The sequence below is a fragment of the Callorhinchus milii genome, unplaced genomic scaffold (genome assembly GCF_018977255.1).
Source record: "Callorhinchus milii isolate IMCB2004 unplaced genomic scaffold, IMCB_Cmil_1.0 Scaffold5, whole genome shotgun sequence".
NCBI lineage: Eukaryota > Metazoa > Chordata > Chondrichthyes > Chimaeriformes > Callorhinchidae > Callorhinchus > Callorhinchus milii.
The window spans coordinates 51,120,820-51,192,908 of NW_024704746.1; the positions used below are offsets into that span (position 1 = coordinate 51,120,820).

At 42.9% G+C, this 72,089-nt stretch overlaps 2 protein-coding genes and 1 long non-coding RNA gene across 3 annotated transcripts; all 3 read left to right on the forward strand.

The window, feature by feature from the left end:
* Positions 1-8,746: 8,746 nt before the first annotated feature.
* Positions 8,747-17,193, forward strand: LOC103181868. The gene is made up of 3 exons (XR_488258.2): positions 8,747-8,933; positions 13,688-13,774; positions 17,076-17,193. It is a non-coding gene; the product is annotated as an uncharacterized LOC103181868 (long non-coding RNA).
* An 879-nt stretch (positions 17,194-18,072) lies between these two features.
* Positions 18,073-26,278, forward strand: LOC103181900 (regenerating islet-derived protein 4-like). The gene is made up of 4 exons (XM_007898675.1): positions 18,073-18,087; positions 18,460-18,600; positions 21,578-21,686; positions 26,089-26,278. The coding sequence occupies exons 1-4, from the start codon at positions 18,073-18,075 to the stop codon at positions 26,160-26,162; spliced, it is 339 nt and encodes a 112-aa protein (XP_007896866.1). The 3' UTR covers positions 26,163-26,278.
* A 3,710-nt stretch (positions 26,279-29,988) lies between these two features.
* LOC103181869 (rhodocetin subunit gamma-like) lies at positions 29,989-50,536 on the forward strand. Its single transcript, NM_001292272.1, is given in 6 exon segments — positions 29,989-30,028; positions 31,033-31,116; positions 46,327-46,457; positions 48,550-48,690; positions 49,187-49,289; positions 50,334-50,536. Coding segments are annotated over 5 exon segments (504 nt in total). The 5' UTR covers positions 29,989-30,028; positions 31,033-31,061; the 3' UTR covers positions 50,408-50,536.
* The last annotated feature ends 21,553 nt before the right edge of the window (positions 50,537-72,089 follow it).

Sequence of the window (72,089 nt, forward strand, 5' to 3'; positions counted from 1 at the left end):
ATTTGGTCTTTTATTTAAATTGAAAGAGGTCTCTCAAAAGGAAAATTATCTGAAAATAATGATCCATTCATTTGATGTAGTGCTTTATCACATTGTTGATAAGTCTCAAAGTGCTTCACAGAATATATTGTATACATTTTTGTGAGCAAAACAAATCGGCCAATTGTGCACAAGAGTGTGCCACAAACAATCATGGATTCAATGACCAAATTATTAGTATTTTAAAATCTTTCATTTTAACAATAACAATTTTGTTTTGTTTGTACCACAGACCAGCCAGTTATTTTGTTTGAACAAACAATGTATTTGTTGTTTCCACCAGTGGATGGATGCATGTGGTTTGTTGAACTATATTGACAGACTTTGATGTCTTGCATTAACAAATGGGACTTAAACAGCAGGGTGGTTGCATTGTCATAAGTGTCGAGAGTCATAATATGGAAAATGAGAAACTTTTAAATATTTTTAAACAAATTTCATTTTCTTTTTTGGCGGATACTTGATGTCATAGGGAAAAATGGTGTCAATTTCTACAATCGCAGCAGATATTTAACCACTTGCCAGATTTTACCATATATTTTGGCAAGCTGTAGATTTGGGATTCATTTTATTGATAAGGACATGAAATGTATCTCTGAACCAATTTTGACATGGAAACGGAGTTGATGAACCATCTCTTGGCCACACATAGAAGGAGGTAGGATACATTCAAAAATGCTTGTGTCATATTAAAGCCATGTCAGAAATGTAAGCTGCCAAAGCTGCAAACTGAAAAACATCAAGTTGAATGACCTTAGGACAGACATGCATATCACCAACTTGCAAGACAAAAGGCAAGGTGTTAACTGAATCAAAAGGATGAACTGACTGAAACTGATAGAACACTTGGAGTCCAGTACAGAAAAACAAGTCCTTATTTGGTCAATGGAAGACTCATGAATAATCAGTAAAAATATGCTACAAAAGCTTGAATAAGCAATGGCAGTGGAGAGATTTTGGCTATGGCAGATTCGCTACCTGCCTAAGCTAAGAACTACAAGCAACATCGACGAGTAGTCACTCCAGGTCTCCCAGGGTAAGGATTGTGATCAAACCTAGCACTGAATCATCTTCCACAGTTTTAGGTGTTAAACTTTTACTGTTGTAACCGTCGTTTTGATTAGCAATAAATTATATCTAGTTTACTGTACTTTATCTCAGTTTAAATACTTTACCTCAGGGTGAACAATTGGAATGGTTGAGGACTCACCCTATCCTTCGCTACAAAACCCTACAGAACACTTGATAGCCTCCAGGGAAAAGGCACTACATTGTGTTGCATAAAGCCATTTAGGTCCAGAATATACAGGAGTCCGTTTCAATTTCATTATAGTTAGGGTTAGGGTTAGGTGGCTGTTAATGCTACAATTTCCCTGGGGTGCACATTTGTTTTTGATCAGCCGGGTGTCTGACACATGCGGAAACCCATCACCATGGTTAAAGGTATCCAGACCAAACTAAGATTTCTATACATTCTATCTACACATGGAAATCCCAGCGATAGATTGTTGGATTGGAATGCACACTCTCTCTGGAAGGATGCATCCTGCTTACCAAATTCCGGAACGTATTAGGCCCACATTGACAAAAGCCAAGGGGATTCCAGAGTGTGTCTGGAATATAACCATCTAAAACCGCATAGTTTTCCCACTGCTTGTCCAGCTAAGCTTGACAAGCGCTTTGGCTTGCAGGGTTAACAGGAGCTGAGTGGGATGACACCCTGGCCCCAGTGACTGGTCTGCCCTTCCAGGTCCTTCCAATGAGCCTGTTATCAGTACTGCAGTGTCATGGTTACCCTGTTTTTGCAATACTTCATAATGAGTAAATATATATATATTATTTAAGGGAAATAGGGATCTTGTTTAAGAAACTGCTTGCAAAAGATTTAGTTGCAGAAGCTGTTTGTAAAAGTCTCGGCAAACAGCATACATGAGATATCGAAATTGCAACTATATCTGGGCGCAAGGTTGCTTGATTGACAGGCAGTTTTATATATATTATTACAAGCAGCTTGAAAAGTCACTTGGGCATTCACGTGGGAATAAGCGCTCGAATCTGCATTGTACAATGGGCGGAGTCACACGCCTATAAAAAGCAATGCTCGGCATGCTTCACGGTCGCTGTCTTATGGTGGTTATCCAGTACGTACATACGTGTACAGGGCTACTGTACTATTGGGTTGGTTTAAATCTATTTTACTAATGTAATATTGTGCTGCAAGTTGATATAGTTATGGGTGTTAGTTGTATTTGATCCCATTGTTGTTTATCTTACATTGTTGTATTTCATATATGCAAGGTCGCCTAGGGTTGCTAGGTCTTAATATAGAGCTATTTTTCTACCAAATGTATCCTCGAGTCTCTGTAATATTCTAAAACAATAAAAGGAGTAAGCATATAGAGTATCTGTCGATATCTGGCAATACAAGCAGACTCCAATTAGATATCCATTACCAGGCATTGGGGTTAACTGGGAATACCAATCGGAGCGTCTAATTCTGACTCAGTTGAGGCACCTTTGAGCAGGGACTCATACTGATAGGGTTAGGAGAGAGCGGAGGCCACTTAGTGTTTAGCGTTACTAAATTTCGCAAGTACAACAAGAAGTGAGAACCATCGCAGCATAGATTATCAAGATCGTCACAGAGGGCTGGCTCGATTCCAATATTCCATTGGCAGGCCTGTCACCTTGGAACCAGTTGAGCTCCAAGAAGACCCCACTTACCTACCCCTCCCCCCAACCCCCCACCCAGGAGGATACATGTCACTTAAGTGATCTCTGCTGGAGAAAATGTGTGTGTGCAAGTCATGGAAGAAAATACTTGATTTTTGCTTGGACATCTCTCCATGGTCAAATAAAAAGACTTATAATAATAATAATCAGAATCCTTGAATTTGATATAACGTCTTATCATGTCTTCGAGACGTCTCAAAGTGCTTCACAGAATATACTGTAAAAGTGAATTGACTGTTTATTTTGTGAGCGAAATGCGGCAGCCAATTGCACACAGCTAGGTCCCAGAAGCAGTCTCAGTGACCAAATTATTATTATTTTGTTTTTTTTTAAGGGATTATAACCTCTGGAAAGCAATCTGCCAATTGTCTAACTGGGTTCCTACTTACTGTTAGGTAAACATAAGCTTGTGGAGCAATAAAACTTGTTAACTACTTTACTGTTCACTTTTATTGCCCCAGTTGCTTGGCTCCGTTTGGTAGTACTCTTACCTCGGGGTTTCGAGTTGAAGTTCCACATCAGAATTTTGAACTCACAGGCTGACACTCAAATACAGTCCTGGAGTGAGTGATGTATTGCCAGAGGAACTGCCCAAGCAACTCTTTGGATCAGATGTTAACCTGAGGTCCTGCCTGCCTGCTCAAACAGATGTTAATGATCCTGTGACATTATTTGAAAACAGAAAGGATTTTCTCCCAATATCCTGTCAGCAATTCTCAAGATAAATCATTCACTTTGTGGTTGTTTGTGGGACCTTGATGTGTGCAAAGTGTATTTATCTACAAATATGACGTGAATTTCCTGTGAATTGCTTTGAGATGTTTCAATGTTATTGGTCCTATATCAAATGTAAGGATTGGTATTACTGTAAAGCATCCATAAAGGGAAGCTGTAGGATTTTTTTGTTATGTGCTGACCTCCTTATATAGTGCTTTTGTTTGCAAAGTCTATGGCTGGGTTCCTCTGCTGTTGCTAGAGCAAGAATATATCCATTAGTGGACAACAGATCTTAACACAACAAAGAAGCTGAGTCCCGCTGGACTGTTGAGTGGTGAGCAGCACTGTACAGCAATTATTAGGATGGAGAATATGAGATTATGTCTGCTGAAATACTAGATTTTCGTTCTGCTTATTAATATTTATGTACCATGCAATCGGCCTGATCACATGACTCCCACACGCCACTTCTCACATTTAACTAAATAATAATTCTTGCATTTGATCACATCTTCAAGACATCTCAAAGCGCTTCACAGGATACACTATAAAGTGAATTGACTGTTTATATTGTTGCCAAAATGCGGGAGCCAATTGCACACAGGAGTGTCCCACAAACAGTCATGGTTTGGGAGGCGGCGGGATTATTACCCTGGAAAAGCGATCTGCCAATCAACTAATAACCAGCTTCCTACTTACTGCTCGGTAAACAGAGGTGTGTGGAGTAAAGAAACTTGCCCAACATTTCAACCTGCCGGGAATCAAACCCAAGTCTCTCACTTGCGAGGCGAGTGTTCTAACCACTGAACTACAGGACTCCTATTTTACAGAAAGGTATCTCAAACATTTCACTCTTCCTGTTACCCACCTGATCAATTGAAGCAATTAGTGACTTCAAGATTTTTTTTCTCTGTTTGATTTTCTCCCCTCTCGCTTTGTTGAAGACGTTGTCCTTCAACTAAGGGAGCAGGTTAGTCTGTGGATTAGTCCCATGGGCACTGATCATTGTGCAGCCACTCATTTAAGTGGGCATTATTTACAGTGAGCTAAGGTTTTAATTGTAGGGCGGATATAGGGTGGGGTGAATTCATCCAGAGGGAGTATCAGCCTAGATCCATCTAACCTCCAGTCATACACACTCACACCTTCCATTTGGAATAGTCTCATCCTGACAACGGCTGCTCACTTCAAAGTTAACAGCTCACAATCGAACAACAACAAGATTACATTTGTATAGGGCCTTTCACGTCGGGAGGATGTCCCAAGGCGTCGGACAGTATACGGCATTTCAGACCCAAACTGGGGTCAGGGGGGAGAAGGGAGGGCAGGGGAAGAGGGGTGGCTGATGGCATGGTTGAAGAGGAGGGTTTTGAGGCAGGACTTGAAGGGTGCTAAGGAGGGAAGGAGGGAGCGAGGCGGAGTGATTGGGGGTTGGAATTCCAGAGGTTGGGGGCAGAGTGGTTGAAGGCTCTGTGGGGCGGGTGGGTCGGGGAACGTGGAGCAGGCCAGAGCCGGCTGAGCGGAGGGAGTGGGTGGATTGGTAAGAGGTTAGAAGGTCACAGAGGTAGGGTGGGGCGAGGCCATGGAGGGCTTTGTATGTGAGCACCAGGATCTTGAACTGGATCCTCTGAAAGATAGGGAGCCAATGGAGTCGGGCGAGTATGGGGGAGATGGGGTCGCAGAGTTTGGTGCGGGAGCGGAGATGGGCTGCAGAGCCTGTGGAGGGAGGAGTTGGGAAGGCTGACAAACAAACAAGAGCTGGAAGGGGAAGGGGTGACAATGTCCCTAACTGATTTGCCCTTTTCCTGACCAAGGCACAATGATGTCAATTGCAGGGAAAGTAGTGATCGTTTTGGACACCTCATTGTCAGTTGGGTTGCAATGTTGTAAAGTTCAGAGAATATTGCATGGTTTATTTGTGTATCCAGGATTATACTTTGCTTAACTGTGTGCAAGACCTCTTTTTCACGCAGGTGGCATAAGGATGGAGAACAATAATAATAATAATAATAATAATAATAATAATAATAATAATCCTTGCATTTGATATAGCGCTTTTCACGTCGGGAGGACGTCCCAAAGCGCTTCACAGAACACACTGTAAAGTGAATTGACTGTATATTTGTGGGCGAACGCGGCAGCCAATTGTGCACAGCAATGTCCCACAAACAGTCGTAGATTGAAAATGACCAATTTATTATTGTTTTTTGGTTTTGGAGGGATTATTATTAGGCGTGTGGAGTAAGGAAACTTGCCCAAGGTTTCGCCCTCTGCCTGGAATTGAACTCAGGTCTCTCGCTTGCAAAGCGAGTGCTCTAACCACTGAGCTACAGGACTCCACACGCCTAATAATAATAATAATAACAAGGAGTGGGATGGGATTTGCAAACAAGAAGACATTTCATTTCTACAGATAATGCTGTGGGTTTTTGTTTTTAGCATTGGGACACCATTGTCTTGTCTCCTGAAACAATTGTTTGAATATAGATCAGTACCTGAACTTTTGTACCTTGTTTTCCTGGCAGGAGAAGTTGGATGGAATGCCAGGAGAATATCGGGAGGGAGGGCCCCCAAAAAAATCTCTTTTTGTTTCTTATAGGTACTATTGTGTATTTTATTTCGGCTCATCTTGTGTGTACAGTTGACTTCAGGGACAGTCAATTTTCTTTGCCTGCAGGAAAGTTGAGGTTCTTTTGGACACATCATGGGCAGTTAGGTTATGATATTGTAAAATTCAGAGAACATTGTATAGATATTCTTGTGTATCTTTGATAATACTTTGTTTAACTGTGTCCAAGATGTTTTGTAGGATAATGTGATACACACCAGCAGTGGTTGGATGGAGTGTGAGGAGTGGCAAGGAACGATGGGACAAGGAGATTTTTAAAATTTCTTATAGGTATTGATGATTACATTTATTTTTGTGTGTGGATATACCTTATCTCCAAACACAATTGTCTAAATATTGGTTAATACCTGTGGTTAATACTCTATAAATGGAATCTTGTTGTTGTACCTTGTTTTCCGGGCAGGAGCGATCAGATGGAGAATGAGGAGGAATGGAACAGTGGACCATCAACAATCAACATCAGAAGTGCACTGAAAACAGAGATGTGCTATGTTTCACTGTCATGGTGTTCTGATTTGTATTTTTTATCATGTTGTACCATTGTGTTGTTGGTTTTAGATTAGCTTCCACAGAGTGACCATTTTGGACACTTCATGGACAGTTGCGATGCAACATTGTAAAATTCAGAGAACATTATTTTGATTTTCTTGTATATCTTTGATAATACTTTGTTTAATTATGTGCAAGATGTTTTTGTTTTGCAGGATAATGGGACACAGCAGTAGTGGTTGGATGGAGTGTTAAGAGAGGCCTGGGAGGGAAGTGATTTTTTTTATTAATAGTAGATCATAGCTGTAATCCCCTCACATACATATGTACGCACGCACACAAGCCTGCACACCATGTCACACTCATTCTCCTGCCCCATCTCTTGTTCCCTCTTCTAAACCATCAATTACTCTCCTCTCTGCACATAAAATTCACACTTGTGTAGCAACTTTCACTTTGGAAGGAATCTGATGGTAAAAATAATTAGTCAGTATACAAACCTCAAGGGCTCTAGATGTTTTATTCACTGAAAGAAACATTTGTGGAATACCTTTGCAATATGTAGTGACTTGCTAAAATCATTTACACAGCAGACACATTCAGTCTCTTAACTAGCTCAATCTGTTCTTCAAAGGGAAATATTGGCAGTTAAGAGAGATGACCCAGAGGGAAACCTGTTATATAAATGCAAGCTGTTGTTGTCACATTTAGAATGGATAATGAAATCTATATTTGGAAAGTATCATCATCCATGCTTTTGGGTGCAGTGGTGGTTAGTACTGGATTATCAGAGGTGTCATCTTTTCAATGAGACATAAACCAAGAATCCACCTACTTCTCCAATAAACATAAAATATCCTGCCACACCATGACAAAGGAGAGTATCTCCCATTCTAACAAACAATGCTTATGACATTCGTCATTCAATCCATAGATGTGGTTGGAACATGGCTGTGCAAAAAATCGCTGCCATCAAACTTTCCAATTGAATCCTGCTTCGCACTTGGAAACATATTGATGACTTGAGAAATGACTAACTCAAATAAAATGATACCAATCCACCTGTGTCAGTTGTTCTCAACTCATCTGACATCTACTCACCAAAGTTCCCATCTCATTATGAAGCACAGAAAAGGAAGACTTGAAACAAAAATAGAGAGGGCAGGGAAAACTCAGAAGGTCAGGCAGCATCTATAGAGAAAGGAAAGTGAGTCAACGTTTTGAGTCCACGACCCTTTGTCAGACTATAGACTTTCCTTTCTCTATAAATGCTGCCTGACCTGCTGAGTTTTCCCAGCCCTCTCTGTTTTTGTTGCAGATTCCAGCATCTGCAGTATTTTGTGTTTTGTTAAAGAAAGATTTGATCCTACCTCAGTTCTTGAAACTGAAATGTCTCCAATCACCATTGTTGGATTGACAAGTGGTGATGGTCTGACACTGCAGTTTAAACAAGAATCCTGCTTGCAATCTGGATAAATACCCTAAACTCGGAAAAGTCCCATTCAAACTGTGCTTTCCTTCCTACCATACTTCTTGGCAAAATTGGATCGTGCAGAAATGACAACCCCCAAAAAACAAAACGTCACCAATCGGTTGACCATTGAAAACATTCCCTCATGGGTCACACAACTGGTGAACAAGGCACACATATCTATCCCATCATCTGCTGAGTACATTTCTCTCCACAAGGTGTAATAGCTAGATTCATTTAAAATTAAACAAAGAAAAATGAGTCAGTTTGGGGAAGGTTTGAACACGACCCTCAACTCGCACAACTAGACTTTTCCAAACAAAAAATATACACTTGAAAAAAATGTAGGGCCTTAAGATTTCGGTTCTCATCTCGGCAGTTTCCAGCTAAAAAAAATTCTGAAAACCCATGTCAGAAACTAACAGAGAAGAAGAGAAAAGTAAAGCACTAGATTCCAACTAAAATCTATTACAATTGCCTCAGTCAATGGTCAAAAAACACCAACTCTCAATGATTTGTTCACAGTTAAGACACATCCACTCCAAAATAGAAGTCACAAACTTCTTAGCCTGTACATTTTCATACATCAGAAAACTTGCTTCCTTCCCAGGTGCAACATTTAGCTCGTGTTCCTCGAAGGATACAACAGCAACCAATCCTCTACAGCTCCTAATTAGTTTCAGCATAGAGAATCTCCCACCGGCTGGAGCTAGTCAATGGTCTATTGACCCAGACATGGATGGGAGATAGTTTGCTGTCTGAAGCCAGAACTGAAAGTCATGATGATCATGTGGCGGCTCTGACAGAGGGATCAATGAGGAAGGAAAAATGAGGCAAAGTTTTTCGTAAGACCAGGTCTGATCAAATTGTTATCCTGTTAAATTTAAACACAGGAGATGTTTCATTTCATTGCAGTATTTACTCAGTATGTCAGAAACATGGCAAATTGCACAGAATCCATTAGATTTGCAAATATGATTCCACATTCCCCAACACTCTCCACTCCACTTGACAAGATTGCTTCAATTGAACATCACATCTTGTCTTTAAAAAAGGAACTCGATGCTGCAAAAGAGTGTAATGACAATTAATTTCTAATCTAAAACAGCAAATAAACAAATGGCAGTTGAAGTCACATTCTTTGGGTCCAAGTGAATTGGATACAAGTGATCCAACTTCACTTGACCTAGGTTCCATCCAGCCAACAAAAACTAATAACACCTCTGTGTTTTGTGTTTATATTATATTTATACGCTTAGAATTATTTTTCCTTACTTACCTTGATCTAATCAAGGTATCATGCCTAACGATGATCTAGATACAAATTGGTCATTCTTAATGGATATTTGTTGAACATTGCTGTGTGCAAATTGTCTGATGTTTGCTTGAAGTTACAGTCACTCACTTCATAATAAAATCCTATGAATCAGGTTGAGCTACTGAGATTCCAATACAAGCAAGCAAGCAAGCAAGAGTAAAAGGTTAGTCAAAGGTGGGGTCGGTCCAATTAGGGACCCTTGTGGAAATCTTCTTGTTGAGGCAAAGGGCATGGCTGATGTACTAAATAAGTACTTTGCAAAAGAAGACGATGCAAGCAATGCCACAATATCGCAAGCGTATGAACAGAAATTGGATATGATAAAAATCAACAGAGAGGAGGTACTGAAAAGGCTGTCGGTGCACAACGTAGATAAGTCAGCTGGTCCGGACGGTCCGGACGGGATGCATCCTAGGTTACTGAGGGAAGGAAGGGTGGAAATAGCGGACGCTCTGGCCAATCAGGCCAATCAGCCAAATATCAGTAGTAGGGAAACTTCTGGAGACTATAATATGGGACGATATAAATTCTCACTTAGAAAAATATGGTTTAATAAAGGACAGTCAACATAGATTTGTTAAAGGCAGATCGTGTCTGACAAACCTAATAGAATGTTTGATGAAGTGACTGAGAAGGTGGATGAAGGTAGTGCAGTAGATGTAATTTATCTAGATTTTCAAAAGGCATTTGTCAAAGTGCCACATAAGAGACTTATAAACAAAATAGAAGCCCACGGTATTAAAGGGACTGTGGCAACATGGATTCAGAACTGGCTGGGAGACAGAAAGCAGAGAGTGGTAATAAATGGTTGTTTTTCTGACTGGAGTGAGGTGTGTAGTGCTGTCCCTCAGGATTGGTATTGGGACCACTGCTCTTTCTGATCTATATTAATGATCTGGACCTGGATAAAGGGAGCACAATTTCCAAATTTGCAGACGATACTAAGCTAGGAAAAGTAGTTAATGGTGAGGAGGATAGAACCAGACTCCAAGAGGACTTAGACAGATTGGTAAAATGGGCAGAAATGTGGCAGATGAGGTTTAATGTGGAGAAATGTGAATTGTTCCATTTTGGAAGGAAGAATGAGGCGAGGCATGATAAGCTGATGGTACAATCTTAAAGGGAGCAAATGAACAGAGAGATCTGGGGGTCCACATAACCAAATCTCTGAAGGTGGTTGGACAGGTAGATAAAGCTGTTAAAAAAGCATACGGGATACTAGGTTTTATAAATAGGGGCATAGAATTCAAAAGTCAGGAGGTTATGTTGAATATTTATAAAATGTTGGTTAGGCCTCAGTTGGAGTATTGCGTTCAGTTCTGGGCACCACAGTTTAGGAAAGATGTTAGGGCATTGGAGAGAGTAAAAGGATGATACCAGAAATTAAGGACCTTAGTTATGAGGAGAGGTTAGCGAGAACTAGGATTATTCTCCCTTGAGCAGAGAAGATTAAGAGGGGATTTAATAGAGATTTAATTAAGATCATGAGAGGATTTGATAGGTTCAACCGGGAAAAACTGTTTCCACTGGCAAGTGGGTCAGTAACCCGAGGACACCAATTTAAGTTAGTTGTTAAAAGATACAGAAGGGAGGTTAGAAATTTTTTTTTCACCCAGCGAGTTGTTCGGATCTGGAACGCATTACCTGAAAGGGTAGTGGAAGCCGATTCAATAACAACTTTTAAGAGAGAAGTATATATGTATTTAGGGAGGACAAGATTGCAGGGCTATGGAGAGAAAGCAGGTCAGTGGGATTGAGTTGGATTGCTCTTTTCAGAGCTGGCGCAGACACGATGGGCCGAATGGCCTCTTTCTGTGCTTTATGATTCTATCATTCTATGAAATGTAACTTCCATATTCAAGAAAGGTAACAGAATTGTAGATCCATTCACCTGACCTCAACAAAAGGAAAAATAATGGAGTCAATCATCAGAAAGAAAATGGAAGATTACTTCTAGAAAAATAATCTAATAAATGACAGGCAACTTGAATTCAGAAAAAGCTAGGTCTAATCTGACCAACTTGATTACCTTTTTTTGAGGAGGTTATGAACCAAATTCACAGTTGGCAGACATATGATGTATATCTAGACTTCCAAAAGGTGTTTTGCAGTGTTCTACATGAAAGACTCATTGACAAATTGAAGTCATTGCGTATTAAGAGAAGACATGTACATGGATTCAGAATTGGCTGAAGTGAAGAAAGCAGAGGATCATTGCTAAGTCATTTGATTGTACATTCTCAGAAATCATATTCATAGAGTCAGGCCTCACCTAGATTACGGCATAGAGATGTGGTCACCACAACCTAAAGGGGTTGGCCCAAGCCCTCGAATCACTGCAGAAAAATGTACAGATGTTGAATCAAAATATTAGAGGAACAGCCTATGAACAATGATTAGATAAGCCATGGATCTTCAGTCCTGAGAGAGACATCTCAGAGGGGATCATATAGAGGTGTATACAATTTGCATTGGAAAGATGAGCTCAAATAGGCCAAAGGGTCTTCTTCATCCAAACTAATCTTGTGATCTATCCTAATCTCATGTTGGAAAGTTTCCCACAGTTCAAACACTGTCTAAGCTGCCTAATTTTTCTGCTTTGTTTATCTGGGCTTAATTTTTTTTATCTCATGGAAGTTTGCTTTATTCTAGTCAATAACCTTTTCAATGACTCTCCTTTTCAATGTTTATACCATATCTAATTATTTTGTGGTCCCTCTTTGCTCAATGCTTCATGGTTCTTAGAATATAAGGTGCCCCACTTCATAACCAAGAACAAATCAGTTCACCCTGTTCCTTGTTGGCCTTGAAATATACTGATCTCGAAAACAGTGGTAGACTCATTGCAGAACTATATCTTCCTTCTGGCCATTTACTTTAATCCCAAGTACCCTTTATTATGGCTCTCTCACAAAGGAGACGTATCTTTCTTCTCTATCTCTATCTTATTCTCTATGGGAACTAACTGTTCCCATTCTAGGTGTCAATCTGGTTCAGTTAGTAGCTCTCTTGCCACTGAAACAGAAAGTTGGGATTTGAACTCCAATAAAGTACATTGTCAGAGGTGCCATTCGTTGGATGAGACGTTAAACAGATGACGTGTCTGCTTGGTCAGGTAAAGGATAATATCACATGGCATTATTCAGAAAGACAAACAGTTTCTCTTAATGTCCTGACTGACAATCCACCAAATAAAATCGAGTCGTTCATGTCATGGCAGTTTTGTAGGACATTGCTGTGCACAAATTGGCTGGCGTCTGACAATAAAATATACAATCATTACACTCTACAGTACATCACGTAAAGTGCTTTTCGATGTCCACCTGTTGGGAAAGCAGTTATATGAAATGATGTAAGGATTATTATAATGTACTTAGTGGAAGTTTTCCTTGTCAGGAAATTGCAGCCCACTTGCTTAGGGTCAAAATTGGGATCTGGTACGATGCCTTTTGAAATAGAGGATGACATTTTCTTTCTTGCAGAGCTGGTGGTAATAGCATTTTCCGCACAGTTACCATACACAGTTATCGCACACAGTTACTACACACATTTAGCACACACAGACCCAAAAAACTCGTGATAATGAATTGGGCTGGAATTCAGTGTAACCGGGCTGAACAGAATTTTCTTGTTTCAGACTTTCTGGACAAGTTGTTTGGTCAACCCATGAGTGACAATAACAGTCAGGTCAAGGTTAATGGTTTTCCCTTTTATTTCTAGATGTGCTTTTCAAATATTCTGTACTGAATGAAACACTCAGTTCTTGCATTGTGTTTAAAAGCTAGAGAATAGTTAACATGTTCCCATGTTAAGGTTATGAGCAAATGGGAAATGATCACATGAGTTTAATTCAATTGAAAAGACTTGGTGATTTGGGGTGTCCAGATCCCAGACTTTTTCTTTGATCATACTGATTAGAATCAAACTTCCCCATTGTGTTAATTTTGAGTGCGATCAATAAGTTTGGGAATCAATGTGAGAGTTTACGTGAGCACTGCAGTTTACGTTATCTGGTGGATTCTCTTCTAGCCTCATCGAGTTGCAGTGATTGCTCCACTTGGGCTGTTCATGACTGATTGACCAGCAGTGATGATATCATTATTGACTGCACCAATGGTGCCCGATTTCTGTCCTTACAAAGAGCTGCAGATCTGTACATGTACACACACGTGTTCCGGTTTCAACCCTGAAACCTCATTTCAATAGGAAAGACAGAGGTAGGAATTGGAGTGAGAATTCCTTTTAAATGTCTGAATTTAGTATGACTTTAATGTTACTGTTTTCATTTCAGATCCAGGAAAGGATCTTCACTCTGCAGACATGATGCTGGGATGCTGGGTTTTGCTGTTCGGTGCTTTGCTCTCCTGTGGTGTTTCAGGTACTTTTTACTGTACAGACAGCAACAAGACATTGCTCTGCTCTCTAATCCTGGCAGAAATATGGATCAGGTGGAATGTTGAAGGACCGAGAGAGAGGAAAATGTCATGCTTTGAAAATTCCTACCCTTCACATACTGGGGTATACAGTGCAGCGAAAGGGGAGAAAATTCTCAATTGAACTTGTAAGATACCATTCGTGGACCATACAGTTAAGATTTTCAGATCTTCTGGCAGATTAAAATATAAATCATTGTATTGTGCAGTGTAATTTTGTTTGCTTAATGTGTGTTCTCACATTCTCCCCTGTGTTGTGCGTCCACCTACCCCACACCTTGTATGCATGTGCAGGCACACACACAAACAGTTTGGTAGCTGCTGAGCAGGAATTGGATTGACGCGTGAGTTCTCATGAAATATCTTTTTTGAATACATTCGGAATAATCCTCTGATTCTTGGCAAAATTACTGGTCTTGATGGTTTTAGTAAAGGAGTCAGATTCACTTCTCAAGATCAGTAAATTTACGACAACAATAACAACAACTTAATAGCATTTATATAATGCTCTTGATGGAGGTTAATGTCTTGGTGTGCTTTACAAGGATGTGGTGGTCACGCCAAGCGAGGGAGAGAGGGAAGGGGGAGGTGGGCACAGACAAAGAGGTTGGACATAAGTTTAGCGAGGGTGAGATCGATCGTCACCATCGAGCTTTCACCTCGAGTTAAAGGACAAGCACACCACCCAAGTACGTCACGTAAATGCATCTTGATAGACATGGATTGTGCCATTTAATGCTTTTGTTTGTGTAGCAGATGTTTTATTTAAATGTCTCAGTGAATCTTGCAGTGCATTCTGGCCAGTAAATATCAGAGAATCCATCTCTGAGGAGACTTCCTGAGGTGAAGCCAAATGAAAAGAGACTCGTTAGAAAATCATAGCTTCGTAGAAGTAAAAAGATAAAAATAGCAGCTGCTTGCCTGCTGCTGTAATCTGGCCCACCGATCGGCTCAGATGCGTCTCAGTGCTGTAATGTTCAACTCCCAGGGAAGCTATGCGCAGGTCCCACCCTGCAGCTCTGCTCACCCATGCTACCCAAGCACTCTGGCCAGCAAACCAAGATAGTCTTTAGCCTGTAAGCAATATCCACTCTGGCCAAAGGTGTATGCTCACAAGTTTGTTTTGATCAGGATGGTAAAATCAGGCAGAGACTTGAGATTTTATAATCAAGCAATATTTATTTAATTAACTTGCATTAGCAAGTTATATATAGTAGTTAAAGATTAGCCACGGATGCACACTCCAAGGCAGTCAGGAAACTAGGCGTCTTGTTCAACCCTCAACAGTCCTTTCTTCCCCACATCCATGCCATGACCTACTCTGCCTTCCCCCACCTCCGCAACATTGCCCGACTCCGCCACTGCCGCCCCTCAGGCTGCCAAATCCCTCATACATGCCTTCCATACATTTAGGCTCAACTTTGCCAAACCCCTGCTTGTCGGCCTACCTTTTCCCCCCTAAGCTGCAGATCATCGAGAACTCTGCAGCTTGTGCACTTTCCCGCATCAGGCTCCCTGACTCCATCACACCGACCCTCACCTGGCTCCAGTGGCTCCCCATTCCTCAGAGGATTAAGTTCAAAATTTTTGTCTTCAAGGCCCTCCGTAGCCTTGCCCCCTCCTACCTCTCCGACCTGCTAACCCCTTATCAACCTGTCCACTCCCTCCTCTCAGCAGGCTCCGGCCTGCTCCATGTCCCCCGTCCAGCCTGCCCCACCATCGGCGGTCAGGCCTTCACCCTTTGGAAATTCATCCCCCATTCTCTTTGATTCACTCCCTCTCTTACCTCCTTCAAGCCTCCCCATTCGCACAGGTCCTAAACCCTGACAGTTTAGGGCTGTGGGACGTCCTCCGATGTGAAAGGCACTATACAAATGTAATTTTGTATTGTATTTGTATTATGCTTATAACTGCAATGTGTAATTCAGAACCGGCAGGTAATCCAATCCTTATATATATATACCTCTATCTGTCCAGCACACCAAATTGATCATGTCAACCTCAGTCTCTTCAACATGTCTCGGCAACATGTTCAAATGATTCGAACATGTTGCTAGCAAGGGTGGTGGAGCCAGGCCACTGGACTCATTTGAAAAGCAGCTTGATGTTGTGATGGAAGGAATAATAGGGTGGGTGTTCTAGAGGGATGAGATTGAATGCGCTAAAGGGCCTTTTTCATCCAGACCCACCTTGTGATCTGGGTTATGTAAAATTAGCCATTTCTTTTGAATTTCTTGTGTGTTCTCTGGCTTATGGGCAGAGAGGTGTAACATTGTTATTGCTTAGTTTTGTAATAATTTACAAATTATTCTGTTGATTGACATTGAAAACCATTTTATAAAGATGGGTATTCCATAATTTTCAACTAGGATAAGTCTTTGCAGAGCATTTCACGAAGACAATGTTGGAAGAAATAGGAGGATAGATATGTTGATCAAAAGAACGAACAAAGAGGTAGGATTTTAGGAGGCGTTTGAAAATGCGGAGCGAGGATATAAGGCAAGGAGATTTTGGAAGCAATTTCAAAAATATCAAGGACATAGTAGGTGAATGTTTGAGAATGATTGATAGAATGGAAGGGTCAAAGAACAAGCTCTGGGCCTGAGTTGGAGATGTGGAAGGTGTGAGCAAGAGAATGGGGATGGAGGAGGATGCAGGCTTAGGGTTGAGAAAGAGATGGATATTTTGCAATGCCGAAATAAATAGTGCCTCTGGCAACTTTACATGCATGGGTGCAACTTCACGCATCTGTACAACTAGATTACGTTTACTGGTAATCTCGCAGTTCAATGCAGCCAAGTGGACATGCAGGATGTTATAGTGCAGATAACCAGTACTGTAATACTGTCAACCTCCTCAGTTTTACCTTTCTTTCCTTCCTAAAAATGTTATTTCCAGGAACATTTCTTTTCATAGTTACACCACAACAATACACTTTCCTGTAAATTTTATGAAGCGCTGTGGGCATCCTCAAATTTTCAGTGGCGTTATATCAAATGCAAGGATTATTATTCATGATATTATTATGTACACCTATAGACAGAATGCAGAAACTTTGGTATTGGCTGAAATTTCTCTCAAATACAAAGATTAACATCTTGTCAGCGCCTTGAGACATCTTCCTGACCTGAATGGTGCAACATAAATGCAATCTGTTGATACTGTATATGAGGAAATGATAAGATATTTGTGACTTAGGTTTGTGATTATTTCAGCCTCTTTGTCTCATTCTTATTTGAATTGCAGCTTTCAATGAACAGGAACCATGGATTCAACATTCCCATCAAGTTCACTGTGACTCAGGATGGACTTTATTTCCAATGTTAAAGACTTGTTATAAATTCTTCACAAAAGCAACATCCTGGGAGGAAGCTGAGGCAAGACATGTGATACACTGACTTTTTTGTTATTAATATAATTCATCGCTAAACAGAGGGCATAAAATTATTAGCATTAATAATAATAATCCTTGCATTTGATATTTTTCCTTTTATGTCTTTGAGAAGTCTCAAAGTGCTTTACAGATTTTTTGTGGGCGCAACACAGCAGCCAATTGTGCATAGCAATATCCCACAAACAACTATGGACGAGTGACCAATTTTATTTAGGGGATTGTTGGCCAGGACACCAGAAGAAACTCCCTCTCTTTTCGAATAGTGCCATGGGATCTTTAATATCCACCTAAAAAGTAGGCAGGACCTTGGATTAACATTTTAGGACGACACTTACGACAATGAAACTCACCCCCAGCATGTCACTGGAGTGTCATCTTAGATAATGTGATTCCAAGTTCCAATGTGGAGCTTGAACCCACAAACCTGACTCAGAGGAGTGCTACCAATACACCAGGATGACACGACTGACATAAAATGATAAAATCAGCTAGGGTTGTTCTGCCTAAAATACCTGTATCTCAGAAGGAATTATATTGATGGTAAATCGAATTAAGAAAGCAAACCCAGATACACCAAGGTAGGATGGTGTAAGTTCAGGGATGTGAAGGGCAATTTTTGGGCAAAAACAAGAAGTATTTGTACAAGCAAAGATGATAAACATCTTTTCTCTGTAAATACTGTGAAGCACTATGGGACATCCTCAAAGTTTCAGAGGTGCTATATCAAATGCAAGGATGATTATTGTGATATTATTACATACACCTACTGTCACAGTGATTGGCAACTGAAAGGTTCAGCAGGAGATTTGATTAGTTTTTACAACACATTCTTCTGCTTGCTCGCCAGTCATGCTCACCACACTGGTTAGAAGTATAATACTTTACACAGTATAATACTGTATACATTTACATTTATATCCTGCACTAAGCTGCATGAGCCGATCACCCCCATCCTCACCCAGCTTCACTGGCTTCCCATCTCTTAAAGGATCGAGTTTAAAATTCTTGTCCTCACTTTTGAAGCCCTTTTAAAGCATCTTGCTCCTCCCTACTTCTGTAACCTGTGAAATCCACCTAACATGTCAACTCCCTCCGATCGGCAAGCACTTTGCCTTTGTGTGAATTACCTGAAGACTGCAGAATGGAGGGGCATTAATTATGTTGCAGATACCAACAGGTATCTAATGGGTGGGAAAAAAAGAGTAAATCTTTGAAAATATTTCCTTTTATTTAAAGGCTATCTGTGAAAAATCAGGACTAAATCATCACCTTGCCTCCATCCACTTTGGTCATCAAAATGATATCATTCAAAAATTTGTGAAGAAACATTCTAAAAGAAACCGTTCCACGTGGATTGGATTGCATCAATTTCTGCAGGTAAGTCTGACTGAATTCCTGAATCTATAAAACAGTATGTTGCCAATCCCCCCAAAAACAAGTGATGAAGTCAATTCAGCCCCAAACAGTTGTTTACAATGAGACACAAAGATGTCACATGTTCTGTCCTTGCGATGATTATTGCAGTAAAAGTTAACACTCAGCATGAATGCCAAGTGTCAAATTGGCTTATTTGGTAGTACTCTTGCCTCTGAATTAGAAGGTTATGGGTTTCCACCTAGGGCCTTCCAACTCACTAACAGTCCAGTGCAATGCCAGGAGATACTGCACTGTCAAGAGTGCTGCTCTTCGGATAAGATGTTAAACTGAGTTTCTGCTTGTTCAGGTAAACATGAAAGCATGGCACTACTCAAAAAGAGAAGGAAGTTTCTCCCTGTGTCCTGGCAAATACTCCTCCAGATAAAAAGTTATCATTCACTTCAAGGCTAATCGCAGTCCGCAAATTGGCTGCAAAATTTGCCTACAAATACACAGTCACAACAACAACAACAACAACTTGCATTGATACAGCGTCCTTCACGTGGGGTGGTGTCTTGGAGCACTTAACAGTGGTGGAGCCTGATGTGGAGTGGAGGGGAGTGGGGGAGGAGGTGATCATAATCACAGTTGAAGAGGAAGGTTTTCAGATGTGATCTAAAAAAGAGGAAGGAGGGGCCAAGGTGGAAGGATTGAGGAAGAGAGTTCCAGAGTTTTGGGCCCAGAATATCCAAGGTCTGAGATGAGAGGCACTATATACTATACACTACAAGTTATTGTTGTAGTGGCTGAAAGCTCAGTGGCCACTGGTGGAAGGAGGGGACGAGTGACAAGCAGGTGGCCAGGGCCAGCAGAGCGGAGATGGGGGGATGTTGGAGTGTGAATCTTTGTGAAGTATTTGAGATATCTTGATGGTGTGATATCAAATGCAAGGATTATAATTAAAGTTCTCACACCAAAGATATTACAAAACATCACATTTACCTCCATTATATTTACACCTTATTCTGTGTTTTAACAGAAATAAACGCACAATATTAAGGTTTCTGATCATTCTGATCACATCACTGTTTCAGTTGTGGACTTGACAGACCTGAATTTGATGGCTTTGTTCAAGAGTTGTCAGGGAAAGACATTAAGTGGCAAATTCACTTTTCTCTGTCAGACACTGGCCAAAAATATACAGTACATATACAGTACAAAAAAAGGACATTTGGTCCACTGAGTCTGCATCCACCAGCTGTCAGAGCGAGATATTCATTCAATTTCACAGGCCTGCCTTTCCCCATATCCCTTCAATCCTTTATCTATCACGGAGGAGTGATGATGGCCGGGTTATGTCCTTGGTCCCCTCCCCTTCAATATCTACATGCTCCCTCTTGGTGACATCATCCACAGATATGGGGTTAACTTCCACATGTATGCGGATGACACCCAACTCTACGTCTCTGCTTCCACCCTTGACTCCAGGACCACTGCTGTCCTGACAGAATGTCTGTCAGACATCAAGTCCTGGATGAGAGCTAATTTTCTTCAGTTGAACATCAACAAGACTGAAGCTCTCCTAATTGGCTCTTGTCAGTGCCTCCACACCTCAGGCGCTGACAGCATCACCATCCATGATTGCACCCTCCACCTTACTAAACCAGTCTGAAACTTTGGCATCTTATTTGACCCTCAACTATCCTTTCTACTCCACATTTGTGCTCTGCCTTCCCCCACCTCCACAACATCACCCAGCTCCACCTCTGTCTCACTCTGCAGACCGCTGAAGCCCTCAAACACACTTCCATTACATCGAGGCTTGACGATGCAAACTCCTTGCTGGTCAGCCTCCCCTACTCCTCCCTCCATAGGCTGCAGATCACCCAGAACTCTGCAGCCAGTGTCCTCTCCCGCACCAGATTCCATTACACTATTACCTCTATATTTGCCCGACTGCACTGGCTTCCCATCACACAGAGGATGCATTTCAAGATTCTGGTCCTCACCTAACCGCCTACCAACCTGTCCGCTCCATCCACTCAGTGGGCTCCGGCCCACTTCATGTCCCACTCCTTGCATGCCCTACCATTGGCGGGCGGGCATTCAGCCTCTCTGCCCCCACCCTCTGGAACTCCAACCCTCGGTGTCTCTGCTTTGCCCCCTCCCTTGCCTACTTCAAGACCCATTTGAAGGCCCTACTCTTCAACCATGCCTTCGTCCACCCTCCCTGCCCTCCACCCCTCCTGATCCCAATTACCAGCAACTCTTGTTTGCGACAATCAAACCTGGATTTGATTCCTGGCAGTGCGAAACATTAGGCAAGTTTTCTTACTCTACACACTTCTGTTTACCTAGCAGTAAGTTGGAACCTGGTCATTAGCCGATTGGCAGATCATTTTTCTGGAGGGCTATGATTCCTTCAATATAAATAAAAATAATTTAGTCACTCAATCCACGACTGTTTGTGGGGCACTGCTGTGCGCAATCGGCTGCTGCGTTTTGCCCACAAAATGTGTAGTCATTTCACTTTACAGTGTACTGTATGAAGTGCTTTGAGACATCTTGAAGATGTAAGATAAAAAGCATGTATATTATTATTAACTCAGAGAGAACCTTATAGAGGTATACAGAATTTTAATCCAATTGAGAAAGTCAACAACAGTTTCTTATCACAACAACACTTTCAGATTTGCCAAGCCCCAGAACAAGCCATAGGTTCAGAGTTGCAAAGGGCAATTTCAGGACAGACACCAGGAAGTATTTCTTTATCCGGAAGGTAATTTATGACTGGATATGGTTTCCAGGAAGAATGGTTGAGGCCAAAATGCTGGACTCATTTGCATAGCAGCTTAATGCCGTGATGGGAGGATGCTCTGGTGGGTATTCCGGGAGGATGAGATCAACTGCGCCAAAGGGCCTTCTTCATCCAAACTCTTCTTGTAAATTGTTGTTTAATACAAAAGTTCACTGTTAAAGTACTTTATTCTGCACACAGAATCAAGTCTTTTCCTGGACTGATGGATCGATATTTGGATTTTCAAAATGGCGCACGATGCCAGGTTACAATTTAAAAGTGAATGTTCGCTGTGTGCAAATGGACAAAAGTAGGTTGAAAACTGTTTTCCTGTGAATTAACAATAGTTGCATGGATAGATTGAGACATTCACTGAGACTGTGGGATAAAATTTGGGAGTTGATAAAGGGTTGATTTGATAATATATCACAATGCAGCACCCCCCTTGGGATTGAGAAACATGTATCTATGGGCAGAGAGAGCACCAGATTACAGCTAGAAAATAAAAATATTGAACAATAAAGATAATATAAAGGTACTTTCCAGCTCTCCCATTTGAAGTGAAAGATATGTTGCTTCAAATACAAAATGAAACACAGTGATTGAACTGAAACAAAATAGAACAAATCTCTCTTCTGGAAGAGTGACCTGCCCTTTGCAGCCATGACTATAAAACCATGACTGCAAAACACTAAAAGATCACAAACTCCCATGCTTGTGACAATTTGAGCATGAAAACATTTGGTACCAAGGAACTTTCCTGACCGATGTAATGAGTAACATATCTTCACACAAAATGTGCACAGTCAACATCCTCTTAGCATAACCGGGATGTTCTCCACCAGTTTATTTATCATTGAATCAGAGAGCTGATTGTGCGACTATTTTCAATTTGAGATATAAAGGGAAAATGCCTTGAGTCAATGCTTAACTGTAAGTCGGGAGCGGAGGTAGGAGAGCGGGGGGCGGAGCCGAGGCCTAGCCGTGTACAAAAGCACAGCCAGGAGAGGAGCCACTCAGTCGGGAGCAGAGAAAGTGACGTCGGCGTGACGTCACAGTTAATAAAAAAATAAACAAGGAAAAAACCCAGCAATAACAACAGTAACAACAATGTCCTGGCCCCAGGCACTGCCATCCCGGTTATGACCCGGGAGGCTAAGCCTGAGGGCTGATGCCGTCCCATTGATCTCTCGCTCCTGGTCTCTGTGTGCGCATTTTGGCTGCCACACCGACCCAAACCTCCTCCTAAATGTCTCTCCTCCTACCCCCCTCTACGTCTCTCCTCCCACCCCCCTCTATGTCTCTCCTCCAACCCCCCTCTATGTCTCTCCTCCCACCCCCCCCAATCCGCTACTCCCCCTCTGTCCTTCTCTCTTACCACCCTCCCCGCCTTCTCTCTCTCCTCAACCCCATCACCACTTCCCTCTGCTCCAGCCTGTGCATCCTCCGCTGGGCTCATCATGGCTCCCGGCACTGGCTGTCCCAGAGCAAGAACCCCTAGTGTCCAATTATTCACTCCCTCTGCTCAAACCGCCTCCTTAAGGCAAATCCAACTTCCCCCTCCCTCACATGTACCCTCCCCAATTCTCCACTCTCCACAACCATCTCTCCTATACACCCCAAAATCCTCTACACATCACTCTCTCCGCCCTCCTCCCACCTCCAGCAAACCCACCTGCATTTCCCTTCAAAATGTACGTTCCCTCTCAAATAAAGCCTTAACCATCCTGGACGAGCACCTTGACATTGAGCACCTTGAGAGTCAGGCTCACCGAAACCTGACTCTTCCCCCAATGATCCTGTACCCCTAGTGGAAGCCTCCCCTCCAGGCTACACCTTCTACCACACCCCCCGTCCAAACCAACATGGCGGCAGGGTGGCCCTCATCTCCAAAGCCTCCCTTGGCCTCACCCCCTACTCCTTAGGCTGCTTCCCCTCTTTCGAGCATCTCACCCTTTTCCACCCCTCTCTCCCTTTGAAAATCCTCCTTGTTTACCATCCCCCTAAACCCCCCCCCCCCGGCTCCTTCCACACAGACATCTCCACTCTCCTCTCTTCCCTGTCCCTCTGCTCTGAGCGCCTACTCATAATGGGCGATTTTAACCTCCATCTAAACTCCCCCTGCACCACTTCTGCTGATTTCACTGCCCTCCTCTCCTCCTTACCCTCCATATAAACTCACCTACCCACAACCATGGTCATGCACTTGACCTCAACATCACCCATGGGTTTGACATTTCCGACCTCAGCATAGTGGACAAGGCCATCTCGGACAACTTTTTCATCTCCTTCTCCTCTCACATCCCTCTCTCCTCCACCAAGCCCTCAACCATCCTCTATCACCCTTAGAAAAGGCCTGAGATCCTCACAAAGGCCCTCTCATCATCAAACATCCTATCACTCCGGTCTTCCACCCACGGACATCCTGAAGCAGTCGTCCAGCTGCTTTATGATCGCCTCTCCTCCACTTTCAACTCTCTCATCCCCCTAAAATCCAGGACCATCTCCAAACCCACCCGATCCCCCTGGAACAACAACCATCTCCAGCGCTAAAAAACCCAAACCTGTCTGCTCGAGTGCAGATGGCAGAAAACTGGCCTGACAGTTCACCGCCACCGAGCATCTCCACAGCTACCGCCGTTCTTTGACATGCGCAAAAACGGACTTTTACTCCAACATCATCTTGGAAGCCAAAAACAATCTCAAAATCCTTTTTTACACCACCCACTACCTCCTCCATGCCCCCCCTCAGGCCTCCTCAATCTTCACATCAAAAGCCAAGTGCGACGAGGTCATGGACTTCTTTTCTGCAAATATACTTAACATCCGCCAGGCAGCCTCGTCCACCTGCCCCTTGTCACCCACCACCACGCCCTCTCTGCCCCCCTCACCTTCCTCATCATCTGCTCCTACCACCTTCCCCTTTCTACACTCCTTCCTCCCCATCTCTCCCTCCTTCCTCTCACCCACCACCACCTCCATGAAACTCACCACCTGCTGCCTCGACCACCCTCCCCACCAACTTACTGGTCACACAGCTCCCCCTCCTATGCCCACTACTGGCTGACATCATCAACCTATCATCAACAATAAATATTATTATTAACCTGTCCCTCTCCTCCGGATTAGTCCCTGCCTCCCTCAAAACTGCTGTCATCACCCCCCTCCTGAAAAAACCTTCCCTAGATCCCTCAAACCCCAGCCATTACCACCCTATTTCTAACCTACCCTTCCTCTCAAAAGCTCTAGAACTGGTTGTGGCCAACCAACTCCGCGCACACCTCTCTTCGAACCCCTGCAGTCCGGTTTCCGCCCTGCTCACAATACAGAGACTATGCTTGTGAAAGTCACAAACGACATCCTCTCCATCAGTGACGAGGGCTCCCTCTGCCTCCTTGTCCTCCTGGACCTCTCTGCCGCGTTCGACACAGTCGAGCACGCCATCCTCCTCCACCACCTTCCTCTGTCACCACCTCAGTGGGACCGCACTCGCCTAGGTGGAGCTCTACCTCACAAACCACCAGCAGTACATAAACGGCTTCTGCATAAACGGCTTCTCCTCCCGCTCTCACATGTGGGGTACCCCAAGGATCCATCCTTGGCCCACTCCTCTTTCTGATCCATATGCTCCCTCTTGGGGATGTCATCCGCAGACATGGGGTACATTTCCACATGTATGCAGATGACACCCAACTCTACTTTTCCACCTCTCTTTGCGAGCCCCCAGTCCCCTGATGTTCTGTCAGCCTGCCTGTCAGACCTCAGGGGCTGGATGAGCACAAACTTTCTTCAGCTGAACGTTGACAAGACGGAAGCCATACTCTTCGGTTCTCATCAACATCTAAAATCTCATGGTTCTCACCTCCTCCACCTACCCGACCTCCCACTAAAACTCTCCGAACCCATACGCAACCTACGCATCAGGTTCAACCCCCAATTATCCTTCCTCTCCCACATCTGGTCCCTTTCCAGCACTGCCTTTTTCCATCTCCATCGTATCGCCTGTCTCCGCCAATACCTCTCCCCAAAAGCCGCTGAAACTCTGGTGCATGTCTTTGTCACTCTAACGCCCTATTTGTCGGTCTCCCATCCACTACCATCCATAAAATCCAACCCATTCAGAACTCTGCTGCCGGACGAAACTCCACTCCCCGATCAGCCCAGTCCTTGCCAGACTGCACTGGCTGCCTATCCCAGAGAGGATCGATTTCAAGATCCTCACCCTTGTATTCAAGTCCCTGCACTCCTCTGCACACCCCTACCTCTCTGACCTCCTCTCTCCTCAAAACAGTACCCGTTGCCTTCGTTCCTCCAGGTTTGGCCTCCTCCTTGTTCCCTGAGTCCTCTGCTCCACCCTCGGCAGCCGTGCCTTCATCCACTATGCCCCGAGGCTCTGGAACTGCCTTAGTCACTCCCTTCGTCTCGCTCCCTCCCTTCCCATTTTCAGGTCTCTGCTGAAGACCTTTCTTTTTGACCACACCTTTGGTCACGTTCCACCCCCTCCCCCTGGCTCGGTCCCGGGATCCATTATTGTAAAGTGCTCTGAGAGGGCGCTATATAAATCCAAGTTGTTGTTGTTATTGTTGTAGCCCTCCATCTTAGCAGCTAGCTTCCCTTTTTATCCTAAATTTATGATCGCACAAAAAACGTCCTGATTCACTGATGGATAAAGGTTACAATTAACAGATTTTTGCATCCTAATTATTTTACAGATTCCAATTTCTGGAGTATCACAAATTGCAACGAAAATCTACCCTTTATTTGTGGTTACAAAATCGATGAATGATTTTGATGAAGGAATTGAATTCTCTGTATTCATTTGCTTCATAGCTGCAGTCACTGTGAGTATGGTGATTGTATTGAGTTATACACCAGCAAAGAATAAAAATGCTTGCTTGCAAATTTGTTTGTTTTGTGTTTGATATTTTCGACCTGATCTCAATCTTTCACTTACTAATCTTTCTGCAATCTTATTCTGTATCTCTGATATCAAGAAATTGTGAAAGTGTAAAAGGCGATATCCCCAGAATTAAATGTTAAAACTCCCAATATCTGGCTCACATTAACACGTAAAGTGTGTCAGAATTGTGTTTAGTGTAGGAGTAGAAAACGTACAGAAACACTTAGCCCAGGTAGACAAGAAATTTCCTACAACTGGGACCTGTCTACTAATGATGAGGTTCCTTTGGATATTTCACCAGCAATAAACAACACACTCCTACATCCAAAATTGGCCTTTTGGAGAAAAGGAGAATAAATTCAGTGTCTCAATTCTGCTCACTCTAATTCCTGCTGCTTGATCTCCTTATTAAATGCTGCTCAAAGTGACTGATTTCTGGCTGCAAGGTCTGTGGAGTTGGTTCTTCTTCATAATAATAATCCTTGCATTTAATATAACACCTTATCACATCATTGAGAGGTGTACACGTGTTTCACAGTATATACTGTAAAGATGAATGTGTATTTTGTGGGTGAAAACTTTAAGAGCAAGTTGGTATTGATGAATGATGGTTCTCTGAAAATAAAGACTATGATACTATCCCCAACAAATAGAAACTTTCTACCAGACTGGATCATCTGGGAAACTTACACGTGCAATAAACACTGTCACTCCAAGTAGCCAGTTCCAAAGTTCATACATAATAAAAAATACTGTTACGCTAAACCTTGAATTGATTCTTGGCCAAATAGCTATTTAATTCCCTTTTGCTGATGACATCTTTGGCTGGTGTGTTCCATACAGGTACAAGGGTGGCTCAGGAGTTAGCTCTTGTGTAATAATAATAATCCTTGCAATTGATATAGTACCTTATTGTATCATTGAAATATCTCGAAGCGCTTCACAGATTATATTGTAAAGTGATTAACTAAATTTTGTGGGTGAAATGCGGCAGCCTATTTGTGGACAGTAATGTCCCACAAACATGGATTGAAAGACCAGATTTTTTTTTGAGAGGTTATTACCCCTGGAAAGTGATCTGCTAATCAACAAAGAACCAGGTTCTAACTTACTGCTAGGTAAACAGGCGATGTGGAGTAAGGAATGTTGCCTAAGGTTTCACCATGCCCAGGAATTGAACCCAGGTGCTCTTGCCTGCGAGGCGAGTATGCTAACCACAAATAACTCTTTTGGCTCTTGGTTCAAAGGATATAGGTTCAAGTTCAACATTGGAACTTTGCCTGCGTCTCACCTTAGTCTGGGGAGCTCTGCCTTGCTTGGAGTTCCGTCCTTCTATGAGTTGCTCCCAGATGAACAGTACAACAACAACAAATTACATTTGTATAGCGCCTTTCATGTTGGGATGACTTTCTAACGTGCTGGACAGTCAGGGATTTAAACCCAATTGGGGTTGGGATCAGGAGGGGTGGAAGGCAGGGAGGGTAGGGGTAGAAGAGTGCCCGAAGGCTCGGTCGAAGAGGAAGGTCTTGAGATGAGCCTTGAAGCAGGCAAGCGAGGAAGTGAGGTAAAGGGACTCGGATGGAGTTCCAAAGGGCGGGGCCAGAGAGTCTGAAGGCTTGAACATGGATGGTGGGATGGGCAGGCGGGGAACATGGAGCAAGTCGGAACCTGCTGAGCGGAGGGTGCAGACAGGTCAACAGGTCGATATGGCATTAGTTGACACAAAGGTAGGCAGGAGCAAGGCCATGGAGGACCTTGAAGGCAAGAGCAAGGATATTGAACTCTATCCCCTGGGGAATAGGGATCCAGTGGAGTTGGGTGAGAGTTTGGGTGAGGTAAGGTCACGCGCGAGATCTGGTGTGAGAGAGGACACAAGCTGCAGAGTTCTGGATGATTTGCAGCTTGTGGAGGGAAGAGTTGGGAAGGCTGACAGACAGGGAGTTGACGTAGTCGAACCTAGATGTAACAAATGTATGGGGAATTGTCTCAGTGGCCTGAGGGGAGAGGCTGTGGTGGAGTCAGATGATATTGTAGCAGTGGGGGAAGGCAGAACAGGTCAAGGTATGGATGTGGGGTAGAAAGCATAGTTGAGGGTTAAACAATACCCCAAGGTTCCGGACTGACTCTGTGAAGTGAGTCAAATTCTGGCCCCCAAAAATGTTCTTTCCAAATGCGAATATATTGACAGAAATGGATATAACATGGCACCTAAAACAAGCTGTGCAGCTTAAGCAACTGGGCAGATACAAATCTCTGAAGGTGTGAAGATAGGAGGACTTTCCTTCTTGGTGAGGGGAGGTAAGCAGAGTTTCCCTAGAGCACAACTGGAACTGTAGTCTGGTTCCTGAGCCAGGTGGGTTCGCTTTACTCCTGGGCAGTGCCGATGACAACCCAGCCAGCCTGTCTCATCGGTTGGACTTGGAAGGATAGACTGAGGACAGAGGTTCTTCCCACTCGGCTCCCACTAACCCTGCAAGCCAAAGCCCATACGGATAAGATGGTTCTTGCTGAATAAACAGTGAGAAAGCTTCCCAGACATTGCTTTCAATGGTAATCTATGTAGTTTTAGCTGGTTGCACTTCAGCAGTTATCCCAATGCACACCCTGGGATCCCCAAACCTTGGTTCTTAGCAATCTGTGCTTAATACTTTCTGGAATTAGATAAGCAGGATACATTCTAGGGAGAAAGAGCATATTCCATTGCAATAAAAATCTTGGGAATTTCCATGTAAAGGTGGAATGCATGTATCTTCCATTTTGGATTTTGGATACTCTTTACCATTGTGATGGGTTTCTGGCCGACCAAATAAGGTTAGTCGCAAAGCCTAAAAGATAGAAATTTCACCTGCTCCATATTTACTCGATTTACTTTGCATTTCAGATCTTCCAGAATCTTGTAACTTGTTGAATTCAGTCTTAACTTTTAAATTGGTTTTCTGTAGTTGTCACATTTTTTTAATGGAGTGCCTTATCTTTATCAAATGCCCTTGGTCAGCCCTTTCTTGGTTTCCATACATTTCAGCTGCACTTGGTTTCATTCCTTCCATGAGTTTCTTATACTTATCTGAAATTCTGGCTTGCCGGACAGATCTCTCCCCGCCATTAGTCCAGCTAGCCAGGGTTTAAGTTTTTCTACACAGGTTTTTAAAAAACTCACAGAAAATCGGCCTCAAAATCAAAGCAATTTTCTTCCAAATTGTCAAATTCAAGACCCACAGAAATGCTAAGCCAATAAATCCACCATCACCACCCCCCCGGCTCAGAGTCAGGATCTGCCACTGTTAAGCACTTTGGACTTCCAGGTTTCATTTGGTTACGCAATCAAAGGAAGGATAGCTTTAGAATTAGATATAAACCTTGTTTCTTGACTCTAAACCTTTCTGGACATTATGGGATTAGAACAATCCAAGAGTGACATTAACCAGTCAGGTCAATGTGTTAATGATTCTCTCCTTTTTTATGGATGCACTTATCAATGAATTCTAGACTGAATGAAACACTCTGTTCTGACAATATGTTCACAAGCTTTCAAAACTAGAGAATAGTTAACATATTTCGGGTGGTTAAATAAGAAACAGTTACACTGTATGTCTACTCAGGGACTCTTAATAACTGATTGACCAGCAATGACAAAATCATGACTGTGCCCAATTTCTGTCATTACAAAGAGCTGCAGATCTGTATATATATTCGTGTGTGTGTGTGTGTGTTTATGGTGTCAACACCTGAAACATCATCACACTGGAAGAGAGGTAGGGAACATCAGGAATTTCTGTTGAAATGTAAAAAGCTTCTTTGTTTTTGTTATTGTTTTTATATCACATACAGGAAAGGATCTTCGCTTGCATATACTTTTTGGGGGATCAAACCAATTGTGTGTCACACACAGAAATCCAAATTAAATGATCCAAATTAAACTACCGTGAGTTCCATAAATACATGGTAATTTAATAATCCTTGCATTTAATATTGCACTTTATCATGTGATCAAGACGCCTCAAATTGCTTCACAGGATTTTACTGTGAAGTATCATGACTGTGTATCTGTAGGAGATCATCAAAATTGAGGCAACCCTAGGTGATGGTCTCAAGTCACTCTAGTTCAGTTCCTGAGCAAGACGGGTCTGCAGTACTTCAAGATACTGCTGATGGCAAACTTGCCAGCTTGGCTTATTAGCAGGTATGGGAGAGGCAGACCAGTCACTAGGAGCAGAGTACCACTCAGCTACCATTAATCCTGAAAGCCAAAGCCCTAAAGGATAGGGTGGTCCCAGCTGGTCAAGCATCAGGAAGCTAGACAGTGCTTTCAATGACAAGGTTATACGGATGTAGCATGGAATTGCAGCTTGCCACACAGTGTTCTTAATGACAGGCTATGCCATGTTTTAGATGGGTAAACCCCAGCACATCCAAGGTTCCCAAGCCTTATCTCTTGCCTGTCTGTGCTGAAAACTCTCCAGAATTACGTAAGCATGATGAGTCCTTCTAGGGAAAGAATGAGCATTCCATTTTAATACTTTGGAGTTTACATGTGTAGCTGGGATGCATGGAACTCTCAGTTTTGGGTACCTTTAAGCAAGGTGATGGACACCTGGTAGACCCAAAGAAAAGGACTACCATATTCTTTATGTTTTGGCTTTTAATATTAACAGAAAATGGGAATTAATTGTAGTTAACAAGAATCCAAAAATTATAAATCCATGCATGCTTTTAATGTGTGAAGTGACTTTGGCATAAATGTTACTGTTTTTTTCAGGTCCAAGAAAGGATCTTCACTCTGCAGAGATGATGCTGGGGATGGCTCCGTTGCTCAGTGCATTGCTCTTCTGCGATGCTGCAGGTACTTTTCACTGTACAAGTGGCAGCATGATATTGCTCTATGAATAATAATAATAATAATAATGCTTACATTTGGAATAGCAGCTTTCACTTTTGGAGGCCATCCCAAAGCACCTCACTGGGCAAAAACAAGAGACAATTTTTGCATAGGAATGTTCCATAAACAGCCATGGAGTGAGTAACCAGTTTTATTTTGGGGATTGTTGGCAGGACACTGGAAGAAACCCCCTTCTTTTCGAATAGTGCCATAGGATCTTTAACGTCCACTTTAACAGGCAGATAGTACCTTTGTTTAATGCATCTTCTGAAGGTTGGCACCTGGACAATGCAGTGCATTCAACACTGCATTGAAGTGTCATCTCAGATTATAAGATTTCCAAGTCTCAACATGGACTGTTCTGGTAGAAAGGTTCATGTGGGTAATGAGGGTCGAATTTCTGGAGGATATAGAAAGATAGGAATTTTGTGATAATTTCAGAATCTCAGACATTAAAGATCTCTTGACATTATTCAACAACATTGCATTTATATGGTGTCCTTTTCACATGGGTAGCTTAACAATAGTGTGGTTTGATGCAAAGCTGGGCAGGGAAGTGACCGAAGGCATGATCGAAGAGGAAAGTCTTCAGGTGTCATTTGAAGGCAAAGAGGGGGCAAGACAAAAGGGTTGAAGCAAGATTTTGTAGGGATTTGGGGCCTTGCTGTTGAAAAAAGCAAATATGTATTCTTATAAATACTGCTAAAAGGTGATACTATAAGCAGCATTGAGAAACAGCTGAATATTAAAGCTATGGAGGAGGCGGATGGGATGTAAGTGACTTGTAAGAATATAAATGCAATTTGTCGTTGTTTTTGGCTTTTCAATTTTAAAAAATTCAGGTAAATGCTGATACCAGAATTGTAATTGTTTCAATCCCGTGAGCAGAAGATAGTGAATAAGCTTCTGGGATTAAAAATGAGTCAAAGTCGATATCCCTGGCCACTGAAGGCCAGCAAGCACCGTGATGCATTGGCGCACATTAGAAGAGTGGGGCCAGTTGGGGCCAGTGACAATCAAGAAGCACATGGGCCAGCAGTTGAATTCCAGAAGCTGGGATATGGTAAGCTGGGAGATGACTGTAATCAGGTATAGGGGGTGCGGTGTCAAAATTTGCAGTTCAACATCACCTCCTGATTTGGCATGGAAAATAGTGAAGGGGAATTGCAGTAGAATGCAGGAAGACATAACTAGGCTAACAAAATGGGAAGACAGATTAATGAAGTTTAATGTAGGAAAATGCAAAATAATTCCCTTCAGCAGGTAAAATAAAGAAACCGTCTATAGTCTAGATGGTAGGAAACTACAAGGAGTGGAGGAGCAAATAGATTTGTGGATTCAGATCAACAACTTGCATTTATATAGCACTCCTCGTGCAGGGAAACATCCCAGAGCACTTGACAGTGGCGGAATACAATGCCGAGCCCAGGGGAGGTACCATAGTGCGACGATTCTCACTCCTTGCTGTACTTGTGAATTTTAGTAAAGCTTTCATGCTAAGTAGCCTCTGCTCTTTCCTAATCCTGTCAGTGTGAGTCCCTGCTCAAAGGTGTCCCAACCAAGTCAGAATTAGTCACTCAGACAGGTATTCCCAGATAACTCCAATGCCTGACAACTGGCATGTCTAATTGGAGTCTGCTCACACTGCCAGAACACCGATGTCGACAGCCACTCCCTAAATGCTTACTCCTTTTCTTGTTTTAGAATATTACAGACTCGAGGATACATACATTAAAAGCAACAGCTCTTTATTAAGACCTAGCAATCCTAGGCTACCTTCCATATAAGAAATACAACAATGTAAGATAAACAACAATGGGATCAAATATAACTAACAAACAATTATAACAACTAACAGCACAATATTACATTTGTATAAAGTAATTAAACCAATCCGATAGCATAGTCCTGTACACGTCAGTACGTACCAGATGACGACCATTAGACAGCGACCACTAGGTGCAACAACCATTGCTTTTTATAGGTGTGTGGCTCTGCCCACCATATGAAGCAAATGCGAGGTTTTTCCTATGCGAGTTCCCACATGACTTTCCAGGCTGCTTGTTAACTGCCTTGAGCCCAGATATAGTTGCAACTTGGACACCTCATGTATGCTGTTTGCTAGGTCTTTTGCAAGTCTTTGCAAACTGTTTGTTTGGGCAGGTTTCAACTCCAAACACCTGATAATAATCGCTCAAGAAAAAAATAATAAAATTGGTTACTTCAATTCACGACTGTTTATGGGACAAAGCTGTTCGTAATTGGCTGCTGCATTTTGCCCACAAATATACAGTCAATTCACTTTACAGTATATTCTGTGAAGCGCTTTGAAACGTCTAGAAGACGTGAAAAGCGCTATATCAAATGCTGAAAGTGCGGCCACCGATGGTGGAACGGAGGGCACGAGGGTCATGCAGCAGGCTGGAGCCAGTCGAGCAGAGGCACCAGGTAGTGGGTTGGGCAGTAAGCTGGTCAGAGAGGTAGGGAGGTGAAGACGAGTGTGAGAATCTTGAAATTTGTTTGTTCAGTCATAGGGAGCCAGTGGAGCCTGGCTGGAACTGATGTAATGGGGGGCTTATTCTTCTAACAGAGACCATAGATACAGTAAAATCAATATTACCCGATTCCCTGGGAAGAATCGTTCACCCTATACGTCGACTTCAACTATTCTAAAGTTACTTCTTCCGTTTAAATGTTTTAAACTTCTCTTCCCCTTCCCTGGTCTGATTCAAAAGTCTCTCTGCCTATGTCTCTGGGTTTCCTCTTATCATCCTTAAGGAAGCAATCACTCAAACCCCAACTGAGAGTGTGTCTTCCCTGACAACCAAACGTAAACAATCAGGCAATAAAATATTACTAGAGACTGACCTCATCCAGATCAAGTCAATATATTTTTATCTTTGACACCCAGGAATGAGGAGAAGACAAGTTAGGAATGAGATAACTTTAGGAATAATTTAGGAATAACACAACCCTCTCAGGGGCCCTAAACTAGTCATTAAAACAAACAACCATGCCCTAGTAACTAAGGAATGCTATACTAAAAACAATATAAGTGTTTGGTTACATTCTAAAAAGTGTATAAAACTAATTACAAGCCTTAAAAACATCAAGCATCACAAATATAATCTTATGGTTTAGTATGGGTAAATATGCGAGCGGCAGAGTTTTGGATTAGCTGAATTTTGTGGCTTGTGGGGCTTGGAAGACTGGCGATGAGGGCATTTGAATAGTCAAGGTGGGAGGTGACGAATGCAGGGATGAATGTTTCAGCTGCTTCTGGGGTAGTAAGGTACGGACGGAGGCAGACAATGTGGCGGAGGCAGAAGAAAGCGGTCCTGGTCAGGGACCATTGTGGGGAAGGAACAGCAGTGGGTCGAACCTGATGCCTAGATTGAGGCATGTAGATGAGGAAGAGAAGGGGGCCAAGGATGGAGCCCTGGGACATGCCATAGGTAAGCGGGTGGGGGCGGGAGGAAAAAATGTAAGATTAAAAAGTGAAGGCGGTTTGTTTGGTAGGACTCGAACCGGGCAAGTGCAGTCTACTAAGGTGGATGAGGGAGGAGGGGCAGTGGATGAAGATGGCGTGGTCGACTGTGCCGAACGCAGCAGAGAGGTCCAAGAGGACGAGGAGCAGAGAGAGCCTTGCACACAGAGATATAGGATGTTGTTAACAAGCGCTATCTCTGTGTGCTGTGGTCAGGGCAAAAACTAGGCTAGAGGGGTTCAAGGAGAGAGTGGAGGGAGAGATGGGAGCAAAGCTGGTTAGCAACAATGTGTTCCAGAGCTTTGGCAAGGAAGGGCAAGTTAGAAATAGGAAGGAAATTTGTAAAGTTTGAGGGGTCAAGGTTGGTTTTTTTGAGGAGGGGAGTGATGACAGCAGTTTTAAAGGGGAGAGGAATAGAACCTGAGGGGAGCAACTGGTTGATATTAGAGCACTCGCCTCGCAAGTGAGAGGACCTGGGTTCAATTCCTGAGCAGGGGGAAACCTAAGGCATCTTTCCTTACTCTACACCTCTGGTTACCTAGCAGTAAGTAGGAACCTGGTTGTTTGTTAATGGGCAGATTGCTTTCCAGGGCTAATAATCCCCTCTAAAACATTTTTAAATGATAATAATTATTTGGTTACACAATCCACAACTGTTTGTGGGACACTGCTGTGTGCAATTGAGTGCCATGTTTTGCCCAAAAAATATGCCCAGTAAATTCACTTTACGGTACATCCTGTGAAGTGCTTTGAAGACATGATAAAGCGCTATATCAAATGCAAGGATTATTATATTTATTATTATAATTACAGTGTAGATTTTTGCGGATGATACCAGGGTTGGCAGGAAACTGCTATCAGAATAGACTGGATAACTTTGGCCTTTTTTCAATAGAGAAGAGATGTTTAAGGGCAGAACCAAATAAAAGTGTTTAAAATTATACAAGGGTTTAATAAGGTTCACATAATTATGCTGCAAAAAAACAGATCAAATAGGATATTGAGCTATATTACTAAATCAGTTGAGTTTAGATCCTCAGACATCATTCTCAGGCTGTACAGAGCTCTGGTCAGACCACACCTTGAATACTGCATATAGTTCAGGTCACCGCACATTAAAGAGTTGGCTAGGCCCTGGCTATAGAGTAGAGGAGAGCAACGAGGATGGCAGAACAAGAGGACATTGATTTCGAGTTGTAAAGGGCAATTTAGGAACAAAAACCAGGAAGTTTTTTCTTTACACTCAGGTTATCAGCACATTTTTTTGGTCAGCTGGATGTCCGTCACATGTGGAAATCCGTCACCATGCTTAAGAGTATCCAAACCAAAAATTCCACCCATCCCACCCACACATGAAAATGAGGCAGTCCAGCTCCAAACAGACACCATTTACCTGCCTCCAAGGATATCACTAGCTAATCTTTTATCCAACAAGTGTGGGTTTGAGTACTTACTAGGTAGATGGCAGGTAAGAATAATAATAATAATAATATTACATTGTTGCACCTCGGTTGATATTCCAAGGTGCTGGACGATCAGTGTTTCGGACTGAGCTGAGAGTCAGGATCAGGGAGGGTGAAGGGACTGGGGGAAGAGAGTGACCGAAGGCACGGTTGAAGAGGAGGATCTTGAGTTGGGGCTTGAAGGAGGCAAGGGAGGGGGCGAGGCAGAGGGACAGCAGTTGAAGTTACAGAGGGTGCGGGCAGAGTGGCAGAAGGCCCACCCACCAATGGTGGGGCACGTGAGGCAGGGGACATGAAACCAGTCAGAGCCTGCTGAGCGGAGGGAACGGGCAGGTTGGTAGGGGGTTAAAAGGTTGCAGAAGTAGTGGGGAAGCAAGGCTATAGAGGGCTTTGAAGGTGAGGACCAGGATCTTGAACTGTATCCTCTATGTGATGGGAAGCCAGTGGAGTCGGTCAAGGATGGGGGTGATAGGGTTGTGAAGCCTGGTGCAGGGCATGGACTGCAGAGTTCTGGATGATTTACAGCCTATGTAGGGAGTAGTTGGGGAGTAGTTGGGGAGGTCAACTTTGTGTAGTCGAGCCAGGATGTTATCAATGTGTGTATGAGGGTCTCGGCGGCCTGTGGTGTGAGACAGTGGCAGAGCCAGGCGATGTTGCAGAGCTGGGGAAAGCACAGCGGGATATGGCATGGATGTGGGGTACGAAGGATAGTTAAGGGTCAAACAAGACCCCAAGGTTTTGGTCTGGCTTATTAAGCTGGAGTGCGCATCCCTGGATGGTGATACTCTCAGTGCCTGAGCTGTGGAGGCGCTGATGGGAGCCAATTAGGAGAGCCTCTGTCTTGCTGATTGGAGGAGTTTGTGAAGGGAGTGATGGGAGAGGAAGGAACAAAGCTGGGAAGCAACGACTCATCCTCGGACCTTGGAAAGGAAAGGGAGGTTTGATGGGGTGGTAGTTTGAGGGCAGGGATGGGTCCAGGGAGGTTTTCAAGGATAGGAGTGATGACGGCCGTTTTTAGAAGGGTGGGAAGGGTTCCAGGAGGAGAGGGGTAGGGATGAGGTCGAGGGAGCAGGTGGTCAGTTTTATGTGGGTTATGGTAGTGATGAGAGAGGAGGGGGAGACCAGTTTGAAGGTGTGGAGGGCATGATGGGTGGAGGCCGGGATGTGTGAGGGATAGATGGAGAGGGGGTAGTAGACGGAAGGGCAGAGGTAGTTGAGCAGATCCCCTTGACTTTGGTTTTTAGGAAGTCCAGCATCTCCTCGCAGTCGGCATTGGAGGAGAGGATGGGTGAGGAGGAGTGAATGGGTGGGTGGAGGAGATGGTTGGTGATGGAGAAGAGGAGCCTGGGATTGTCCTTGCATCCAAGATTGTCTTGGAGTAGGAAAAAGATTTAGCGGAGGCGAGAGCAGAGCGGTAAGATTTGATAAGGTGCAGCCAGATCTGCCAAGGGACTGTTAAATTGGATTTGAACCAGGTGTGTACAGTGGCACGCATCTGAGCTTTAAGGGAGGTGAGTTGGTTGGTATACCAGGGTGACATCTGTCAGTAGGAGATGGTTCGGGAAGTGAAGGGGCAAGGGCACTGAGAGTGGTGGAGAGGGGAATGTAGAGTAGAGTGATCGAGGAGCATAAGTCATTATGGGAGGAAGCCCAGAGGGGGAGGAGTTCAGATGTCACCAAGACAATGAAGGGGGGATAATTTTGTTTCCAGGGGTGGTAGGAGATGGAGGTGTATTGGGTGGCAGTGGAGAGAGGGATTGAGGAGTTAAGGGGGATAAATAATGGTCCGAGATGGCTTTGTCATTGATGGTGAGGTCTGAGATGCTGAGGCCCCGGGTAATCACCAAGTCAAGCGGGTGATCATGGACGTAGTTGGTGGAGTAGATGTAGAGGGAGAGGTTGTGAGAGGAGGCGAGAGAGGAGAAGTCAGCAGAGATAGAGCAGGATGGGGTGAAGTCACCTAGGATGGGGAGGCGTTCAGAGCAGAGGGAGAGGGAATATAGGAGGGTGGAGAATAATAATAATACCTCTCGGCGCACACACGAGACACAAAACTGGCCAGATGCTCTTCTAAAAATATTGGTCACAGATTGAATGCTCTCAAACATGCTTCAAGGCTCTAATTTACCACACCTACAGTCATTTTCCTTTCTTCCTAACTTGGTGTGAGGCCTTCCCACTGTAAACACTCCATGACCCCAACTTCCAGCTTGGGTCCAAAATGTCTGATTGCCCAGCACCCTGGGACGATTTTTCCACTTGAAGGGCACTATACAAGTATCATTTGTTGATGTTGGAACTTCAGTGCAAAACTCCTTTCCTTGTATTAACACATGAAGAAATATTGCAAGTTACCTGTAGAGTTGTTAACTAGGTGGGAGCATGATCTTATATATATATGTATAATACTAATCCTTGTATTTGATATAGTGCTTTTCATGTCTTCTCAACGTCTCAAAGCGCTTCACAGAATATGCTGTAAAGTGAATTGACCTTATATTTGTGGGCGAAACTCGGCAGCCAATTGCGCACAACAGTGTCCCACAAACAGTCGTGAATTAAAAATGACCAATTTATTATTGTTTTGTTTTGGAGGGATTATTATTAGGCGTGTAGAGTAAGGAAACTTGGCCAAAGTTTCGCCCTGTCTGGAATCGAACCCAGGTGTCTCGCTTGCAAGGTGAGTGCTCTAACCACTGAGCTACAGGACACCACTTGAAGCGAGCTTCCTGGTGAGCCACACAGTTCAGCATAAAATGCATGGGAGCATTGCCACCATCTTCTCTGTCCTCAGCTTGGACACACGTTCCTTGCCGTTGAGCCACCAGTTGGAGGTGAGGAGCTTAAGTGACTGCTTACCTCTCTACAAGCCAATCAGAGTGGATTTCAGTTACTGTATGTAGGACATACGTTCATGAACTCGGACTCCAGGAAATACCTTCCAGCAGCTGTTGTCCCAAGCCTGAGTGTTTCCTCATCAGCTATCTGATGAATGTCTACCTTCAGCATGTTGGAAGTACCTTTACAGGACTGCTTTTGACACAGCCGCACCTTGATGTCCTTGAGGTCCAAGTTCAGTGCCGATTACCATGATTATTCATCACCAGCTACTTATTCCAGGTCCTCATTTGAGGGACATTGGCAAATAGACAAGTCTGCCATGAAGCAGACTCCACCTCCAGGGTGCTTAGCAACCATGTAGGCCAGAGCCTTCCCTTCCTGCTTCCTGTGTTTGTCACAAATCCACCTCACTGCTTGATCCTGGTCTTCGCAAATGAGCGGAAGGAAGCCCCTGCACTACATCTCCAGGAGCTTGGATCCATAAAAGAGACTGTTTGGACATAGGTCTCATATACCTCAAGCTTGATCTGCACTGGGATCTTGCTGTCTTTGAAGACAACCAACATGACCAGAATGCCTTTTGCCGCTTCTCTGCACAGTCCTTCAGGATAGAGTCTGGCCAAAAATTGGTGTCCACCATGATTCAGAGTTTGAGTAAGAATTAACAATTGGAACTGATGTCCCTTGTATCTTCCAATCAATATCCTTGAAATCTTCTCTTGAGCTGTGTAGAACCATGATTTTGCACTTGAGAATTTTGCACCATGGGTGCCCAGTGTTCAAGATGGCAGACCCCAGGTGAGTCTGCCAGTAGCACAATATCATCTGCAAACAGAAGTGTCACAATCTTGTCAGAGAGGCCTGGAACAGATACATCAAACTTGCCCTCCTCAAAGCCATCCAACATGTCATTAATGAATACATCAAATTGTGTGGATGACAATGGACAGCTTTGCCTTTCAAGAGGGATGGGCTCCAATCAATGTTTGAAAAAATGAGTACACTGGACTCATTTATCAACAATGAATTCCATTTATATAGTGCCTTTCATGTCAAGAGGACATCCCAAGGTGCAGGACAGTGGGGGGTTTTCTGCTTTCTGCTTTGACCTGCTTTAACCCCACTTCACCACCTGCTGCCTCCGCTTGGCTGGCTCTGGCCTCTTGTTTGTTCTTCGTCCCCTCCACTCCACCATCGGAACCTGCGCTTTCAATCTACCCTGAAGCTTAGGAACTCTCTTTCCCAATCCCTCTGCCTTGCCCTCTTCTTCCCCTCTTGTAGATCACTACTGAAGACTTTCCTCTTTAACCATGCTTATAGTCACCTCCTCCCTCTCCCCCGGCATTGAGTCGGGCTCCACCACTGTTAAGCACTCAGAGACGCTGCCCTGAGGGAAGGGAGTGAAGGGTGCTTGCACCCCAACTGTGGAGTTGGGATCGGTGCGGGGGGTGGGGGGGATGTGGGCGTGGATGGCAAGGGGCATGAAGGAGGGAAGATGACCAAAAGCACAGTCAAAAGGGAACATCATTGATGGCAAGGCAGAGGGGCTCCAAAATGGAATTCCAGAGAATGGGAGCAGAAAGGTTGAAGGCCTGAATGCTAATCGTGGAGCAGGCAGAGATGGAGATGAGGAGAAGGTCGATGCCTGCTGAGTGGAGGGAATCAGACATGAAGTTTTAATAGGTAATAAAAGTCAGTTTGATGCAGTGATGAGGAGGTGGCAGGGTGGGTGTTCTGGAGGAATAAGATTGGTGGGCTGAAGGGTCTTCTTCATCTAGTGACCTTGTGATGTGCAAACCCTATTGCTGCCTCCTTTTATTCCCTCCAATTTGGTGTCAACAAATACACAGAGAGTTAAACATGTCCCCAAAACATATAAAAAATTAAAATAATGGAAGTCTTTCAATAACACACTCACTTGCAGTCCCATTTGGAAGCTAAGTGAGCCCTGAGCCCTGCCCCCGTGACTGTTCTGCTACTTCAAGTCTTCCTGATTAGCCAGACTGGCTAGCCTATCATCAGCAGTGCCCTGGAGTACGTGAACATGCCTAGCTCAATTTCTAGTCAGAATTTAGTCTACCCTCTATGACCGTCTCTGTGACTGGAGACGGTCACAGAGGGTGGATTCAATACTGACATTCCGTTAGCAAGCATACCACTTTGGAGCCAGTTCAGCTCCAAGATGACTGTGCTTATCTCCCACCACAGGGAAGGTGGTCCATAGTTGATTATTTGACATCCAATAAGCGTGGGTTTCAGCCCTTACAAGGTAGATCACAGGTACTAGGAACTCTATGAGAACTTCCTGGGCAATATAGCTCAACAGAAATGCATGAGAGCATTGCCACCATTTTCCTGTTCACAGCTCAGACACACATCCAAATGATGGTTCCAGCAGTTGGAGATGCAGTGCTTGAGCAGCAGCTGTGTACCTTTCTGTGTACAAATCAGGCGGATTCCAAGCACTAGAAATACAAACATGTGTTCACAAACTTGGACCCATGTATTACCTTCCAACAGCTGTCGTCACAAGCTGCAGAGTTTCCTTATCTGACAGACATACATCTGCCTTCGGTGTGCTGGAAAGACCTTTACAGCTTGTGGTATGCCAGCTACCTTGAGGTTCTCCACCAGCTGCTTAATCCAGATTCTCATGTAAGGGGATTTGGAAAACAGACCTGCCTCGTATGAAGCCGCCTCCACCTCCAGGGTGCTCAGCAACAGGTCATTGTAGGCCAGAACCTGCTGTCGCTCTATTCCTCCTTCACTGCAACTGCTACCCCTGTTTACAACAAAATGTTTGATCCTGGATTTCACAACTGTGCTGTCGGGGGACTTTCCAATGCATTCTCAGGAACTCAGAACCAAAAGGAGAATGGATTGCGCACAGGTCTTATTTGTCACAAGCTTACCCTGCATTGGGAACTTGCTGTCCTCAAAGAGAAACAAGAACAACCAGAGTGTGCTTCTCCCCTTCTTGGTCCCTCAGTACGGTGTTCAAGTAAACGTTGGTGCCATTTGTGGAAGTTGGCCCCATGTCTACAGATGACATTGCCAAGAGGATAGGGGGTCAAGAATGAAGTTTTCAGGCAAGTGACTGAGGAGGGGCAAGTGGAAAAAACATTTGCCACAATGTATTGAAGTAGTTGAACCGTGTGACTACGATCCCACTAAGGTGGATAAGAAAGTAGAGGCAGTGGAGGAAGATGGCGTGATGGTGTGTCTTCTTCACTTCAGAAGTTCTTCCTCAACTCAGTGCGAAAGGGCTGGCGTCTGATTTTAAGGTTGTGACCCCTGGTTTTAGTTTCTCCAACCAGGGGAAACAATCTCCAACTATCTACTCTATCATGCCCTTTGATGATCTTGTAGGTTTCAATAAGATCCCCTCTAATTCTTCTATATTCTAGAGAATATAGACCCAAATTAGTCAGCCTATCCTCGTAACTCAACCCCTTCATCCCTGGTACTAACCTAGTAAATCTACACTGCACCCCCTCCAAGGCAAGTACATCCTTCCTTAAATGAGGAGACCAAAACTGGACACAGTATTCCAAGTGTGGTCTCACCAGGGTCCTATACAGTTGCAGCAAGACTTCCCTACCCTTATACTCTAATCCTTTCATAATGAATGCTAACATACCTTTCGCCTTCCTAATTGCTTCCTAATCAGACACAAGGCCTCCACTATCTCATGATCTATCTCTTTTAAAACCCAAGGTTGCAAACCATCAGGTCCAGGGGACTTGTCACTTTTTAATGCCAACAATTTCCCTAGCGCCAACTCTTTACTAATATAAATTTCCCTAAGTTGCTCCCTACCATTAGCCCCTTGGTTCATCTCTATTTCTGGTAAACTTCTTGTGTCTTCTAACGTGAAGACAGAAGCAAAGTATTTATTTAGGGACTCTGCCATATCCTTATCCCCCATTATAATTCCTCCTGTCTCTGCCTGTAATGGACCCACATTTACTTTTGCTAGCCTATTCCTCTTAATGTATTTATAAAATCTCTTACAATCTGTCTTAATGTTCCTAGCTGGCTTGCCCTAATAATCCATTTTCTCACTCTTAATGGGCTTTTTGGTTTTCCTTTGTTGGTCCCTAAAACACTCCCAGTCCTCAGGTTTGCCACTCTTTTTGACAGTTTTATAGGCCTTTTCTTTTAGTTTTATACTTTCTCTAACTGCTCTAGTTAGCCACGGATGAACTGCTTTCCCTGTGGTACTCTTATTCCTCAAGGGAATATGTGACCGCTGAGAATTATGCACTACATCTTTAAATGTTTGCCATTGTTGGTCTATTGTCATATCCATTAATCTAATTCCCCAGTCTATTTTAGCTAATTCTTCCCTCATACCTGCAAAGTTATCTTTATTTAAATTTAAGACCCTTGCTTTGGATTTGACTACATCGCTCTCTAACTTAATACTAAATTCTATCATGTTATGATCACTCTGCCCTAGAGGAGCCTTAATATCTATATTACCGACTAGCCCTGTTTCGTTACACAAAACAAGGTCTAGGATGGCCTGTCTCCTTGTTGGTTCCTCAGCATACTGCTCCAGAAAGCTATCCCTCATACATTCTATAAACTCCTCCTCTACCCTACTTTTGCCGATTTGGTTTTCCCAATCTATGTGAAGATTGAGGACCCCTTGTGGAGTCCTGTAGTTCAGTGGTTAGAGCACTCGCCTTGCAAGTGAGATACCTGGGTTCAATTCCAGGTAGGGCAAAACCTTGGGCAAGTTTTATACTCCACACGCCTAATAATAATCCCTCCAAAACAAAACAATAACAAATTGGTCATTTTCAATCTACGACTGTTTGTGGGACATTGCTGTGCGCAATTGGCTGCCGCGTTCGCCCACAAATATACAGTCAATTCACATTACAGTGTGTTCTGTGAAGCGCTTTGGGACGTCCTCCCGACATGAAAAGCGCTATATCAAATGCAAGGATTATTATTATTATTATCACCCACTATTACTGTATTATCTTTGCTACATGCTCCTCTAGTTTCTTGATTAATATCCTGCACTATGCTGTGATCACTGTTTGGAAGTCTATAAACGATTCCCACTAATGTTTTCTGCCCCTTGTTATTTCGTAATTCTACCTTCTCTACATCCTGGTTATCTGATTTGAAATCCTTCCTCTCTACTATTTTTATTCCATCCTTTATTAACAAGGCTACCCCACACCACCTCGTTTTCCACATTGTCTATCCTTCCTATAAGCTGAAAACCCCAGAATATTTAACTTCCACCCTAGATCTCCCTGTAAACATGTCTCAGTAATGGCTACTAGATCACATCTGTTTGTATTTATCTGTGCTTTTAATTCATCTATCTTATTCCGAATGCTTCGAGCATTCGGATATAGCGATTTTAATTTCTTACTATTTCCCCTACTCTCTGATGCCCTATCTTCTTAACTGAGCTTGTTACCCCTGTTTGACCTATTCTGGTTATCTCTCTCGCTATTCTGTTCTGCCACCTTTAGTTTTCTTGATATTGCTGGCTTGCGATTATTTCTAATTGTATTTCACTCCACCCCCCCACGCACCCCCCACCCCCCTTTACTAGTTTAAAGCTTTATTTACCTCCCTATGTATTCGGTTTGCTAGGACATTTGTCCCAGCCCAATTTAAGTGGAGCCCATCTTTTTGAAATAGACCCCTTTTACCCAAATACTGGTGCCAGTGGCCCATAAAATGAAACCCCTGCGTTCCACACCACTCCCTCAGCCATGCATTTAATTCTCTAATTTGCTTATTCCTGCACCAATTTGCACATGTCAAAGGCAGCAATCCTGATATCACTACCTTTGATATTCTTTGTTTCAATTTAGTTCCCAGCTCCTTGAACTCCCTCCTCAAATCATCACAACTAACCCTACCTATGTGAAGCACCACCAATGGATCCTCGCCCTCATGTTTTAGATTCTCCTCCAGCCCTGCTGAGACGTCCTTCACCCCGGCCCCAAGAAGGCCACAGAGCCTTCGGGTCTCCTGGTTAAGGTTGCAGATAAGTGTATCTGTCCGCCTGATAATCTAGTCCCCAATTACTACCACTTTCTGTTTGTTTCCCCTAATATTGGAATCACGTTTTCCTTCCTCCTCACAGGCTTCCTTGTCCACCCAGGTTGCAAGGATCTTTGGCAAGAGGGACAGGAATACTGGGGGATAGCCAGATTTTTATGAGCCCAAGAATATATGATTGTTCGTCCAGGAATGGGTCATGGATTACGAGAGCTTTATTTAAGAGGGAGCGGTCATTTTGGAGGTCAATGCGAATGGGGGCGCAGGCGGCGGAGAATCTGGAGGTAGTTATAGATTGTGGGGTGGGGGGGGAGAGTTGGAAGGATGTGGATGAGGGAAGGGGGGAGTCAGGAGTGGTGGGCCTTGTGTAGTAGGTGGGCAATGGGGCAGTAGGAGTGACTACTCAGGGACAACCATCGGTGAATGCTGTGGTGAGCCCAATGGAGTATGGCCAGGCTGGAGCAGAGGGAGGCTGGGAGGGTCCAGGAGGGAGAGAAGACGGGGAGAGTAGTATGAGAAGAAGTTCTGTGTGGGAGTAACGAAGGATGGAAGTAGGAGTGGGGGCATTTTGGGAGCAGGTGGCTTGGGTCAGGGTCGGCAGCCAAATGCGAAGCTGAGACTGGGAGCAGAGTGATCAGCGAGGCATTGTCAGTCTGCAGACATGGCAGTTTATAAGGAGATACAGAGAAGGGGGTGGGGAAAGGGAAAAATTTAGGTGGAGGACAGGAGATGATAAGATCAGAGGTTTTGATGGCGCTAGACAAAAGAAAGCAATAGTGAGAGATTATAGAATGAAAAGATGTGTCTAAGCCCCAGAGGATGTGTGAATAGTTTTAGGAGAGGAGGAGAGAGGAGAAGGCTGGGAGAGGATGGGAGCTGTGCTAAACTCAAAAGTAGTAAATGATGAGATATTTGTGATTGTGGAGTTCTGTAGCTTAGTGGTTAGAATATTTACCTCACAAGCAAGAGGACCTAGGTTTGATTCCTGGCAGGATGAAACATTGGGCAAGTTTCCTTGCTCCACATGCTTCAGCTTAGCTAGCAGTAAGTAGGAACTCGGTTCTTAGACGATTGGCGGATTGCTCTTCCTTCAAAATAAATAAAAATAATTTGGTCACTGAATCCACAACTGTTTGTGGGACACTGCTGTATGTAATTGGCTACCCTGTTGGCAGCCAGAAAATATAAAGTCAATTCACTTTACAGTATATTCTGTGAAGCGCTTTGAGACATCCCGAAGATGTGATAAGGCGCTGGATCAAATGCAAGGATTATTATTATTATTATTATTATTTCTGTTGTGGTTATTTCAGCCTTTTTGTCTCCCTGTTATTTGTGCTGCAGCTCTCGATGAAGAGAACAAAATGATGGATGTAACCAAGAAATTTAAATGTGCGAACAAATGGATTCAGTCGCCATCTGGAACACATTGTTTCAGATATTTCAACGAACCATTAACCTGGCTTTCAGCTGAGGTGAGACATGACATTCTGAATGTTGAGTTATGAGAACCATTCAACATTTATTCTGATTTTAAACCAAGCAAAACATGTATTCGTAGTGTTCTCTGCTTGGAGTGTCTGTTCCTGATAAACCACCCATACTAAAGCTATGCAGGCTCTGGGTTGGTGTTGTGAAATGAGCCAAGAGGACTTTTTGGAGAATGTGAGAAACTCAATGTGATGGAGAACATAAAACCCAAATAACATTTTCAGATACCTTATCAGAGGAACAAATTGTTCAGGGTTAGAACCACAGGAACTAAATGACACAGAAGAAGGCCATTCAGCCCATCATGTGCCTTAAGAGCAATCCTTTCAGTCCCATTATCTACCTTTACCACATACCCCTGTAGCTCACTTGAAGGCCAAGATGGATTCTACCTCAATCAGTACTTCCGGCTTGCATTCCATATCCTTATGTGAATGAAAACATTTCTCCTAATAATCCTTGCATTTGATATAGCACGTTTCGCAACTTCTAGATGTCTTAAGGGGGATTTAGCTGTATTTGTGTTAAGGCATGATTGGAGGCTGGCGATTTGGTGGAGGTGGGATAGGAAGGACAGCTGTGTGTCCTGCTAGATTATATACTGTTTTGTTGAGTCAGGGATAAGCCAGGGATGTTGAGGAGGTCGGAGTTGCAGGACATAAGCCAAGGAGTATGGCACATAAAATTTCATTTGTCATTTCTCTACCAATCAACAAATCTGTCTACATCCCCCTGAGGCTGCTTGCAATCTTCTTCATTGTTAGCTACATTTCATCTGCAAATTTAGAAATTGTGGCCCCTGTGCAATTTGGATTGTGACATTAAATAATATACATTTCTTCTTGCAATAATTAAGGGGTGTGAAGTGTGTTTAGAGAGGAATATCATCAAATATGAGAGCAGATGTTCCATTTTTTGATGTGGATGTATTTAAAGTACCTTGTCTAGAGTTTGGCGCTGATGACATTTGCAAATGATAGGAGTTCAATAAAGTGATCTGAGTATGAGTTGCTCCCAGAGAATAGTAAACAGATGTGAGGAACAGAGTTCAGCTGCACAATATCCGAAGTACAGAGGAGGAAGCCAATGCTCTTGTTGAGTTGTAATTTCTTTTTGTTCGTCACAACCGTTGTTTTACAAACAGACCATACACCGTGGATATATGCAAAGTAAGATTTATTGCAAGAGCTGATTCAAGCGCAGTCAACAGTCTCCAAGAGGAGCACCGGACAGTCGAAAGAATGAGCTGCCTTTTGGTCAGTTAAAGCAGCCTTTTTATCCCCAAAGTGCTCAAGGTCTTAAAACGTACAAAGGCAATTTAAAAAAGTATTATCAATCATGTGGCTCCAACAACTATTCGAATGGTGATGTCAATCAATCCATGTCTGTTAACAAGGTTAAATGTTGTCTACTTAATTAGTATCTATTCATGTTGATTATTATTCTTTTAAGAGTCAATCAAATATAATTGGCCCTAGAGTATGTACCTGATTAATACCGTTGTCTAAAGTATACAAGAAATAATCTAAAGAATGCACCCTTTACATTTATAACACAAGGTAAAAAATAATGAGGGAAGGGAGCTCAGGTAGGGGAGGATTCAGGGACATTTGAGGCATAAGCTTATCTCCAGATGGTGTTTGTGTCAGTCAATGTCTTATTCATTTCAAAGTTGCAGAAGTTACTGCTTGTTACTGCTTCTCTGCTTCTGTGGAATGTCCAGATAAGGATGCAGCGGTATTGCGAAGTCTGAGTTTCCCAGGACTTGCTTTTGTTCATCTAATGGTTGATTTAAAAGGCATAAAATTATTTCTAGTTATAAAAGATTTTTCTACAATTTCACACTCTCGGGTGCATTATTGAGGAGCTGAGTGACTGAGGAGGTGGAACTCGGTCAAAGACTATGGAACGGTGTGTGTGCACCTGCTCAGGCTGACTTGCTGCCCAGTGATGATTGTGAGCTCCACAATTGTGAGATGACTTCAAGTCTTATTATAACCTTTGCCTTCATTTAAAGTACAAGAGTGACATAATGGAAATGATAAATCTCTGCAACAATTTCCTTTTTATTTAAAGACTACCTGTAAACGAATGGAGAGAACTAGTCACCTTGCCTCCATCCACAACAATGAACAAAATGCGTTTCTTGCTAAAATGGTGAATGGGTTGAAATCAAAAACTAAACAATTTTGGATTGGATTGAAGGATCGAAAGGAAGTAAGTTTGATTGATTTACAATTTGCTACCCTAATTGCGTTTGTCAGTTGCATAATTCTGTATGTTTGTCACGCTTCAGCTTTTCAACTAGCTTCTCTTTCCATAGCTCTATCCTCTGCCTCTTTCTTTTTCTCCATTTCAATTAATATCTTCTCATCTATGACCTCCTTAACCTCCCTGGCCTATACCTCACACTCAATGAAACTAGCAGTAAGTAGGAACCTGGCTGTTAGTTGATTGGTGGATTGCTTTTACGAGGTAATAATTCCTTCAAAAAGTTAATAATAAATTGGTCATTCAATCAGTTTGTGGGACACTGCTGTGTGCAATTGGCTACTGCTTTTCACCCACAAAATATACAGTCAATTCACTTTTCAGTATATTCTGTGAAGCGCATTGAGTCGTCTCGAAGACTTGATAAGGTGCTAAATCAAATGCCAGGATTATTATTATTACTACAAAGACAGGAATAAAGTAATGACATTATTACACACAGGAGAAGTATACATGGAGTGACAAAACTAATTATGCATTTGGTAAATTGCCAACGACCTCATCTTCTCCTGAAAATAGAGTGGTCTGCGTGACTTTTATTCTGTGTAAGTAGACTTTTCCTATGTGTTATTTCTGGATCCACAGATATATTCCTGAGATATTTGTACTATAGGATCTGAACTGTTTATAAAGAGGTTTGTACGAACAGTAACAAATCTGCTTGATTACTTTAGGATATGTCAGGATATTAAAATTGGAACTGGATTTCTGGAGGGAAGAGGAGGCAATCACAGGACAGAACTTTTGGTCTGATATGGAAACATCCCATCCTGATCTCACAGTCCAGGCTGACACTCCAATGCAGTGATGTAGTGCACTCCATTTTGGAGGTGCCATCCTTCAGAGGAGACTGCATTGTTGAAGATGCTGTACTTCAGATAAGATATTAAATTGAGACCCCATGAGATCCCACGGCACTATTCAAAAAGAGTAAGGCGTTTCCCTGGTCAACAATCCCCTCTTGCTACTTGTTTATATTAATGACTTGCATTCACAAACTCAGTGCAAGGAAATTACATTTGCGGAATTGCAGAAGTTGGGAGGAACCGTGGAATCTGAGCTCACAGCAAAGGTCTTATAAATAGAGCTTGATAGAATGTGCGCATGGGCTGATAACTGTCAAATTAAGTTTAATACAGAAAAATGCAACATTCTACAAAGACAAAGTAAGAATAGGAAACACAATTAAAAGCTGTTTGACAAAAAGTGCAGTCATACAGGTAGGTCTTGAGTTGTGCCTTAAACAAGGGGAGAGAGGAAGTGAGTTGGAGGGACTCCAAGATCGAGTTCCAGAAAATGGGCGTAAAATTACTGAAAGTTTGTCCACAGACAGTGGAGGGGAGCGAGTTGAGGGGGAGCAGTCAGAATAGGATTGTTGAAGGATGTGACAGAGGTAGGGTGCAGTGCATGAAGGCCCTATATAAATGCAAGTTATCTTCGTTGTCATTAAACTGTGTTTTTGCAATGTTCTATAAATTTTAGATCAACTCCTTGTTGCATTTCTTCAGATAAAACTAGGTGAAGTCAGTTTTTTTTCCTTCATTCATTCATTGAGTGTGACTTGCAAGATCTTTCTATCTTATTTACAGTGTCCAGTGAATGGAAGCATATGGCATGCAAAACCAAACTACCCTTTATTTGTTCCTACAAACCAACAAAATAGGTGTTGTTCACAGCCTAATAATTCCTTTTGATGAAATGATTGATTCTCTGTATTGATTTGCTTCATAATTGCAGTGAGTGTGGTGATTGTATTGACTTAGTTGCCAGCAAATAATAAAAACGCTTGATCAATAATTTGTTGTGTGTTTGATATTTTTTGACTTGATGTGTCTTGACTGATTTTGTAACCTCAATAGGCATCTCTGATGTCATGACATTACGGGATCGAAATTATAATGAGGAAACATGGATATTGAGAATGAGTGCATATTTTGCCTGAATGAATGATATGTGGTGGATCAGCCTGGCTCATTTGGTAGCACTCTTGCCACTGGGTGAAACAGTTTAGGTTCAAACTACACATCAGGGCTTGGAATCCATATAGTCACAGGTCATTCTCCATTGTCCAAACCAGTGACTAACACCAGCCAACGATTGGCTCATCACATTATTTCCTCCTGAGATCAAGATGTCAAGTAAACTCACATTTTAATATTTTGCCAGTGAGGATAGACAAGCAGCTCAGTCAACGCAAACATTAAAATAAAAGTTCAGAGCACATCACACCCCAGTGCAGTGTGTCACATTGTATCTATCTGTAGCAGCAAAGAACATCTCGCGAGGCCGAGGCCATCCACTTAGTCTTCAATCCAATCCTTCATAACAAGCTGTACACACACACAGACAATGAATTGGGAAAGTTATTTGACCCCAGTGACACTCTCCTTGGTCTGAACATTGGCTCCATCAGTTTGACAGCTTCTGACTTCATTTTCAGAAGCCAGAGCAAAGGTTGGACTCCCATTTGTGCCTCCAACCACCAGCCACCATCAGGATTATTGTTTTGATCCCCACACTGGAGCTGGGACTCTGATAGACTCTGATAGACCAGAGGCACCCGAATATCACTGTGTTCACATGGTAACTGGAACTTTCCATTTGTGCTGCAGCCTCACAAACCTAGATCAACCTGTTTACATCTACAACAATCCCAACCTTCATCACCTGCATGAACCCTCCCACTCTGCAGCCCCAACTGTGGCTGCTTCCCTACCTCACTGCTTGATCCTGGACTTCATAAATGAGTCCGAGAAAACAAGAACAGCTTACATTTATTTTGCTCCCTTCATGAGGTGTAATGTCTTGAAAAGCTTACCCCTCTGCTGCATTCACAAGATCATAAGATTGGGTTTGATGAAGAAGACCCACCCTTTGCCCCATCTAATCTTAAATCTGATCTACCCAATCAGATGGTTGCCTATGGTCGCCCTATCACAGCATCAAGCTGTTTGAGACCAGCATCCTAGCCTTGTTCTTCTCTTCTGTCCCAGTTATACATTACCCACTTAGGAAAGCAAAACCACCTGGTTTCTATCCTGAAATTGCCCTTTACAACTCCAAACCCATGTATTCTTATTCTGCTTAGTGCATCCTGAAGTATTAATCTGGGTTTGCTTTTTCAATCTCATTTAAATGTTTATACACCTCCAATGAAGTCTCCTTTCTGAGTTGTCTCTAGACTGAAGAGCTTTAACTTGTCTAATCCTTGCTCACAGCTTATTCCTCTAAGCCTGGGGATCAAAGCCTTGATGCACTCCTTTACAGTTTCTTTGGCCTGGGTCAACCCCTTCTGGCCCAATGACCAAAAATCAGTTGAGTTTAGATCCCCAGACTTCATACACAGGCCATACAATGCTCTGGTCAGACAGCAATTGACCAATTGGAGACCTTGGATTAAAAATATGTATATATTTACTTATTTTCAGATGATCATCTCAACCTTTGCTGTATTATTGATTTTAGGTTCCATCTGTTTTTGACTGAGGTGGCAGGAAAGTGAACCACCTTGATGTTTGCTATTTTAAAGAAGTGTTGTGTTGTTCTTCTGGTCCTCTCAGACAAAAAATAACTTTTCTTATCCTCCTTATCCTTATGGCTCATTGGCAGGACTTGGAAGGGCAAACCAGTCACTGGGGGCAGGAGATCCTCCTACTCAGCTCCTGTTAACCATGCAAGCCAAAGCCCTAACAGGAAGGGTGGTTCAAGCTGGTCAAGCATCAAGAAAGCTTGCCAGACAGTGTTTTGAATGGCAAGCTACACATTTACAACTGATTCAACTCCAGTAGTACCCCAAACCTTGGCTCCTGACAACCTGCGCCTAATACTTTCCGGATTTACGTAAGCAGGATACATCATCCCTCCAGGAAGAGAGTGAGCATTCCATTCCAACAATCTATCACACAAATTTTCATGTCTATGTGGGATGCATGGAATTCTCAGTTTGGTTTGGATATTTTTTAGCATGGCTATGGGGTTCCGCATGTTGCCCCCTGCTGACCAAAAAAAACCAAACTTTAAGGCACCTGAAGCTGAGGAAGGGTGTTGCTGTTCTGTATTCTTATGATGAGTAAATTTCATATCCAAAATACATTTCTCAACTTGCTTTTTAATGTTGATATTGGCTCACACAGACCTTCCGGCCATAGACATTTATATTATATACTCCATTTTATTTCCAAATGAAAATACCAGCACAGTTCCACCTGAACACCAATTGCTCATTGCTCAGTCCATTGCGGCCGTGCCTGCTTCTGACACAACTTGAAACTTCAATGTAAGTGAATTGTTTTCAGGTTAGATCTTGCAGAAGTTTCATCAAATGGTGGAAGGTGAGGCCTGTGATTGCAATCAGGCACAAAAACAAAAAACAAACGAGCAACGATCAAATAGCTGAGCAATTGTCTTTATTATTCTTCAGCCACTAAGTTGTTGCAAACATCACAGTCACAGTGATGCAGCTATGTTGCAAATCAAGTCAGAAATTCTCACCAGGAAAAACAATTGTGCATTAATTCAAATTAGGGTGGTTTGGGATTTATAGCTACAAATATAACGGAGCTTCTTCTCACAATTTAAGTCTTTCCATTTCTTGGATTTATCTGTAAAATAATTAAGATTGAACAATCATAAACAAATTAACAAATCATAATCTATATCCATCTGTAAAACTTCAGAACAATGTTGATAGAAATCATTGGACATTTGGCAGAGATGCATCTTAATGTTGATCGATGTAAGATTTTATATTTCAGGAAAAAAATAATCGACATTGAAACTCTGGCTTAATGGGGACAACACTCAACTAGGTTGAGAAGCAGAGATTTGGGGTTCTTTGCGTGTGCTTCACTACAAAAGGTATGGAAAAGATGAATGGAGTTCTGGAATATCTGAGAAGGGATATGGAATATCGGGAAGTCAATTTGGAAAGGAAACAGTTGGATTATTTTGTTCATTTTTTCACTCTGTGTTAGAGGAAGGACATCCTTGAGGTGGGGGAGGTGAACCTCAGATTCACAAGGATGATCCTGCATATGAGATAGGAATAGAGGACCATGCGGCAAAGGTAGTGAAAAAGTATTGAAAACAATTTATTTTGGTTGAGGAACCAGTAAAAAGGGGACTTAGCCTCAGGAATATGAGCAGGAGAATCAGAAGAGATATAAGGAGCAGTACATCCACTCTGAGGTGTGGTATTGATTAGCACAATTTGTTGTTGAGGCTGGATCTTTCGAATCGTTTAAAAGGAAATGGAATAAGTATCTGAGCAGTAGACATCCAAAAGGATATAGGGAATGAACTGGAAAATTGGATTCACAAAGAGGGCCATTTCAAAAACAAACAGCAATGGCAGCAGTACAAACACAATAAAATGAAAATTTCTGTGTCCAGCTTAACTGAAAGGAAAAAATGGCAAATTGAAATCTAGATCAAAAGTAATGTGTCACCCTCGTCAACATCTAATCAGTACTCTACTGATCATTGATGCTACTTGTTTTAGTTGGTTTAATGCCCCAGTGCATCCAAAGTGCACTATGTAACTGTGTTCTTCATGCATATGGCATGTGTCCATATGCCCCAGACAGAAGAGGAAAGAGATTGGACATTCCAGAACTCATAAAAAAATGTCCCAGTTGCTGGAACTGGAGGCTGAAACAGAGACAAGGGGCATCTTCAGAGGAGACATTAAACCAAGGTCTTGTCTGCCTATTCAGGTGGATGTTAAAGATCCCAAGGCACTATTCAAAAAGAGAAGAGACTTTCTCCCAGTGTTCTGTCCAACAATTCTCCAAATAAAACTGGTCATTCCTTTCATGGCAGTTTGTGGAACATTGCTGTGCACAAGTTGGCTGTCATGTTCACTCACAAAAACACACACTTTACAATAAAATCCTGTGAAGTGCTTTCAGACATCATCTAGATGTGAAAGGAGCTATATCAAATGTGAGGATATTATTATTATCATTGTTTTATAACAGTTTAAATCAATCTGTAGAGGTAGTTTCTAATTATTATTGTTGTTATTATTATTTGTATGTCAGACTGACCTAAAAAAGTTCTCTTTACAGAGAAATATTCATCACATATTTTGCAATATTCATGGTTTGAACAGTTGGATGAAGAAGTGCAGCAATTTTTGGTCTAAATTTCCTATGGGTGACTGAGAAGGTCTCTCTCGTCCAGTGTTAATGGTCACTGTTACCAGTGCCTTGTCAGATATTTCTCATGTCTGAAATTGAAAGTGATACATTGCTGTCAGTCCCTTGGTGTTTTACCACTGGATAAAGTGTACACTTCCTGTGAAAAGGGAGGCAAGGAGGTTTGGCCCAGCAGCACATTGGTTTCATTAATTTCTAGCTCCCAAATGTGGAGTAATTTTAGCCTGGCATCCTTTTTCACTGTAGTCAGAACTTCCTTCAGCTGTGTTGATGAGGAGTGCTAAATAATAAAGTGCAGCACTCTCAGGCCTGCCTCTGTTATTGCTCCTCATTGCTGAGTCCAAAGTGACAAAAAATTGAGCCTGAACTGTAATCATACTATTAACAGCCAGTGGGGAAATTGTGAATGATGATGTGCAGAAAACACAAGTCCTGAGTCCAATAGATAAAATATAACAGGTGGAGAAGAGGAAAGATCCTTCTGCTGATCAAGAAATTTGATTACAGTTCATGCATGATAATAATAATCCTAATCCTTACATTTGGTACGTTTGGGAGGATGTCCCAAAGTGCTTCCCAGGATTCACTGAAAAGTGAGTATTTTGTGGGCAAATATCAGGATGATTCTGATATTCATTCCCTTCTCTTTGCTCTCTATATTCAAGGCTCTGACTTTCCTATCCTGGCTATAGTCATTTAGCAGAGCTGTTTATATTCTTGTGATTTGCGTTCAAACTATTTTAGATGCAATACTGCCTCAGAAAGCATCTCAGTCAAGGTATCAGTTTGGCTCAATTGATTACACTTTTGTCACTGGATCAGAAGATCATGGCTTCAAGATCCACGTTTGGGAATTTCAGATCACAGTCCAGTGTTGGGAAAGTGTGACATTGCTGGTGGTTCATTATTTCAGATTAGATGTTAAATTACAGTCCTATCTACCTGTTCAGGTGGATAATAATATAATAATAATCCTTGCATTTGATGTAGCACCTTATCACATCTTCGAGATGTCTCAAAGTGCTTCACAGAATATACTGTAAAGTGAATTAACTCTTTATTTTGTGGGAGAAATGTGGCAGCCGATTATGCACAGCAGTTCCACAAACTATCATGGATTCAGTGACCAATTTTTTAATATAATTCTGAAAGAATTATTACCCCCGGAAAAGCGATCCACCAATCGATTAACAAGCAGGTTCCTACTTACTGCTAGGTAAACAGAGGTGTGTGGACTAAGGAAACTTGCCCAACGTTTCATCTTGCTGGGAATCGAACCCAGGTCTCTCACTTGCGAGACGAGTGCTCTATCCACTGAGCTACAGGACTCCAGTGGATGCTAAAGAACCTGCAGCTTAGCGGTTCAAGCACTCACCTCGCAAGTGAGAGAACCTGGGTTCAATTCCTGCACCAGCCGAAACGCTGGGCACGTTTCCTTACTCCACGCACCTCTATTTACCAAGCAGTATGTAGGAACCAAGTTGTGGATCACTGCTATGTGCGATTACCAGTCATGTTTCGCCCACAAAATATACTGTGAATCCACTTGTGAATTCTGTGAATCTCTTTAAGATGTCTTGAAGACGTGATAAGGCATAATACCAAATGCAGGGCTTATGATGATGATTATTATTAATCCTTGACCATTCAAAAGAGAAGAGTTTCTCCTGATGCCGCCAGAGAAATTGGTCATTCACTCCTGGCTGTTTGTGGGATACAACAACAACAATAACAACTTGTATTTCTGTAGCGCCTTTCACGTGAGTTATCGTCCCGGAGCGCTTGACAGGGGCAGAGTCTGACCCCGAGCCAGGGGAAAAGGGAGGGGGGAGGTGACCATAATGCTGCTGCATACAAATTGATTGCCATGTTTGTCTACAAATATCTAATCTTTTCAGTTATCACTGCAAAGCCCATTTTGACAAGAAAGGTGTTACATTAATCCCTCAATGTGGAATTAGCAAACAGAAAAATAGTCACAACATACAGTTCTGAATCACGCAGTCCTCATTGCTGTTTCCATTGTTAGGTTCCCCTTTCATCCAGTTTTTATAATTTAACCTAGACATGTCACTCCACTGAAACATGGTCTCCTGTGTGAAAATCAGAATTTTAATAGTATGCTTTTCTCTTAAACACCAAATGACTTGAAATATAGTCTCTGTCAAACTTACAGACTTTCTGTCATTCAATCCAATCCAAATGGGGCGATCTCTTTTGGCTCCTTGCCTCACTAATGTATGAATGAAATCATTTTGATGTTGAAAGTGGATGGAGGCAAGGTGACCACCTTGTACAAGTTTACTGCATTCAGCCTTTAAATGAAATGGTAACACAGAACAGCCCTGTTTAAAAAAATCTCCTCGCTCTAAGGTAACTTTCCTGGTAATGTGATGTCAGACTCGAGCCAACCCTCTGTGTTGGTTGCGGTAGTCCGGTTTCTGAGGCAGCCGGGTCCGCAGTACTCCAGTGCGCTCATGATGGTAGCACAGCCAGCTTGACATATGGATATGACTTGGAAGGGCATACCAGTCACTGGGGAATGAACTTTGCTCACTCAGCTTCTTTTAACCCTGCAAGCCAAAGCCGCGATGGGTAGGGTGGCCCAAATTGGATAAACAGTGGAAAAGCTTATCAGACAATGATAATGGCAAGCTATGTGGTTAAAATCGAGCAAGCTGTTAAAATCGAGCAATACCTTAACACACACTCTGAGGTCCACAAGCCTTGCCACTTGCACCAAATATTCTCCATAATTAGATAAGCAGGAAGCATCACAGGAAATTCCCTTGTGCAGTTTACATCCGTTTGTGGAACTCTCAGATTTGGATACTCTTATGCATCCCACATGCATCTGACATCCGGGTGACCAAACCAATATCAACTACAGCAACTAAAGAATTATTCTATTTACTGAAAATAAATCAAGATATCACATTTCTTGCCTCAGCATGCTGCCAGGAAAGTCTTTTCGGGAAGTACCTGTAACAGTGTTTTGAGGGTGAATACAGATACCACCCAGTGAGACATCTCACAGAAGGTATGTTCCTCATCTTCTTCTCCAAATGTTCCGTATGGTTTGTGGCGAAAGCTGCAATTCAAATTAAAATTAGGCAAAATGCCTGAAATAATCACAAAAAGAGATGACAGTTCAAGGCAGAAGAACATAAGAACATAAGAATTAGGAGCAGAAGGAGGCCACTCGGCCCCTCGAGCCTGCTCCGCCATTCAATAAGATCATGGCTGATCTATTCTAACTCCACCTACCTGCCTTATCCCCATATCCCTTAATCCCTTTATCCACAAGAAATCTATCAATCTCAGTCTTGAATATGTTCAAGGACTGAGCATCTACAGCCCTTTGGGGTAGATAATTTTATAAATTCACTACCCTCTGAGTGAAGAAGTTTTTCCTCAACTCAGTGCCAAAGGGCTTACCCCTAATTTTAAGACTGTGACCCATGGTCGCCTCCCTACCTCTCCAACCTCCTCACTCCCCAATCCACCACCCGGTGCCATTACTCGGTTGGTAACGGCCATCTGCTCGTCCCTCGCACCCCACCATTGGAGATCGTGCTTTCAGCCACTATTCCCTGAATCTCTGGAACACTCTCCCTCAATCCCTTCACCTTGACTCTTCTCTCTCCCCTTTTTCAGGTCTCGCCTGAAAACTTTCCTCTTCAACCATACTTATGACCACCTCCCCACCCCCCCTCTCCCCAACCCTCCCACCCAGGCTTGGAGTCAGGCTCCACCATTGTTACGTGTTCTGAGATGCTACCCTGCGTAGAGGGCACCATATAAGTGCAAATTGTTGTTGTTACAAGGGCTACAGACGGGCGAGTGTGTCAGTGGAGGAGCAAGCCGGAATAAGGCTGGCATCAAGAGCAGTATCCGAGCAGGAGGAATGAGTTGAAGATCACCCGGGAAGGTAATCTACCCAGTGAACTCCCAGTAAGAGTCAAGGTGGTGGTGAATGGAACCGGCATGAGAATCGAGGTTGTCTTTTGCAGTTGGGCTGGGTGCAGAGGTGGCCATTTCAAAACTCCCTGCTCAAATCAACCGTTGGGTAACATCATTTCTGCGAGTGTTTTTTTTCAAACCACCCGGGACACACAGGCCGAGTATAGATTTGCTTTACCTTTTCACTCTTTCGGTCCCTCTCTCTTGCACCCCCCGACCCCTCTCACCTCTCTCCCATTCTTTACTATTTACTGGGCTGGACTCCTGTCTAACCCAACAAATAATGAGTGTCACCCCTTCTCCATCCTCTCTGTGCTTTCTCGAGCTTCCTCCATGCCTGTGAGCTGACCATGTCCCGCTGACCCCTGGCTACGGATCCAGGTGTACGTGTTTTGGCTGCCAACCCTAACCCAAGCCGATTCCCTTCCCCCCAAAATGTCCCAAACTCTACTCCTCACCCCTTGCTATGTAACCTCCATTATCCTCTCTTATCACCCTCCTCGCCTTCTCTCTCCTGGACTCGTCCACTGCCTGCCTCTGCCATTCTGGGCATCCTCCACCATACTCATCATGGCATGCATCGTTGGTTGTCCCAGAGCAGCCCATCACTATAGATCAGACTACCCCATCGCCCACTGATTACACAAGACCCTCTCTGTATCCATAAGGCAAACCCGTCTCTCATCCACATCCACACCTTTCACAATACTCCTCCCCCCTCAACCCCAAGGTCATTCTCCCACCACAATCTGCAAACCTCCCCCACCCCCTCCCCAGCATCCAATCCCATCAGTGGCCCCACCCGCATCACCCTCCAAAACATCCGCTGCCTCTCAAACAAAGCCCTTGCCATCCACGACCTCATTCTGGATGAGCATATTGACATCCTAGTGCTGTCCACCAGTGACCCTGTCCCCTTATCAAAGCCTCACACCACTGGTTATACTTTCCACCACACCCCTGCCGCAACCATCATGGTGGTGGGGTGACCCTCATCTCCCAAACCACCCTTAACCTATCCCCCTATTCCTTTGGCTGTTCCCTCTTTCAAGCACCTCACCCTCTACCATCTCTCCACTCTCTCCTTTGAACTCTTCTTTGTGTACCCCCAAAACCTCCTGGCTCCTTCCTCATGGACATCTCCTCACTCCTCGCAGCCCTGTTGATCTACACTGAATGCCCGCTCATCATGGGCAACTTCAACCTTCATCTCAACTCCTTCTGCCGCCACTTCCTCTGACTTCACTGCCCTCCACTTCACCCTAAATCTCACCCTCCATATAAACACTCTGATCCACAACCATGATAAGGAAACCCACCACCTGTTGCCTCAAGCCCCTCCCCACCTAGCTGCTGATCACCCAGCCAACCTCAGGCATTACCACCCTAGCTCAAACCTGCCCATCCTAGCCAAAGCTTTGAAATGCGTTGCTGCCAATTAACTTCGCGCGCACGTTTCCCTCCACTCCCTACTCAAACATCACCAGTCCGGGTTCCACCCTGCCCACAGTGACAGTGCTTGTGAAAGTTACAAACGATGTCCTCTCTATCTGTGACCAGAGATCTCTGTGCCTGCTTGTCCTTCTGGACCTCTTTGCTGCCTTTGACACAATCGATCATGCCATCCTCCTCCAAGGCCTTTCCTCCATCATCCACCTCAGTGGGATTGCACTCGCTTGGTTCGAGTCCTGCCTTTCAAACCACCAGCACTACATTTCCACAAATGTTTTTTTCTTCTCACCCCCGCCCGGTCATCTGTGGAGTACCGTAAGGCTCCATTCTTGGCCCCCTTCTCTTCCTCATCTATATGCTCCCTCTCAGTGATGTCATCCGTAGACACGGGGTTAACTTTCACATGTATGCAGATGACACTCAACTCTACTTCTCCTCCAGCTGCGACCTCAAGTCCTCTGATGTTCTGTCAGCTTATCTGATAGACATCAAGGCTTGGATGAGCACAAATTTGCAGTTAAACGTCAACAAGATGGAAGCCATACTCTTTGGTTCCCGTCAATGTCTTCAGTCCTGTGGTTCAGACCTCCTCAACCTACCCCTTAAAACTCTCTGAACCCGTGCATAATTTAGGCATTAGGTTCAATCCCCATTTATTCCTTCCTCCCCCACATCCAGTTCCTGACCAGGAACACTTTCCTCCACCTCCGCCACATTGCCCGTCTCCAACAATGCCTCACTCCACAAGTTGTCAAAACCCTTCGTCATCTCTTGGCTGAACTATTCAAATGCCCTCCTCTCTGGTCTCCCCTCCTCCACTATTTACAAAATCCAAATCATCCAAAATGCCGCCGCCCGCATTCTCACCCGTACTAAATTCCGTACCCCGATTATTCCAGTCCTTGCCAAACTTCACTGGTTCCCTGTCATATAGGTCATCCACTATGAATGGCCTACTCCTGTTCCTATGTTCCTATATTCCTATAGCGGATCAACTTCAAGATTCTCACTCTAGTGTTTAAATCCTTCCATGCACTGGCACCCCACTATAATAATAATACTAATAATTCTTGCACTTGATATAGCGCTTTTCACGTCGGGAGGACGTCCCAAAGTGCTTCACAGAACACACTATAAAGTGAATTGACTGTATATTTGTGGGGGAACACGGCAGCCAATTGTGCACAGCAATGTCCCACTAACAGTCGTAGATTCAAAATCACCAACTTTATTATTGTTTTTGGTTTTGGGAGGGATTATTATTAGGCGTGTGGAGTAAGGAAACTTGCCCAAGGTTTCGCCCTCTGCCTGGAATTAAACTCAGGTCTCTCACTTGCAAAGCGAGTGCTCTAACCACTGAGCTACAGGGCTCCACTATCTCTCCTAACTCCTCTCTTCTCAAAGCACTACCCATTGCCTAGGCTCTACTGGCTCCATCCTGATCCCTGTCCCAAAAAAATCCACCCTCTGCTCCATCATCGGCACCTGTGCCTTCAGCCACTAGTCCCCGAAGCCATGGAACTCCCTCTCTCAATCCCTTCACCCTTTCCCCTCTTTCCCCATTTTTAGGTTGCGCCTGAAGACCTTCCTTTTCAATTGGGCCTATGTTCACCTTTCCCCTGCCCCTGGCTTGGCACCGGGTTCTACCATTGTTAAGTGCTCCGGGATGCCACCTGGTTTGGAAGGCGCTATATAAATACAAGTTGTTGTTGTTCTTGAAACAAATGACATTTTCTGCTCCCACTGTCTCCCTAGGAAGCATGTGCCATAAGTTTACTACTTGCTCACTGAAGTGGTGTTTCTGCAGATTTGTTCTGAATTACCCTCCTTCAACCTGGTTCTATTGTTCAGTACAAGATAAAACAGGTTATCATGGTCTACATTATCTATTCTCTTCAGAATCTTAAAGGCTGCAATCATATCGCTCCTCAACCTTCTCTTCTCCAGTTTAAACATGCTCAGTTTATCTAATCGCACCTCATAGTCCAGGCTCTCCATCCCCTCAATCATTTTGATTGCCTTCCTCTGTATCCTCTCAATTGCTGCAATATCCTTTTTTATTGTGGTGACCAGAACTGCACAATGTATGCCAAATGTGGTCGCACCAGTGATTTATAAAGTGACAGGATCACCTCACTATTTTGGTTCAATATTGCCCTTTTAAAACAGCCCAGCATCTAGTTTGTCTTATTCACTGCTTCCAAGTACTATTGGGATAGCTTCAATTTATTATCAATCAGGATCCTTTTAATTTTCTGTACAGATTATTTTCTTACTATTTAAATAATAATTCCTTCCTGGATTTTTGTTCTCCTATGAAGCACTTTGCATTTCTCTGCATTACATTTCATCTGCCATCAATCTTCTCCATTCCAAGAATGTTCAAGTCCGCCTCTAACCTATCCTGATTATCTTTGCAGTTACCATCTTCATTAGCTTTGTGTCATTTGCAAATTTAGCCACTGTGCTTGTGACTCCTAGCTCCAGGTCGTTTATGAAGATGTTGAATAAAATAGGTCCCAAAACAGATCCCTGTGGAACTCCATTGGTAACATTCTCCCAACCTGATGACATTCCTTGTACCACCACCTTCTGGGTTCTATCGGTCAGTCAAATACATATCCATTGCAAGATACTTCCTCTGATTCCCATTTTCATTATTTTCATTACCAGCTTTTCATGAGGAGCTGTATCAAAGGCCTTACTGAAATATAGATATACAACATCATACTGCCTTACCCTTATCAAGCAGTCAAAGAAAATCAGTAAATTAGTTTAGCAGGATCTCCCCTTCATAAACCCAAATTGGCTTTTTTATCGTTTTATTTCTGTTCAGATGCTCCATGATCTTATTTTTAATAAAAGTCTCCATAACTTTACCTATAACAGATGTCAAACTCACTAGTCTGTAGTTTCCTGGGTCACTTTTGCTACCATTTTTAAAAATAGGAGTAACATCTGCCTTTCTCCATCACCTCTTCACATTTATATTCTATCCCTCTGGATATAAAGCCCAACATCCCATTGGCACTTTTTATAGCCTTATCTCCTACAGCTCCGAGAAAAATATCTCCCCCCACTTCATCTCCACCGCCCTGGAGTCACCCGAATTCCTGCCTCAGTGGGCCTCCTCCTGTAACAACCTATCCTCCTCGGTCACTCACCTCCACAACTCCCTCTCTGAAGCCCTCGACACCCTTGCCCCCATCACTTCCCATACACTTTCCTATGCCTCGCCCATTCTCTCCTTTAACTCCAAATGTGAGGAGATGATGGACTTTCTTGAGTCTAAAATTGAGGGGATCTACTCTGCTGCCTCTGCCCTTTGTAATATCAGCCCATCCCCACCTTCCCTCTACCTCTACCCATCCCTCTCTCCACATTATTGATCCCAATTACCCCTCTTCTCTCACCTCCACCATTTCACAAATGAAGCCCACCACCTGCTTCCTTGACGTTATCCCTATCCTGCTCCTTACCTCATAGCTCCACTGCTTTGCCCTTCTACTAACGGACATTGTGATCCTCTCTCTGACAACTGGTACCATTTCTACCCTCGTGAAAACAGCCATCATTATCCCACCCTCAAAAAACTTTCCTTGGACCCATCTCTCTTCTCCTCCCAGCTCATCTCCAACCTTTCTTTTGTTTCTAAGATCCTGGACCAAGTAGTTGCTTCCCAGCTTTGCTCTTTTCTCTCCCACCACTCCCTATTTGAAGATTTCGAACCTGGTTTCCTTCCTACCTTCAGCACAGAGACACCCAAAGTCAAAGGTACAAATGACATTCTGTCCATTTGTGATCAGGGTTCTCTCTGTCTCCTCATCCTCCTCGATCTCTCCTCATGCCTTCGACACTGTCAACCATTCTATTCTTCTCCAACACCTCCACTCAGCTCCATCTTAATGGCCCTGTCCTTGCCTGATTACATTTTTACCTTTTCCATCATCTCCACCTTTTATCCACCAACAATTTATCTTCCGGCCTTTGCACTATCTTCCAGGGCTCTGTCCTCGGTGCTCTCCTCTTTAATATTTATGTACCTCCGCTTGGGAATATTATCCTCAGGCATAGGGTTAACTTCACATGTATGTGGCTGATACCCAGCTCTATCTCTTCTATATCTTCCACCTTCAACTCCAGAACCACTGCAGTTCTGATGGAGTGTCTATCATACATCGAGTACTAGATGAGAGCCAATTGTCTCCAGTTGATTGTTGACAAGACCGAGGGCCTCCTGCTTGGCTCCTGTCAGTGTTTCCTGCCCTCAGGAGCTGAACGAATCACTATTCATTGATGCAATCTCCACCTCACCAGTCAGTATGGAACCTTGATGCCTTGTTTGATCCTCAACTGTTTTTTAAACCCCACATCCATGCCGTGATTCAGTCTGTCTTCTCCTACCTCAGCAACATTACCCACCTTCACCACTGCCTCTCCCCTCAGGCTGCTGAGACACTCATCCATGCTTTCATTATTGCCAGGCTTAACTATGCTAACTCCCTGCTTGCCGGACTTCCCAACATTTCCCTCCACAAGCTGCAGATTATTCAGAACCCTGCTATTCGGGTACTCTCCTGCACTAAGTTCCATGAGCTGATCACTCCCAACCATGCCCTTCACTGGCTCCCTATCCCGCACATGATCCATTTTACAATCTTCATCTTCACTTTCAAAGCCCTCCAATCTTGCTCCTCCCTACCTCTGTGACCTATTAAAACTTTACCAACCTGTATGCTCCCTCCACTCGGTGAGCACTGGCCTGATCCACATCCCCTGCCTTGCCCGCTCCACCATTGGTGGTTGGGCCTTCAGCCATTCTGCCCCCATCCTTTGGAACTCCATCCTAGAGCCCTTCTGGCTTGCCCCCTCCCTTACCTCCATCAAGGCCCATCTCAAGACCTTCCTCTTCGACCTTACCTTCAGATATCTTCCCACACCTCTTGCTGTCCACCCCTGTTGATTCCAACCCCAGGTCGGATGCAAACTCTTCACCATCCAGCACCTTGGGATGTTTTCCCAACATGAAAGACGCAATGCAATTTGCTCTTTGTTGTTGTTGTTGTGTTGCTACCTTTAGATTTAGGAATCAAATTCCCTGATCTCTTTGTTCTTCAACTCCTCTCAAGTTCTGGATAATGTGCTGAGGTTCTCCTCTTAGACTCATTCTTGATAATTGTCATCCTTGGTAACAAACTTAACAGTAAATCTACACTGTACTTTCTTCAATACTACAATATTTTCTTGCAATGCTGTGACCAGAACTGTATATAGTATTCCAAATGTGATCTAACCAAGGTTTGATATAAACTTAACATGACTTCCCTACTTTTATAAGCTCTGTTCCTTTGGACATAAAATCAAGAACTAGTTGCATTCTTTATGTTTTTGTCCACCTCTTCTGCTACATTAAGCAATACAAGGAATCTGAATCCCCAGAACCTTTTGATCCTTTATCCCTCTTGGGTTCCTTGTAACCAGAGTAAAGTTATCTTCTTTATTCTTCTTACCAATGTGAATCATGTCAATTTCCCTATATTAAATTCTATCTGCCACTTATCTGCCAATTTATGTCATAAATCAAATTCATGATAGCCTATTTGTGTCTTAAATCTCAAATTAAATACATTTCTAAAAATATTAGGAACAGTGGAATTCCGTAGTGTGGTAGTTAGTGCCCACGCCTTGTAAGCGAGAGGAATTGGTTTGAATCCTTGGGGTAAAGCCTTAGGTAAGTTTACTTACTAGACATGCCTCTGTTTACCTAGTAGTAAGTAGAAACTCGGTTACTAGTCAATTGGCGGAGAGCTTTCCAGGGGTAATAATCCGTAAAACAAAATGTGGTCAAACAATTCACGATTGTTTGTGATACATTGCTGTGCAATTGGCTGACGCGTTTCGCCCACAAAATGCATAGTCAATCCACTTTACAATATATTCTGTGAAGTGCTTTGAGATGTCTCTTATTATTATAACAGTGAACTTACCTGAAGACTCAAAGACGAGCAATGCACTAAGCAAAAGAACACTCCACAGCATCATGTCTGCAGAGTGACGATCCTTTCCTGGACCTGAAATAAGAACAGTAACATTAATGTCAAAATCACTTTACAAAAAGTACAATGATGATCTGGATGTCAGCAATAGACTTGTATATAATATGGAATGTAATCATTGTTTTTTTATGTTATCTATGCAAAAGTAGCATACGTATCTCAAAGTGATTTTACACATTTAAACAGAAATTCCTCTTTTGCCTCCTACTTCTCTACTCGTTGCGATGAAGTTTCAATTGTTGATACATACACACATGGACATATATATAGAGACATTCTGCAGAGAAATTGGGTACCATTGGTACAGTCAATTATGATGTTCAAAGTCACTGCCAGTCAATTAGTCATTAACAGCCCCTGAGTGGAACAGCCACTGTGAAGCAGAGATTAAGCAAGAGAATCATCTGCCAAGACTTATAGAAACACTGTGACTTATGTCCAAAGACATATTAAGTGCTTTGGGATTTCCTCCAATGTAATTTCGTTTTTGTTATTGTTGTTGTTGTTCATCATACTAAATTAACACAGTTAGGAAATTTAATTCAAATCAATGTGATCTAAGAAAAAGTTTGTGATCCAGAGACCCTGAGGATCATTTTAATCATGGATAAAACAAACAATAATTTGCACTTATAGTAATAATGCTTGGATTTGATGTGGTTGCGTCATGTCAGGCTGATTCGGTTGCACAACCCCTTTTTAACTTGTTACAGTTCTGGCTTTCAATGTGTGAACTAGGTTCAGTCACTCATCACTGAGTCAGAAGGTTGTGGGTTCAAGATCCACATTGAGACTATAGATTCTAGGCTGACACTCCAGTGAAGTGCTGGGGTAGTTCTGCCTTTCTGATGAGACACTAAACTGAGGTCCATTATGCACAATTTGAAAAGAGAAGGGAATTTTTTCTGATGTCTTGGATCAAATTTATTATTTGTTTATTATTATTATTATTTATTATTATTATAAATTTATTATTATTAAAGTCTATCCTCCAGATAAAATGTACTATTTACGTCATGGCCGTTTGTAGGACACTGTTTGCAAATTGGCTACTGCTTTCACCTGCAAAATTATGCTTAGCAGTATATCTTGTGAAGCACTTTGAATGTCCAAAGTGCTATACTAGATTATTTTTGTTATTACAGTGTCTATCACATGAAAACACTTTAATATCAAGTGAATTGATTGTTTTTCTAAGCAAATGTGGCAGCTAGTTTCTGTACCACAAAGTACCACAAACAACCGTGTGGTAAATGACCAACTCTCCTTACCTTTTGAATGGGGTCATTGAATGTTTAACATCCACCTGAATTTGAAGATGAGACCTTTTTAACTTCTCATAGAAAGACTGGTACCCCAACAATGCAACACTCACAGCAAAGCAATCGAGTGGACTGTGAGCTCATGTCCTGATGTGGGGCTTAAGTCCAGAATCCATTGATCTACAGATGAGAATACTACCAAATTGGCCAAAGCTGAAATCTGAATAGTGTCTTTCATATAGAGTAATGTCTAAAAGTGTTTTATAAAGACAGCAAGGATCACAAGATTCATTTGGATGAAGAAGGCCCTTTCAGTCCATCTGATCTTGTCCATCTGACACCCACCCTACCATACCCCAGGCATAGCATCAAGTATTTTTTTTAACAAGTCCAGTGTTCTGGGCACCCTTCCTTGATGACTATCCTGAAACTATCTTTTGCAACAGTTCTTAGGCCATGTGCTCACCCTAATCAAATTCTCTTTGACAAATCTTTGCTGCCTCCTCTGATTCACAGTTTCCCCTAAATTGGTTGAAAGTTCAATTCAGTCAATTCGGAATCAATGTCCAATTCTTACCCTTGATACCCAGTGGCCACAATTTGTGAAGGAGTCTTTCACGTGGTACTGTCAAATGCCTTTTGAAAAATTTGGATATATAGCATCATATATACAAATAACTCCCTTCACCCAACTCTGTTTCAAACTGGACATATATCTTTTATGAAGACCACTCTCTTCCATCTTTGGATCATTTTGGGCAAATGTATTTAATGTGATAGATAAGTGAGGGTTTTTGTTCCTTCCTCGTCTCTGATGCTTTCTGGACATGGGCTTTTGTGTCAATCTAAGAGCAGTCATAACTAATTCAATCAGTGTTAATGATTCTCTTCTTTGTTTCTGGATGTGCTTTTCAATGGATTCGTTGCTGAATGAAACACTTTGTTCTGACATTGTATTTGGACAGTTCTAATGCTAGAAAATAGTTAACCATATTTATAAGCAAAATGGAAAGAAATAACCCATTCTCCCTTTCATCACAGACTTCATTATGCTACCCTGCAAGAGTGCTATGTGAATGCAAGTTTTTGTAGTAGTTAGGTCAAAAATGAACACCATCTACTTGGCTGCCTCAGCTTCCTCCATCTTTCTCTACCACCATTTACTGTTTGTGACTTTCCAGTTCAGTTTTTAACCCACCCACTGAGACACCGAGGCAGCCCTGATCAAATTCATGATCAACATTGGTTCGACAACCAATTATTTAGAACAATAATATTCTTGGAAGTGAGAGTGGAAGCAGAGTATTACAGAGTATCATGGGTATAAGTGTGGAAACTGACACTTGCAGTGGTTGCAGTTAATGTCACCATGGGAGTGCATACAAGAGAGGACCAAGGATAGTCCAGGAGGACACTTCACATGTACACCATATTGGGAATAGAAGTTGCTTGAGTAATAAAGTGAGTACGATGGGCCAGATAGGAATGGAATGAACAAAATGTGCTATGACAAAAATGGGTTTGAGAGGGGAGACAAGCAGAACAGAATGTCAACAATATCAAAGGCAGCAGAGAGATCGAGGACCAATGGGATGTTGTTGATCGTGTTTACCAGGCCTGACTTGCTGCTGCAGGTGGACAAAAATAAGACTAGAAGATAATAATAATAATAAATAACTCAACTGAACCAACAAAAATGACACATGGAACGAAAATTGGCCTTGGAAAAATAAATGATAGTCCGCACTAAAGATAGATGGGAGAAGAAGTCATGTATGATCAGTTTCCAAGAGAAATGAAAATAAGGCCTAGATATGAACCAAAGCTACAGCTGGTTGACAAATTGGGATCTGATAATATCAATACAAGATCAAGCTTTTACTACCTATTGTTATATTGCCTTTGTTTATCTAGTAGAAGGTAATTAGTTGTTAGTTGATTGACAAATCACTTTCTGGGGGTAATAAATCCCTTAAAAGAAAATGTATTTACTCAATCCACGACTGTTTGTGGGACGACGATGTGCAATTGGCTGCCATATTTCGCCCATAAAAGGAGGACAGTAGACATGCACATGCAGCGTGGAACCCAATCAGTCACATAGAATACCAGCCAAGGAAGTAACTGTTACCGTGTGAGGCTTTTAAATGATGACAGATGCAGGCAGAAGATTGGTCTGGATGAAGAAAGCCCTTCAGCCTGTTAGATCTCATCCCTCCAGAACACCTACCCTGCCGTCCCCCCATCACTGCATCAAGCTGCTTTTTAAAATGAAAACAGTAATGCAGGGCTCTGGCTGGGGGAATTATTGATTCTGACAGTGGTAGGTAGCCGCATTAACATGGTAACAGACAGACTCAGTAAAACAGAGCTCTACTGGGAGAGGTCATTGATTCCAACAGCTCGAAGGAGCTATATTATGGGTGACACAAGTACCATTCTGCATCATAAATCATAGTACCCGATATCCCTTACTTCTGCTGTCTTGAGCTAACAATCCCACTGGTTTAATTTCTCATTCACTTTGATGATTCACCCCATTCTGTATCTTTCAACATTTTGAAACAATCTTTCACTTGGCATTGTTTCAAAAGTTTAACACATTTTGCCTTAAGTGATGAAGAGAGAAAGTGAGAAACTCAGTGTGGCTGCTTTTAATTTCTAATCATTGACTAAGCTTTAATCATAATAATAACAATAATCCTTGCATTTGATATAGCATCTTATCATGTCTTCGAGATGTCTCCAAGCTCTTCGCAGAATATACTGTAAAGTGAACTGACTGTATATTTTGTGGGCAAAACGCAGCAGCCAATTGTACACAGCAGAGTCTCACAAACAATCGTGGATTGAGTGACCAAATTATTATTACTCTTTTTTGAAGAGCTATTTATCCCAGGAAAAGCAACCTGCCAATCAATTTACAACTGGATTCCTACTTACTGCTGGGTAAACAGAAACGTTTGAAGTAAGGAAACTTGTCAAATATTTTGCACTGCCTGGGAATCAAACCTAGGTCCTCTTGATGGCGAGGCGAGTGCTCCAACTAATATGATAACTCCACAAAGTTAACAGACACAGTTAAACACCCGAGGCATTCAGTGTTTGCCCAAATCCTCAATTCCTCTACAAATGACTTCTGATGGGGATGTACAATTTCTTATGTTTTAGACAATGAACAGTTTGTTTCAGATGTTAATAATCCTTGCCTTTGATACTGTGCCTTATCACATTGTTGAGATATCACAAAGCACTTTACAGGATACAGTGTAAAATGGATTGACTGAGTATTTTGTGGGTGAAATGTGGCAGACAGTTGCACACAGCAATATCCCACTGACAGCCATGGAGTGAGTGACCAATTTTATGTGGGCAATTGTTGGCTGGGACACTGGAAGAAGCTCCCATCTCTTTTCAAATAGTGCCATTGGATCTTTGATGTTCATCTGAACAGCAGATGAGACCTCTCATCTGATGGAGGATGAGATGTTGTGTTATAAGCCTACTCCACTGGCTTCCCATCACACAGAGGATACAGTTCAAGATCCTGGTCCTCACCTTCAAAGCCCTCCATGGTCTTGCTCCCCCCTACCTTCTGCAACCTCCTAACACCCTACCATCCTGCTTGCTCCCTCCGCTCAGCAGGCTCCAGCCTGCTTCACATCGCCCGCCTCGCTCGCCATCTGTCACTCTGCCCCTACCCTGGAACTCCATCCCGCAGTCCCTCTGCTCTTTCCCTTGCTTGCCTTCTTCACTACCCTTCTCAAGACTTTCCTCTTTGATCATGATTTTGATCTCCCTGCTTCCCCCCACCACCCTCCACCCTCCCCGACTCCGACCCCCAGCTTTGGGCAGAAACTCTGCCTGTCCAGCACCTTGGGACATCCTCCCAACGTGACAGGCACTATAAAAATGTAATTTTGTTGTTGTTATATTCAATTCTGTTTTTAATATGCGTCAAGAATTTTTGATTTTGCCTTGTCTATGTCAAGTGCCCTCAGCCACTCCTCTCTCAATTACTACAAATCTCAGCTGCACCCGGCTTCACTTCTTCTAAATTTATGCTGCAGTGTGCACTGATAACATAGGTACAAATGATCAAGCTCAGACTAACCCAGGCCAACAAATGAAACACTAGGAAATTACTCCAGTCTCTACAAACTAAGGATGGAAATACACCAGCCACCACGCCAGCTTCTGGTCCAATTAAAGAATTAGCTTTCAATTCTGAATGGTATAAATACATAAATACATACATATACTGTATACTTATATTTGTAGAAACACAAACTTTGAAGATAGTAAATAAAAGAATTTAAAACAATTTTATGGACAATTCATTTTGCTTTACAAAGTGGAATATTTTCTTCACAAAACAAACATCTTGATTTCAAGTCTCTGACCTTCGCACCCACAGTTCTCTGACTCCCACTGGCTTCAGTAGATACATTTTG

What these genes read in the sequence shown, in the direction of transcription:
- LOC103181900 (XM_007898675.1), top strand. An exon ending in GATTGCATCAATTTCTGCAG is followed by an intron (nt 18,601 to 21,577) that starts GTAAGTCTGACT and finishes TTCTGCACACAG; the next exon opens with AATCAAGTCTTTTCCTGGAC. An exon ending in CTGTGTGCAAATGGACAAAA is followed by an intron (nt 21,687 to 26,088) that starts GTAGGTTGAAAA and finishes ATTATTTTACAG; the next exon opens with ATTCCAATTTCTGGAGTATC.